The sequence below is a fragment of the Dryobates pubescens genome, chromosome 6 (genome assembly GCF_014839835.1).
Source record: "Dryobates pubescens isolate bDryPub1 chromosome 6, bDryPub1.pri, whole genome shotgun sequence".
Lineage (NCBI taxonomy): Eukaryota > Metazoa > Chordata > Aves > Piciformes > Picidae > Dryobates > Dryobates pubescens.
In genome coordinates, this window is record NC_071617.1 from 7,499,443 (window position 1) to 7,560,682 (window position 61,240).

General features: G+C 47.1%; 2 protein-coding genes across 2 annotated transcripts; both read left to right on the forward strand.

Moving 5' to 3' along the window:
- Positions 1-3,327: 3,327 nt before the first annotated feature.
- Positions 3,328-27,496, forward strand: CFAP206 (cilia and flagella associated protein 206). The gene is made up of 12 exons (XM_054162450.1): positions 3,328-3,435; positions 6,086-6,169; positions 7,202-7,292; positions 8,614-8,802; positions 9,073-9,231; positions 13,665-13,873; positions 15,905-16,024; positions 16,827-17,025; positions 18,834-18,971; positions 22,591-22,784; positions 24,461-24,604; positions 27,258-27,496. The coding sequence occupies exons 1-12, from the start codon at positions 3,328-3,330 to the stop codon at positions 27,486-27,488; spliced, it is 1,866 nt and encodes a 621-aa protein (XP_054018425.1). The 3' UTR covers positions 27,489-27,496.
- A 5,695-nt stretch (positions 27,497-33,191) lies between these two features.
- Positions 33,192-60,356, forward strand: SLC35A1 (solute carrier family 35 member A1). Its single transcript, XM_054162443.1, has 8 exons — positions 33,192-33,298; positions 40,483-40,660; positions 48,901-49,060; positions 50,193-50,345; positions 52,457-52,523; positions 58,082-58,258; positions 58,631-58,765; positions 59,922-60,356. The coding sequence occupies exons 1-8, from the start codon at positions 33,283-33,285 to the stop codon at positions 60,047-60,049; spliced, it is 1,014 nt and encodes a 337-aa protein (XP_054018418.1). The 5' UTR covers positions 33,192-33,282; the 3' UTR covers positions 60,050-60,356.
- The last annotated feature ends 884 nt before the right edge of the window (positions 60,357-61,240 follow it).

Consider the following 61,240-nt stretch of genomic DNA (forward strand, 5'->3'; position numbering starts at 1 on the left):
GAATGAACTTGGGGCTCATCAGACTGCTGCTTGCAGGCTGTAACCCCTCTGCACCTCAGGAACTGCCACTTCCAGCAGCAGCAGGAGACCTGAAAGTGAGCTTTGCTCTCCGCCTTGTGTTGCAGAGGGAAGTGTCACCTCGGCCTCCAGCACTCATTGTGTAGCACACACACATTTTGTGCATGCATGTATAGGTGCAGATAGAGAATCATAGAATCATTTTGGTTGGAAAAGACCTTGAAGGTCATCAAGTCCAACCATTAAATATACCCAACCATATCTGAATATTGTATGTATTTATAGGTGTGTATGTATTTATTGGTACCGGCTCCAGCTGGGATGGAGTTATCTTTCTTCACAGCAAGCCCTGTGATGCTGTGCTTTGGATTTGGGACTAAAAGAGTGTTTGTAGCTCAAGGGTGCTTTGCCTAGCTGTCTGCACAGTCTCAAGGTCTTCTTTTTCCCACTCTGTGCCCCCAACAGCTAGGCAGGAGGCAGGCAAGAAGCTGGGAGGGGACAGAGATGGGACAACCATGCCCATTGTTGGGCTAGAGGAAGAGGTTGAGAAACTGGTAGTTTGATTTTGCACGTTACACTCTGTTTATAGCTGGGTGGTGGTTACTTGGCAGAGATTGCTAACAGCTGCTTTCAGCCTTTGCTCTTTGCTGTGTTGCTCTGTTTAGCTCAGGGGGACCTATGATAAAAGAGGCTTTGAGCCTGGCATTTGGTCCCTGCAGCACTGCCATCTCACTGCTCCAGACACCATCTCATCAGGCCAATTGCTGATCATACCTTCCTGCTCTTCTCTCCAGGGAAGAGGTCTTCCTGGCTGTGCTGCGAGGCTCCAGGCTTCTCAAACATCTCTGTGCCATGGGAACAGTCATACTGCTGTGTGCCCTCAGCCTGGCTTTGAAGTTGCCCATGGATGGTGAGTGTAATGACAGTGTCCCTGTGGCCTGCTACTGCCCACCACCCCCTGCCACCCTTTGGACCCCCAACCCAGTGATCCTGGTTCTGGTTTTGGCCGTCTGCTTCTCTGTCTTCTCCTACCTTCATAAGGAAGGACCTACCTTCTTCTTTGGAAGATACCTCTGTAAAAATTGCATATATAAGTGTGTGTGTGTGTACATTTTGCATATAAATCTCTGTACATTTTGCATATATATCATAGAACTGTTTAGTTTGGAAAAGACCCTTAAGACTGGGGATATTCCTGCTCATTGCAGGGGTGTTGGACTAGATGACATTTAAAGGCCCCTTCTAACCCAAGGTATCTATGATGCAATTCTGTTATTCTATACATCAATATATATGCATATATACTTTTGCTTATGTTTATATATAAACATTTAATATGTGCATTTACCATTCTATGGTTTGTATATACACATATATGCCTATAAACACATATCCCCATATATGCTTTTCATATTCATAGACATCTAGATACATATTTTGCCTATTCATGAACATACATATTTTATATATGGATGATTATTTAGTTATGTATCACAGTACATTAGAGGTTAGAAGGGACCTCAAGAGAGTCCAATCCCACTGCCAAAGCAGGATCACCTAGGGTAGTCTGCACGGGAATGCATCCAGGTGGGTTTGGAAAGTCTCCAGGGAAGGAGACTCCACAACACCCCTGGGCAGCCTGTTCCAGTGCTGTCACCCTCACTGTAAAGAAGCTGCTCCTCATGTTGAGGTGAAATTGTCTATGTTCAAGCTTGAACCTGTTGTTTCTTGTCTTAGTGCGCACCACTGAAAAGATCTTGGCCCCCTCCACTTGACACCCACCCCTCATATTTATAGGCATTGATCAGATCCCCTCTCAGTCTTCTCAAGACTAAACAGCCCAAGGGCTCTCAGTCTCTCTTCACAGGGGAGATGCTCAAGTCCCCTAATCATCCTTGTGGCTCTCCATTGGATTCTCTCCAGCAGGTCTCTGTCTCTTTTGAACTGGGGAGCCCAAAACTGGACGCAGTATTCCAAGTGTGGTCTCACCAGGGCAGAATAGAAGGGTAGAAGAACCTCCATAGACTGTATTCACGTTTAGACAGACATAGGCCTATTCTTGCACACCTACATATAGCCATAGACACCCACACACATGGTTTGTATGCACATATAGATGTTTATTCACACATATACATATATTCCAATGCCTCTATATAATTTGTATATATGCAGGCATATATGTCTCTGTTTTGCATATACACACACATCTACTCTGTGTAAATATGTATTTCTCTATGTGCACCTCAGTGTCTCCTCTAAACAGGTATCTTGCTTGAGCAGACATAGCCCCACAGATTCACAGAGTAATTTGGGTTGGAAATGACCCTCAAAGGTCATCCTGTCCAGCCCCTGTGCAGTCAGCAAGGACACCTCCAACTACATCACAGAATCACAGAAACATTCAGGTGGGAAAAGACCCTCAGGATCACCAAGTCCAACCCCGAGCCCTGTTCTACAAGGGTCACCCCTAAACCATATCCCCAAGAACCACATCCAAACCACCTTTAAACACATTCAGGGTTGGGGACTCAACCACCTCCCTGGGCAGCACATTCCAAGGCCTGACCACTCTTAATCGTGAAGAGATGTTTCCTAATGTCCAGTCTAAACCTACCCAGTCTCAGCTTGAGGCTGTGCTCTCAGGCTGCCCAGGGACACATCGAGTCTGATTTTGACCGTCTCCAGAAAATCGGGCCTCAACCACATGCCTGGGCAACCCGTTCCTGTATTTCACCACTCTCATTGTAAAGCACTTCCTCCTCATGTCCAAATTAAATCCACCCTGCTCCAGTTTCGAACCGTTGTCCTTTGTCCCGTCACCACAAGCCCTTCTGAGCAGTCCTTCCCCAGCCGTCCTGTAGGTCCCCTTCAGATACTGAAATGTACCTGTGAGGCCTCTGGGGAGCCTTCGCCTCTCCGTGGTGACCAGCCTGGAGACTCGCAGCCATAGGCGCACACAGAGAGCCATAGGCGCAGCGCTTCCGCCGCCGGCGGCAGCGCCCGAGCCCCGGCCGCGCCGGGTCCCCGTGGCAACGGTGAGCGGCTGCTGCCCACTGCGGCCCTTTCTCGCCGCCGGCCGCCACCCGGGGCCGGTCAGGAGAAGAGGTGAGAGCAGGACATTTTGGGGGCGGCCGGGACGGTGGGAGCGCTGCCGAGCTGGGAGGGGGGGTCCCGACAGGAGGCGGCCGCGGGGCTGAGAGGTCTGGGCGGGGGGGGCACCCGCAGCCCCCTCGTGGAGAAGAGTTAACAGACTCAGCCGAAAACTTAAATACATGTTATTCCCGTTACCGGCTGTGCCCGTCCAGAATGGCTAGTGACCAGACTGAAAGTGTCCTCAAGAAAATAATTCGTGAAGTCGGCCAAGAATGCGCTGCCCAGGGACAAGCTGTTTCGGAGAGCTTGGTGGCGTTCCTGGTAAGCCCAAGTTAAATTCCTAGCGTGGGGGGCTTGAAGGGAGCTTGTCGTGAGGCGGGTGTTGGTCTCTTCTTCCAAGTAACGAGTGCTAGAAGAAGAGAGAATGGCCTCAATCACAGCATCACAGAATTTCAGGGGCCAGAAGGGACCTCGAAAGATCATCCAGTCCAACCCCACTGCCAGGCTTGGACTGGATCACACAGGAATGCATCCAGGTGATGCGAGGTGGTGGTGTCTCCAGAGAGGGAGACTCCACAACCCCCCTGGGCAGCCTGTAAGCTGCACCAGCAGAGGTTTAGGCTGGACATCAGGAAAAAAGTTTTAACTGCAAGGGCTGTCAGGCATTGGAACAGAATGCCCAGGGAGGAGATGGGAGTCACCGTCCCGCAAAGTGTTTAAAAGCTCTGTAGATGTGCTGCTTGGGCATATGGCTTAATGGTGGACTTGGTAGAATAGGGTTAATGGTTGGACTCCAACCTAAATGATTCTATGAATTGATTATTATTTCATCCAAGTATTTTTCTAATCATGTTTGAATTCTGTTGTTGCTCACCAACATGGTCTCATGATAGAAGTTTCTCATCTGGGCACAAGTAGCTTGGCAGTTCAAATTGTGTTTTAAGGCTTATGTGAGATAGGAACTTCATTTTACACATGGCCAATAGTTCCCCCTAGGTCACTGACTGACCCTACCCAGACCAAATGATGTGGAGTGAGGGCATAAATTACTCCTTTGGTCATAAAAGTCAACAAGATTCAAAATGCAGCTCCACAGCAGCCTGACTGGGCTGGGATGGTGGCATCTGAGGATTTGGGGTGACTTGACTTTGAAACACTGTGGTTTCTGTTTGCCTACACTGGGAAGTTTCAAAGGGGCATTCAATATAGGGTCCTAAAAACCTGGGAAAAAATGTACTTCATTCCTCTGAAATGCTGTTTGTGGCAGTGTAAGACCCTGAAAAAGCTGGAAGTTCTGATTGCTGGGAACTGTTTGACTCAGAGGTCTCGCTCAGTTTGTTCCTACAGATGCAGAAACCTTTCTTTCTGTTTCTAAAGTGAAGTGTTCCCAAGTTTTAATAACTTTTCTTCCCACTCTCATAAATGAGCAGAAGGGGATGACGCATAAGTGCATGTTTATTGCAGCAGCTATGCTAATTCTTTGATGTTTACCTCTTCCCTCTGCTGTGATGAATTCTTTTGTTTCTCTGTTAAGGCAGGGCTAGGTAGTATAAATGTGATGAATATTTCACAGTATCACAGTATAACTAAGGTTGGAAGAGACCCCAAGGATCATCAAGTCCAACCTGTCTCGACAGACCTCACGACTAGAGCATGGCACCGAGTGCCACGTCCAATCTCCTCTTGAATACCTCCAGGGATGGTGACTCCACCACCTCCCTGGGCAGCACATTCCAATGGCTAACAACTCTCTCTGGGAAGAACTTTCTCCTCACCTTGAGTCTAAACCTCCCCTGGTACAGCTTGAGACTGTGTCCTCTTGTTCTGGTGCTGGTTGACTGGGAGAAGTGACCAACTCCCTCCTGTCTACAATTACCTTTCAGGTAGTTGTAGAGGGCAATGAGGTCACCCCTGATCCTTCTCTTCTCCAGGCTAAATAATCCCAGCTCCCTCAGCCTCTCCTCACAGGGCTTGTGCTGAAGGCCTCTCCCCAGCCTCGTTGCCCTTCTCTGGACACGTTCAAGAGTCTCGATGTCATTCTTAAACTGAGGGGCCCAGAACTGGACACAGTACTCAAGGTGTGGCCTAACCAATGCAGAGTACAGGGGCACAATGACCTCCCTGCTCCTGCTGGCCACACTATTCCTAATGCAGGTTCCATGGTCTAGTCATGAGGTCTGTGGAGACAGGTTGGACTCGATGATCCTCGAGGTCTCTTCCAACCTTGGTGATACTGTAAATGGCTCACAGCAGCACTGTTAGTCTGATTATTTCTGTTTTTCTTCCCAAATGTGACAGCATGGCTTGGAAAAATAGATTTGGCTCAAAAGCAGCATTAATCAATGAAGCACAACAAATTTTTGTGAGTCAATAACTTGTACCAGTGGCTGGCAAGATCCCCAGCCTGCATACCCGTTGCAGAAATGCACACATTTCCCTGTATGCAGAGCATCATGAGTTTGGTATCTGCCTGGTAAACAGTCAAACTGAGGCATACAGCACCAACTGAGAAGTCTACAAACAACCATGATGAATCTGAATATATATATATAATTTATATATATATAATTTTTTATATATAGTTATATAATATATTATATATTATATAATATATTATATAATGTATAATTATATTTAATTTTATATATATATTATTTTTTATATATATATTTTATTATATATATTATTATTTTTTACACAGGTTTTTTTTTTCCTAGAAATTTTTTTTAGATGAGCTGTATTTAAACATTTCTTTGCAAAGCTTGTGTCCCAAAGAGGGTGTTCTTTTTCCTTCTGTGTCTGAGAAGTGAAACCAGCAAGTTTCATTTCATTATCAAAGGTCGAAATGGAAAAAGAGGAAAACCAAAGAAAAACATTGGCTGCATCTGAGATATTTCAAAGAATAAAAGGTGAGCTGCAAAGGGTGTATGTTGAGATGTGGATTAATAGTTTTCTTTTTGGCACTCTCTAGGTGAAAGCTGTTTGTTTAGGTCCGAGAAGTAACTTTCACCTGGATCAAAACCTTACAGAAAAAGATGTGCAAAGCCTTTCCCAGGTAACTCTGACACGATGATGGCAGTCATTACTGAGCTAAGATTCTAGCATTATTTGCTGTCTGTTCCTGTAACTAAAAAGCTGTTTTATTTTGATATTAACACTTCCACATTTTCAGTGCTGTTTTTTTGTCCTCATGGGTCTATAGCTAAAGACTGGATTCTTGGGGCCTATAAGGGCCTTTTGCAATTAGAAAAGGGATAATGGTTTTAAACTACAAGAAGATCATAGTATCATAGTATCAGTCAGGGTTGGAAGGGACCACAAGCATCCTCTAGTTCCAACCCCCCTGCCATAGGCAGGGACACCCCACACTCGATCAGGCTGGCCAGAGCCTCATCCGGCCTGGTCTTAAACACCTCCAGGGATGGGGCCTCAACCACCTCCCTGGACACAATTAGGTCACCTCGGAGCCTTCTCTTCTCCAGACTGAACAGCCCCAACTCCTTCAGTCTGTCCTCATAGGAGAGGTGCTCCAGCCCTCTGCTCATCCTCGTAGCCCTTCTCTGGACACATTCCAGCATGTCCATATCCCTCTTGTAATTAGGGGCTCCAGAACTGGATGCAGTACTCCAGGTGGGATCTCTCCAGAGCTGAGTAGAGGGGGAGAATCACCTCCCTTGACCTGCTGGCCACAGCAGATTAGGTTAGATACAAGGAAGACATTTTCTAGAATGAGGGTGGTAAAACACAAACACAGGTTGCCCAGAGAGATAATGGATACCCCATCCCTTGAGACATTCAAAGTGAGGTTGGATGGGTCTCTGAGCAAGCTGATCGAGTTGAAGATATCCCTGCTTACTGCAGAGGGATTGGACTGGGTGACTTTAAAAGCTCCCTTCCAACATAAAACATTCTGTAATTGTATGACTCTTGTGTTCCTGAATGCTAGTAAATGCCTTATGCTTTGCAGTGTTCATAGTATTTTGAGAGAATGGTTAGGGAGGGGGCTCTAGTAGTACTGTAAAACCTGTAGCATAGTCCCGTTCAGATGTTTCCCTGTGATAAGAAAGAACTCACCTTTCTCTCTTAGCTCTGTGTTTCCAGGCTGCTTGACACATCAAACCCATCCCTGAGCACAATTAAGATGCAAGTTTACTTTGATTTGAACTATACAAACCAAGGTAATTTGAATATAATTAACATGTTTTCATAGAAGTTGATTCTGAGTTTAGGATCTGATACCTCTCTCTGTAGGGCTAAAAATTATTCCTTTCAAATGACTGCTAACAGTAAAACAAAATAAAGATCCATGGAGAAATGTACTATATAGAAGTATGGTGTTTCAGTATGGATATAGCAGGGGGGGAAATGTATATTAGATTTGAGACTACACTCATCCTCCCTGAGAGAATGTAATATATTAGATTACTTAACAACCATTATGCATTCAAGTGCAGTGGCTGCACCTGTGTATCTGAAACAGAACTAGTAGCCAGAACTGCACCCATGTATCTGAAAGAGAACTTGGTGGTTTATCAATATTACTACTTGACATGAGCAGTCTTGAACAATCAGTTGCAGTTTTAACCATGCATGTTTTGGTCTTATCATTGGTTAAGTTCATATGGTCTGAGAATGTGGAAGAAAAGTGAGGTGGGGAGATTGTCTCTGATGTAACTGGCTTCAAATTTCAATGAGGCGGGCTGGAGCACAGGAAAGGTCTCTTCCAGCCTGGTCAATTCATTTCTATTCTATTCTATTCTATTCTATTCTATTCTATTCTATTCTATTCTATTCTATTCTATTCTAAATGCAGAACAAAAGCAGACAAAAACTGAAATGTTTCTGCATGGGAAGATCATGGGGAATGTCTTTTTGTTAGCAAAATTAGCCAAACTAGAGAGTGGCTCCAAAGTCATCTGGGCTCAGTAAGTTCAGTAAGTCCAGTAAGATTCTGAGATCCTGATTAGTGTTCAGATTTGGACCTGTAACTTCATTTGCCTATGAAGTAGGTGTGTGTGCACAATCTGAGGAGTTCAGAGAGTCAGAGACTTGCTGCTTAATTTGACCAGAATAGTTCTCTGGATTCTATTGCCTGATGTTAATCATGCTAGTTATGTTAATGTTTACTTCCACTGCTCTTCATTAAACAATATTAGAATAGAATAGAATAGAATAGAATAGAATAGAATAGAATAGAATAGAATAGAATAGAATAGAATAGAATAGAATAGAATAAACCAGGTTGGAAGAGACCTTCAAGATCATCGTGTCCAACCTATCATCCAACACCACCTAATCAACTGAACCATGCAACCAAGCATCCTGTCAAGCCTTGCCCTGAACACCCCCAGCGACGGCAACCCCTTGAAGATCTCTTCCATGTATCTGTGCTTCAGAAACCTTAAATTGGTCCTTTGACTGTGGAAATGAGTTGCACCCTCTGTATAAACCAAATCCCAAAGAATGTAGACAGCAGTTTCTATTTGTCTTCTTTCCTAGCTGGATTACTCAGTGAGCAGCGACGTGTTCTGGAGGGAAGGCTGGCTCCTGTGGTCAGAGAGATCACAGGCAGTCATCCTTGTGTGCAAGAAGAAATGGAGAATCTGTATCAAAAGATCATTAGCTACATGCTGCTGAGCTCTGGCCTGGGATCCCCAACAGATCTTGAGGCTGTCAGAGAGGTAACAGGTCAGTAAACTTCCAGCTGTGAAACTGGGCTTTTCTTACTGAGAAATGGAATTTCACTTTCTCTTTACTGATCTTTAGATGGTAAATTTTAGTGGTAAACTGTGACAAATGCTTGCTACCCAAAATGTCACTGCTCAGCCTGGAAGTCTGCATTTGCCATGGATTTGCTACTTTTGCAGCTGTTCAGGAGAGGGGATTTTTGCTTGTTTAATGATTTTCCTTTCTGTTCCCTTGCATTGGGCGTTTTCTCACCTGTTGTAACACTTACAGCTGCCCTGCAGAGTGTATTCCCCCAGACAGAGCTGATCACTTTCATCTCACTTGGTAAGAAGAACAAAGAGCAACAGCTGAAAAATCTTGCCATGCTAGTCACAGGAATTCGGTTGTACAACAAGGAACTGAGGCAAGGAGGAAGCAGCATTGATGACTGTAAGTAAACAACTGCATTGGGGCTGTGTATTCCCAATTCATTCTTCCCATCCCTCTTCACTGCTGTGGCTCCAATTATGTCTCATCTCTCTAGATAAACAGCTTTGACTCAGTGTCTGTAAACCTGAAGGAAAAGTACACATTTGGTATTTAATTATAGGCTTCTATGTAGACTGCTACTTTTTAGCTAATAAGCAGCCCTCTGTAGTTGATGTGGAAGGATTATATTTATTAACTTCATGCACTAATTTTCCTTATGATAACTTGTTCCCTGATCCCTTGCCATTAAGTGAATTAAATAGGTAATGTTTGCCTCCAAAAGCAGTTAATTAAAATCTTGAAAGGATACTGTCAATCCAATCACAATTTTCTGTGGAGTATGTGTGATAAGAAGCAATAAAAGTTGCTGAGGCATTATCTTCATTCTGGTGATTCAGAGTAACCTCTTCAGATCTTTCAATATGCTGTCAAAAACCTTCTGCATTTTGAATCTTTCTGCTTCTTTAATAAGCAGAAAATGTCAATAGCTCTGCTGGAGTTCTTCAAAAGCTGTATTCAGAGTAGGACAAGACCTTGCTCTTCCTATTTTCTCTTCTCCTACATTACTTCTTCTTACCACATTGTTTCCAGTAAGTTCATAATTAATAATCAAAGAAAGGAGTGATCAGAGGAAATGTTTTTGTGAATATGCATAGTATCATAGTATCAGTCAGGGTTGGAAGGGACCACAAGGATCATCTAGTTCCAACCCCCCTGCCATGGGCAGGGACACCCCACACTAGATCAGGCTGGCCAGAGCCTCATCCAGCCTGGGCTTAAACACCTCCAGGGACAGGGCCTCAACCACCTCCCTGGACAACCCATTCCAGGGCTTCACCACTCTCAGGGTGAAGAACTTCCTCCTCACGTCCGGCCTGAATCTCCCCACCTCCAGCTTCATTCCATTCCCCCTAGTCCTATCACTACCTGACATCCTGAGAAGTCCCTCCCCAGCCTTCTTGTAGGCCCCCTTCAGATACTGGAATGCATTTAATATTGTAGTTCAATGAGAAGACTTCTTGGTAGGAAAGGTCTGCAGCCCAATTTAAGGGTGAAACCTTTTATTTTAAAAGACTAAAGTTTGTGGAATGAGGGCTACAGCACAGAGCTCTCCTGCTAAGAAAATTGTGCTTTATTGGAAAGCAAAGCATTTGGTTAGCTACATGGGATTTTAAGTAAAGCAGTGTAAGTAGGAAAAAGAATCCACAAATGACATCAGGGAAAGAAGTAAGTAAACCTTATGCATTTTGGTGATGATGGTTTTTTTCTCAGATGCTAAGCAAGTCATTGTTGGATTTCTATGCTTTCCCACAAATGGAACATGGAGACCTGTTAGAATCATACAATCAATAAGGTTGGAAAAGACCTCAGAGATCATCAAGTCCAACCTGGCACCCAGCACCTCATGACTAACTAAGCCATGGCTCCAAGTGCCGTATTCAATCCCCTCTTGAACACCTCCAGGGATGGTGACTCCACCACCTCCCTGGGCAGCACATTCCAATGGCTAACAACTCTCTCTGTGAAGAACTTTCTCCTCACTTTGAGCCTAAATTTGTCCTGGCACAGTTTGAGGCTGTGTCCTCTTGTTCTGGTGCTGGTTGCCTGGGAGAAGAGACCAACCCCCACCTGGCTACAACCTCCCTTCAGGTAGTTGTAGAGAGCAATAATATCTGCCCTGAGCCTCCTCTTCTCCAGGCTAATCAACCCCAGCTCCCTCAGCCTCTCCTCATAGGGCTTGTGCTCAAGGCCTCTCCCCAGCCTCATTGCCCTTCTCTGGACATGTTCAAGTGTCTTGATGTCCTTCCTAAACTGAGGGGCCCAGAACTGGACACAGTAGTCAAGGTGTGCCCTAACCAGTGTTTATGCATCCAGTGTGACCTTCTTTAGGTGAACCTACCATGGGGGGTTGGACTCAATAATCTACAGAGGTCCCTTCCAATCCCTACCATTCTGTGTATCTGGGCCCCTCAGTTCAAGAAGGACCTCAGGGAACTGCTTGAGAGAGTCCAGCACAGAGCTACCAAAGTGATTAACGGAGCGCAACCTCTTCCTTATGAGGAGAGACTGAGGGAGCTGGGGCTCTTTAGCTTGGAGAAGAGGAGACTAAAGGGTAACCTCATTCATGTTTATAAAGATGTAAAGGGTGAGTGTCAAGAGGATAGAACCAGGCTCTGCTGGGTGATGCCCAATGACAGGACAAGGGGCAATGGGTGGAAGCTGAGGTATAGAAGTTCCATGGAAACACGAGGAAAATTTTTTTTCCCTGTGAGGATGACAGAACACTGGAACAGGCTGCCCAGGGGGGTTGTGGAGTCTCCCTCTCTGGAGATATTCAAGACCCACCTGGATGCATTCCTGTGTGATCTGGTCTAGGTGATCTTGCTCTGGCAGGTGGGGTGGACTGGATGATCCTTCAAGGTCCCTTCCAACCCCTGCCATTCTGTGATTCTGTGTGTGAAATGTCACCTTTTTATGTTGTGGCTGCCTCTATTATAGGTTCACTGGGCCTGCCTTACAGTCTGAGGGAGCATTTAAGTATCATGGTTATACAAAAGGCATGATTTACAACATGTTGTGGTCTTTGTCATATAATATTTGGGGAGCTTGGAATCTATTAAAATAGGTAATATCATTGTTAATCCTGATACATGTCTTACTTTACTATAACCTATTTGTTTTCACTGACCTGTTTACATGTCATGTTTGAACAGATGGAAAAAACATGGCATGAATTCTCTTAGGTCAGGAGATAAAATAGATATCTTTATACTTAAGGCCAGTGGTTAGACTGCTAAAGCCTTAATTTAAGTGTTATCAGCAGTCTCCTGGGGTAGGGCTCCACCTTGGCTTTTTACCCTGCTTCCAAAAAAGGTAAATTAGCTTTCTCCACCTGTGGTTAGGCTGCTGTTGATACCTGTGCAAATTTACTTCCCCTTTTGGCTTTGTTAAATCTAGTCTTTCTGTGCTCACAGGGTTTTGAGTAGAGACGCCTCAAAGCCTAATTACTGCACTGCTGCTTGCTGATAGTGCTGGCATTAAAAGTTCAGCACACACACAGAGCAAAAGGGCTGTATTTTGCACTTAAAGGAAGTGCCTAGGTCTTGTCATCCTCTTTCTTTGCATAGAGCTCTGCTGAAAGAACAATCATGAAATAATAACTAAACCCCCAGTAATTTATAGTATATGTTCTGTAAACTAAACCATGTCTTAGTAACTGTCAGATAAAATATGATTTATTGACCTGTGCCATTTGGGAGAGTTTGTGAGGTTTGCAAGCACTAATGCTGAACTTGAATGACTGCATAGGCATGTTTGTTTTCATGTAATAGCTATCTTCTGGTTTTAATCATAAACTTTAACTCATTCTCAGAGCACTGTTAGATATCAAAGTGCCCAGGAAATGGGGGACCTGTTATTAGTATTTTACAGATGAGAAAACTGAGAATTGAAAATAGTGCAGGTTGTCTAAAGGCTCTTAAGAAACCATGTCAGTAGTCACAACTGAACTACCTCACTAAAAAGTGAGTGTTCTCACAGCCTTGGATTTGAATCAGGTTGGACTCGATGATCTTAGAGGTCTCTTCCAACCTTGGTGATACTGTGGTACTGTGTCAATCTATCATTCTGTGATTATAAGCTTTCCCTCTACTCCACTCTGGTGAGACCCCACCTAGAGTACTGCATCCAGTTCTGGAGCTCCTGTTACAAGAAAGATCTGGATGTGCTGGAATGTGTCCAAAGAAGGGACATGAGGTTGATCAGAGGGCTGGAGCTCCTCTCCTATGGAGACAGACTGAGAAAGTTGGGGCTATTCAGTCTGGAGAGGAGAAGGCTCTGAGGAGACCTTGTTGTGGACTTCCAGGATCTTAAGGGGGCCTACAAGAAAGCTGTTGAGGGACTTTTTAGGATGTTGGGTAGTGATAGGACTAAGGGGAATGGAGCAAAACTGGAACTGGATGTCAGGAAGAAGTTCTTCACCATGAGGGTGGTGAGACACTGGCACAGGTTGCCCAGGGAGGTGGTAGAAGCCCCAACTCTGGATGTTTTTAAGGCCAGGCTGGATGTGACTCTGAGCAACCTGATCTGGTGTCAGGTGTCCCTGCCCATGGCAGGGGAGTTGGAACTGGATGATCCTTGAGGTCCCTTCCAACCCTGACAGTTCTATGATTCCCTGATTCTATGACTATGGTATTTCCATTGTTACTGTTTGGAACCACTTGACTGGTAAGATAGAGTAAGCAAGTATTTGGAAATGCATGATTATAAGGACAAAGTTTAGGAATCACAATTCTGTTGGGGGAGTGCTTTGCTCAAGTACTGCACTTCAATCATTTGCTACTGATTTAAATAATTCCTTTTATATGTATCTTTTATTTATTCTACACAAACAGTGCCAGCCATTCTGAATGAAGCCATCCCAGCAGCTACACAGACTGTCAAGGAAGGTCTTAATACTTGCCATATGCTAGCCTACCAGTACACAGCCCTGTTGGAATCCATGGAGGAGGACCAGCACAGATACACACAGCTTAGTTCTCTGAAACTAAAAGAAGCGCTGTTCAATGTGAGACAGCACGAGGCCTTCCTCCGCATCCTTCTGGTGAGATACCAGGAAGTTGTATCCTGTGGGGGTTTGGTACAGATGCAAGTTACCTACTTGTGTAGAACAGGAATATAAGAAAAAATATTCAGAAAGAAATTGAATGAAATTTATCTCTCTCTGTAACAACCTGCATCCCAGAATCATGGAATGGTTTGGATTGGAAAGGACCTTAAAGATCATACAGTTCCAACAGCATGGGCAGGGACACCTTCCACTTGACCAGGTTGTTCAAGGGCTCATCTGTCTTACTGAACTTTGAGTAGAATAGAATAGAATAGAATAGAATAGAATAGAATAGAATAGAATAGAATAGAATAGAATAGAATTGAATTGAATTGAATTGAATTGAATTGAATTAACCAGATTGGAAAAGACTTTCGAGATCATCGAGTCCAACCTAACATCCAACACCATCTAATCAACTAAACCATGGCACCAAGCACCCCATCCAGTCTCTTCCTATATGCCTCCAGTGATGGTGACTCCACCACCTCCCTGGGCAGCACATTTCAATGGCAAGTCAATCTTTCTGGGAAGAATTTCTTCCTATCATCCAGCCTCAACCTCCCCTGGTGCAGCTTGAGACTGTGTCCTCTTGTTCTGGTGCTGGTTGCCCGGGAGAAGAGACCAACCCCCACCTGGCTACAACCTCCCTTCAGGTAGTTGTGGAGAGCAAGAAGGTCCCCTCTGAGCCTCCTCTTCTCCAGAGTAAGCAACCCCAGCTCCCTCAACCTCACAGAAAGAGTGATTGCCCATTGGAATGGGCTGCCTGGGGAGGTGGTGGAGTCGCCATCACTGGAGGTTTTTAGGAGAAGACTTGACAGGGTGCTTGGTGCTGTGGGTTAGTTGCTTGGGCGGTGTTGGATTGGTGATGGGTTGGACGCGATGATCTTGAAGGTCTCTTCCAACCTGGTTTATTCTATGTATTCTATTCTATGTATGTATTCTCTCCTCATAGGGCTTGTGCTCCAAACCCCTCCCCAACGTTGTTGCCCTTCTCTGGACACGCTCCAGCAACTTTGTACCTAAATTGCTGGGTTTGGCTACTGTCAGATGAAAGACAAAAAGGATTAATTGTTTGCTGCCCTGTGACTTACATTAAATTTCTGGAGGTTTCCTTTTTAGGGTCCATTTCATTAACATTCAGTCTTAGAAAGTAGGACTTTTTTCTTCTTTGCATACTGGTACTGCCCCAAAAGTCAGGAGGGAAACAGTCTCCTTGGTCATTTGTCTCAGTTTGAGTCTGCAGACATCCCACACACATACAGAGTCATCATAAGAATCATAGAATCAGTCAGGGTTGGAAGGAACTACAAAGGTCATCTAGTTCCAATCCCCCTGCCATGGGCAGGGACACCCCACACTAGATCAGGCTGGCCACAGCCTCATCCAGCCTGGGCTTAAACACCTCCAGGGATGGGGCCTCAACCACCTCCCCGGACAACCCATTCCAGGGCTCCACCACTCTCATGGGGAAGAACTTCTTCCTCACATCCTGTCTGAATCTCCCCACCTCCAGCTTCATTCCATTCCCCCTACTCCTATCACTCCCTGAGATCCTGAGAAGTCCCTCCCCAGCCTTCTTTTAGGCCCACTTCATAAGACTTTGAGGAACACAATTCAAATTCTTGGAAACTGTTTTGTTTCTGGAGACCTTTCCATTTGTCATTAGTGAGACTATAGGGATTTATTAATCTTGCCTTGATATCATAATGCTTGAAAACATTTAAGTAAAAATATAGAGTTTTCCTATAAAAATTACTAGTATTTGTTTCATAGAAGTGCCTGGTGGCTGGATGTGGCTCTGAGCAACCTGATCTAGTGGGAAGTGTCCCTGCCCATGCCCTACACAGTTCTATGCCTACACACTTCTGGAAAAACATGTTTTGTGGAAAGCTAGGGTGCATTTTGTTCCTTCAAGCAGTTGCCTGAAGATAGCTGAATGAAGAGATCCAAGGAAATACTTACTGCTAAATACTCAGTTATTGTATTGTCATACTTCTTCCCTGAAGTAAGTTCTCTTTCCAGTCTGATGCAACTACAAGTGCTGAAGAAACTGAAAAGATGAATGTGCAGTTTGCAGCAACAATGGAGCAGCTGAAAAGCACAGTGCAGAATAAGGTTTCCATAGACACCAAAGAAGTTTTTGTAAGTAATCTAAATAGAAAACCTACTTCAATTATAAAAAAATTACTGAATTATTACAAAATACTTTGCTGATGAATTTGTACATAGTTTGTGTTAAGAAAAAAGTCTATATTGGTCTTATTATTACAGCACCTGTGATTTTTGAGGGGGCAACTAAACACTGCACTGGTTAGGCCACACCTTGAGTCCTGGGTCCAGTTCTGGGCCCCTCAGTTTAGGAAGGATGTTGACTCTGGAACATGTCCAGAGAAGGGCAACAAAGCTGGGGAGGGGTTTGGAGCACAGCCCTATGAGGAGAGGCTGAGGGAGCTGGGGTTGCTTAGCCTGGAGAAGAGGAGGTTCAGGGGAGACCTTATTGCTGTCTACAACTACCTGAAGGTAGGTTGTAGGCAGGTGGGGGTTGATCTCTTCTCCCAGGCAACCAGCACCAGAACAAAAGGACACCGTCTCAACCTGTGCCAGGGGAAGTTTAGGTTTGAGGTGAGGAGAAAGTTCTTCCCAGAGAGAGTTGTTAGCCATTGGAATGTGCTGCCCAGGGAGGTGGTGGAGTCACCGTCCCTGGAAGTGCTCAAAAAGGGATTGGACGTGGCACTTGGTGCCATGGTGTAGTAGTCATGAGGTCTGTGGTGACAGGTTGGACTTGATGGTCTTTGAGGTCTTTTCCAACCTTGTTGATTCTATGATTCTGTGAAGACCCTGGAGATCAGCCCTGCTATGTTCCCAGCAGAGATTGTTGTTCACAGCACGTGGGTTGCAGTACAGACCTAAACATAATCTGGATTTCTGATATTTTATTTTCTAGCCACTCTTTGCTGAGCTCTCTAACCTCTGGGCCAGCTTCCAGGATGAGATACTTCTGCTAAGATTCCTCACAAATATGACCAACAGTCTGCAACAGTTCTCAGAAATCCATTCCAAGCTTTTTCCTGAGGAAGTGCTAACATCTCTTCTGGAAGGAGTGACTGTGAAAACTGATGAGGAGAGGATAAGAGAAACCATGGGTACTGCAAATTACTCCTTTATATTTTCCTTTTTACACAAGATTTTGTGGTGTGAATACTCTTTACAGAGGGTTCTACGCATTGATTATTATGTTTTCTTACTAATCAGTATTTGCAGAGGGACCTTGACAGGCTGAACAGATGGGCACAGTCCAAGGGCATGAGATTGAACACATCTAAGTGCCAGGTACTACACATTGGCCACAGCAACCTCATGCAGTGCTACAAGCTGGGGTCAGAGTGGCTGGAGAGCAGCCAGGCAGAAAGGGACCTGGGGGTACTGGTTGATAGGAGGCTGAACATGAGCCAGCAGTGTGCCCAGGTGGCCAAGAAGGCCAATGGCATCCTGGCCTGCATCAGGAACAGTGTGGCCAGCAGGAGCAGGGAGCATTGTGCCCTGTACTCAGCACTGGTTAGGCCACATCTTGAGTCCTGTGTCCAGTTCTGGGTCACTCAGTTTAGGAGAGACTTACTGGAATGTGTCCAGAGAAGGGCAACAAAGCTGAGGAGGGGTTTGGAGCACAAGCCCTGTGAGGAGAGGCTGAGGGAGTTGCTTAGCCTGGAGAAGAGGAGGCTCAGAGGAGACCTTATTCCTCACTACAACTACCTGAAGGGAGGTTGTAGCCAGGTTGGGGCTGGTCTCTTCTCCCAGGCAACCATCACCAGAACAAGAGGACACAGTCTCAAGCTGCACCAGGAGAGGTTAAAGCTGGATGTTAGGAAGAAGTTCTTCATAGGCAGAGAGATTGGCCATTGGGATGTGCTGCCTGGGGAGGTGATGGAGTCACCATCACTGGAGGTGTTTAGGAAGAGACAGGATGGGGTGCTTGGTGCCATGGTTTAGTTGATTAGATGGTGTTGGGTGATAGGTTGGACTCTATGATCTCAAAGGTCTTTTCCAACCTGGTCTATTCTATTCTATTCTATTCTATTCTATTCTATTCTATTCTATTCCTGCCATGGTTTAGTTGTTTAGGTGGGTTGGATTGGTTGATGGGTTGGATGCGATGATCTTGAAGGTCTCTTCCAACCTGGTCTATTCTATTCTATTCTATTCTATTCTATTCTATTCTATTCTATTCTATTCTATTCTATTCTATTCTATTCTATTCTATCATATTCTATTCTATCATATTCTATCATATTCTACTATATTCTATCCCATTCTATTCCATTCTATTGTATTTGTACAGTAAAAGAAAATGAATCTTGGAGTGTGTGCATTTATTTTTCATGTAGTGTAGTTTAGGCTCTTAGTTTTATACATAAACTTACAACATAGCTGCTAGATACAAACATACCTTAGAAACCTGGCAGAATGGTCAGAGAAGACTACTTCTCCTTTTTTAAACATTGTATTTATTTCCTTAAATATATCCATGCCTTTTTATACCTATCAGAACTTCTGACATTGAGGGGGGGAACATAAAAGCTAGTCTAAAGGGAGTTTGGTTACCACTCATATTTGTTTGCAAGATGGTATCCCTAGCAACCAAATTACACTCCAGGGGATTTGTAATGCATGAGTGGGTGAAAACAATAGAAGAATAGGATACTACCTTCCTGGTGTTGTCCCCTGTTTCCACTAAACTAATGCTACTAAAATAGACTCCTGCAGAACTGATTTTCAGCAGGATCTGTCTTATGGCAGGGCTAAAGTTTGGCCTGTGGGATCTTGGCACTGCAGGTCATCCTGTGGAAGAAGAGAGTCATCCTGTGCATTCATGTTACAGTCATCCTGTAATAGGATTGGATTTTAAACATCTGTTTTGTTAATGATACCATTCCTTTGTTAAACCTTCTCTTAGGTACCAGAGTCAATGCTTCTGATTTCAAGAACCAAGAATGGCTTTTTCCAGAGTCTACTGATAATTTGGACCAGTTGCTAATCCAGTATTGTGGTTTCTGTGCACATGCAATTGGTGTGAAAGGCCTCACCCTCCCAGGTATGCTTTGTAGTTACATCTTTTTCTATGCTTTACATGTGCACAACTACTAGGGAAGATAAAGTGTCATTCTGAATGCTTCCTCTTATGTCAGAGCTGGAGTGATGTATTTTCTTGGTTGGGATTTTTACCTCAAATGACTTATTTCCCCTGGTAAAGTATGTTTCTTTTTAAAATACACAAATAAACTGCCCTAGATAGAAGGCAGGAGGGCTTCAAGGGAAAACAGACACAAGCAAGCAGAGATGGAAACAAGATGGGATAGATAAGCCTGCTTCGTGAAGTTCAACAAGGCCATGTGCAAGGTCCTACACCTGGGTCAGGGCAATCCCAAGTATGTAGGCTGGGCAAGGAGTGGCTCAAGAGCAGCCTTGAGGAGCAGGACTTGGGAGTGTCAGCTGATGATAAACTCAACATGAGCTGGCAATGTGTCCTGGGCTGCACCTCTACATCTCTACAACTCTACTCCTGGCCTTGCTCTCTACAACTACCTGAAAGGACGTTGTAGCCAGGTGGGCTTGGTCTCTTCTCCCAGGCAACCAGCACCAGAACAAGAGGACACAGTCTCAAACTATGCCAGGGGAAGTTTAGGCTTGAGGTGAGGAGAAAGTTCTTCACAGAAAGAAGTTGGCCATTGGAATGTGCTGCCAAGGGAGGTGGTGGAGTCACCATCCCTGGAGGTGTTCAAGAGGGGATTGTCCATGGCACTGCCATGGTTTAGTGGTCATGAGGTGTTGGGTGACAGGTTGGACTTGATGATCTTTGAGGTCTTTTGCAACCTTATTGATTCTATGATTCTGTGAAAAGAAGTGTGACTGGCAGGACAAGGGAGGTGGTTCTGCCCCTCTACTCTGCTCTTGTGAGACCCCACCTGGAGTACTGCATCCAGTTCTGGTGTCCCCAGCATAAGAGGGACACTGAACTGCTGGAGGAATTCCAGAGGAGAGCCACAAAGATGATCAGAGAGCTGGAGCACCTTCTCTGCAGGGACAGGCTGCAAGAGTTGGGGCTCTTCAGCCTGGAAAAAAGAAGGCTCCCTGGAGACCTTACAGCAACCTTCCGGTACCTGAAGGGGGTCTACAAGAAATCCAGGAAGAAACTTTGCAAGGGCTTATAGTGATAGAACAAGAGTTAATGACTTTAGGCTTGAGGAGGGTAGATTTAGACTGGATATTAGGAATAAATTCTTTCCAGTGAGGGTGGTGAGACACTGAACAGGTTACACAGGGAGGTCATGGATGCCTCCTCCCTGTAAGTGTTCAAGGCCAGGTTGGATGAGGTCTTGAGCAATCTGGTCTAGTGAGAGGTGTCCCTGCCCATGGCAGGGTGGTTGGATGTAGATGATCTTTAAGGTCCCTTCCAACCTAAATTATTCTGTGAATCTATGCACCTATAAATGTTTCCTCACACCTGTGTAACCCACACTAGGCCTGAATGCAGGTTTTGTTTACTGTCTTAATGTGTTTTAACACAAGTATGGGAAAATGGTCAGTCCTTCTGTTTTGTGTATCTGAGTGCTGCAAACAGCCAGCCATCTCTGCATCCTATGTGTTTTGAAATAGATGTTATAAAGTGCTATAAATCTGCTCTGAAAACAATGCAAAAGTGCACCTGATTAAGTCAACTCATTACAGGAATTTTTGTGGTCTCTTCTAAGGTCATTTGTCTTGAAAGTAAGCCTTGTTTCAGCTCCCTCACCAGATCATGTTTTCTATCTCCCTGTCCTTCATAGAACCTATCCATAGAGAATCTTTTTAAGCTACAGGAGGTAGGGAGTGAAATATTGCCACTACTTAGCAGTATTAAAACCCAGACATTTTAATGGCAGTGCAAATTTTTTGTTTGCTAATGCTCAATTACTTATTTAGCATTGTTTGCATAGGAGAACAACTGTCCTGGGTTAGACTGAAGGTCTTTTCAGCCCATTTCTGGGCTGTGAACAGTTGTGAAATCTTGAAGCCTATGAGAAATCAAATAGGAATGATTCTTCCTTAATTATATCTTTCCCTGCTAGCACTTCTGAGTCTTCTTCAGGCAAATGGTGAGTGTGTAACCTTCTGCTGAATAATCCTTGATAGAGTTTTAATTTGCCTAATTGCTTTTGGAATCCATTTAGACTTTGCTATGGGATATTCTTATTGTCAAGAGTCCTACAGTTATAATTATACATACTATGAACAGGGGGTTGTTTTAAGATCTGGCTTGATAATTTCTGCAGGCCTGAGTCTTTCTATTAGGAAAACCAGCAAACACTAATTGTATACTGGATGCAACATGTGGTTTTATAATCCTGTATCATATTTGTTTTCAGTTGCTTCTTTGCAGTGTTGAAAAGGCTTCTGCCTTTAACCCCTTCTTCTGTGGAAGGTAGTCCAAGCCTCTGATCACTTCCAACTCCCTTCACTTTATCTGTTCTGTTGGAAAAAAATGTATTTACAAGTGTATCACAGGATGTTAGGGGTTGGAAGGGACCTCTGGAGATCATCAAGTCCAACCCCCCTGCCAGAGCAGGACCATAGAATCTAGCACAGGTCACACAGGAACACATCCAGGTGGGTCTTGAAAGTCTCCAGAGAAGGAGACTCCGCAACCTGCCTGGGCAACCTGTTCCAGTGTTCTGTGACCCTCACAGTGAAGTTCCTCCTCATGTTGAGGTGGAACCTCCTGTGCTGTAGTTTATATCCATTGCCACCATCACAGGGTGCAAGTGAGCAGAGCCTGTCCCCTCCCTCTTGACACTCAGCCCTCAGATATTTATAAAGATTTATTAAATCCCCTCTCAGTCTTCTCCTCTCCAGACTAAGCAGCCCCAGGGCTCTCAGCCTCTCTTCATAGGGCACATCTCCAGTCCCTTCATCATCCTGGTAGCTCTTGGACTCTCTTGAGTAGATCCCTGTCCCTCTTGAACTGGGGAGCCCAAAACTGGATGCAATATTCCAGATAAGGTCTCACCAGGGCAGAGTAGAGGGGGAGGAGAATGCTGCTTTTCTTCCCTCCTCTGTTTGCATCCTCATAATTCCTGACATTCTTTTAGCTTTTTTGAATGCCATTTAGTATTTTCAAGGCAGTGTCTGCAATGATTCCAGGTCTTTCTTGGTCAATGACAGCTGAAGCAGAGATTGCCACTGTCCTTGAGCTCACTTTGTGTTTTCCTCTGTAAGTTATTTGACCTTTACTGACATTTCATTTTCTCTGCTAATTTATTGTCTGGCTTCTCAGCTGCTTCATCTGCTTCTTCAGTTAATTTCAGTGTTATGCCCTTTGGTATAAATGGACTGGTGACCTGCAGTCAAGTACTTGCTGGAAAATAGAAGGGAAACACTTGTGGCTATGGGCTCTTTTCCTGTGCCTTTGATGGAGATGTTTTGTCTGCTGTTTTCTAGCAGATGCACTGAGGCCTGCCTGATGTGAACTATTCAAAAGCAGCTGCACAGGCTTTTCTGTATTTACAAAAAGCTCACTTCCAGGGATTTCTTGTGATTTCAGGAAAAAAAAAGGAAGTGAAACTAACTTGAAGGAAACACAGAATGTTGATTGTAGGTGTCTTTTGTATTGGATATCATACTGTTCACTGTTTTATTTTGTGGGGCTCATTTTGGGTTGGGGTTTTTTTTTGTAGGAAATCCTGCTATTGGAATTTTGAAGCACAGAGAGAAATGTTATGTTTTCAGTTCCAAAGAAGCTGCCTACACCTTTGCTCAAGATCCAGATAAGTTCATCCAATTGAATGTAGAAAAGGCACAAGAATATGCAGAGCTAATTCAACTGCTCGAGTATCATCATCAGTTTGAGTACCTTGCTCCATATGCTCAGGTACACATTCCCCATGGCTCTGGCTAAACAACTGTTGGGTTTGTCTCTTCTTTACTTCACCAACTTCTTTACTGTGAGGGTGACAGAGCACTGGAAAGGCTGCCCAGAGAGGTTATGAGGTACCTGGTTTATTCTATTCTATTCTATTCTATTCTATTCTATTCTATTCTATTCTATTCTATTCTATTCTATTCTATTCTATTCTATTCTTCAGGATCCTCAGACTTGGTGGAGGTGGTGGAGTCACCATCTCTGGAGGTGTTCAGGAGGAGACTTGATAGGTTGCTTGGTTGCATGGTTTAGTAGATTAGGTAGTGTTGGATAATAGGTTGGATGTGATGATCTTGAGGGTCTCTTCCAACCTGGTCTATTCTATTCTATTCTATTCTATTCTATTCTATTCTATTCTGTTCTGTTCTGTTCTGTTCTGTTCTGTTCTATTCTATTTTTCTCTGGAGAAGACCTTTCAAAATCCACCTGGATAAATTCCTGTGTGGCTTGTCCTAGACAATCCAAATGTGGCTGGGGGTTGGAATAAATGATCTCCAGATGTCCCTTCCAACCCTTACCATTATATGCTTATAGCACATAAAGAGATGATACCCATCTTTAGGAAAGAATTATCTGCCTGTCATAGAGAATGCATGAAGGCCCATATTCTATTCTATTCTATTCTATTCTATTCTATTCTATTCTAGGTAGAAATCTGTTTGACATTGAACTACTGGAGGTGTTTAGGAAGAGACTTGATGGGGTGCTTGGTGCCATGGTTTAGTTGATTAGGTGGTGTTGGATGATAGGTTGCACTCAGTGATCTCAAAGGTCTTTTCCAATCTGGTTAAGTTAATTCAATTCAAGAGTCTCAATGTCCTTCTTAAACTGAGAGGCCCAGAACTGGACACAGGACTCAAGGTGTGCCCTAACCAATGCAGAGTACAGGGGCACAATGACTTCCCTGTTCCTGCTGGCCACACTATTCCTAATACAGGCCAGGATGCCATTGGCCCTCTTGGCCACCTGGGCACACTGCTGACTCATATTTAGGCAGCTGTCAATCAGCACCCCCAGGTCCCTCTCTGTTTGGGAGCTCTCCAGCCACTCTGACCCCAGCCTGTAGCTCTGCATGGGGTTGCCTTGGCCAAAGTGCAGCACCTGGCACTTGGACTTGTTAAATGCCATCCCATTAGACTCTGCCCATCTGTCCAGTCAGTCGAGGTCCCTCTGCAGAGCCCTTCCACCCTCTGACTAACATCTGTTCCTAATTTGGTGTCATCTGCAAATTTGCTGATGACTGACTCAATCCTCTCATCCAGATCATCAATGAAGATGTTTAAGAGGATGGGGCCCAGCACTGATCCCTGTGAGACCCTTTTTAACCAAAATCCTCTAAGCAAGCATTCACTTGGGATGTGTGAACTTGAGATTTAGTTGTGGTCTCTGTCTAAAGAGTCTTCTGCAAGAAATTCAATCCATGATATACTTAATGGTTTCTTCTTTTGAGCAGGGACAGAGGGAACACAAATATTCCTGAATGCAAAGGTTGTTATCCACTTGTGGTTTGCAGGTTTCTATTTGTTTTTGAAAAGCAGTGTATCCATAACACTCTCTTTTTCACATGTCTGTGTTCTTCAGATTTATGTTTTGCTTGGGTTTGTTCTATGTTTGTTTTCATCTAGGCCACAAAAGCAGACAAGTGTTTGATGAAACCAACCATAAAATGTGACAGTAGTACTCAAACTGATACTCATATCTTGCCTCCAACTATTGTGGCATCCTATGAATGGAATGAATGGGAACTGAGAAGAAAAGCTATAAAATTGGTTTGTAGAGTTACTACAACATTTTTATTGCTGGTTGACAAAGTTCAGAATAAATTGCTGTAAACTTTTGTTCCTTGCAACATAAATCTGTCTTTATTCAGAGATGCATGCTTTGTTCCAACTGCCTCAATTTTGGTTTTTCCCCAGCTAGTTTCTCTCCTTATTTCTAGACTTTCTTATTGATCCATTTCCCCCATATCTTTCTCCAGTTCCTCCCCTTCCCTCCTCTCCCCTCCCCTCCCCTTTGTTGCAGATTAAGACATCAAATTTTAGAGAGTGGCCAGGCAGAGAGGGACCTGGGGGTGCTGGTTGATAGGAGGCTGAACATGAGCCTGCAGTGTGCCCAGGCAGCCAAGAAGGCCAATGGCATCCTGGCCTGCATCAGGAACAGTGTGGCCAGCAGGAGCAGGGAGGTCATTGTGCCCCTGTACTCGGCGCTAGTTACGCCACACCTTGAGTCCTGTGTCCAGTTCTGGGGCCCTCAGTTTAGGAAGGAGGTTGACTTGCTGGAGCGAGTCCAGAGAAGGGCAACAAATCTGGGGAGGGGTTTGGAGCACAGCCCTGTGAGGAGAGGCTGAGGGAGCTGGGGTTGCTTAGCCTGGAGAAGAGGAGGCTCAGAGGTGACCTTATTGCTGTCTACAACTACCTGAAGGGAAGTTGTAGCCAGGTGGGGGTTGGTCTCTTCTCCCAGGTAACCAGCACCAGAACAAGAAGACACAGTCTCAGGCTGCACCAGGGGAGGTTTAGGCTGGATGTTAGGAAGAAGTTCTACACAGAGAGAGTGATTGGCCATTGGAATGTGCTGCCCGGGGAGGTGGTGGAGTCACCATCATTGAAGGTGTTCAGGAGGAGACTTGATGGGGTGCTTGGTTGCATGGTTTAGTTGATTAGGTGGTATTGGATAATAGGTTGGACATGATGATCTTGAGGGTCTCTTCCAACCAGGTCTATTCTATTCTATTCTATTCTATTCTATTCTATTCTATTCTATTCTATTCTATTCTATTCTATTCTATTCTATTCTATTCTATTCTATGTCCATACATAAATCAATCAACTTCCATCCCAGTTGAGAGAGATCTAGCTAGTGGAGTCTGGAAAATAGTTTGGCTCAACCTGATGCAAACACTGAATTTGACCAATTTAATCACTCTCCAGCTTCCACTGACTCAAATCTGTAGTCTTCCATCACTGGGCTGGATTCCAAGGACTTTCTCATTTACATGCAGGTGTCTGGATCCCACCACATGAGACTGTATTTTGTTACAGCATTATGTCATAGGATGAATGTGGTTTACACCTTTGCTGACATGGAAGGATAGGTGAAATAAGGAACATTTTTGTTGTTTCAAATGCTGACTTTGTAATATTAACCCTTGGTGAGAAGTGGGTTTGTCATTGTATCTATAGCAGTTTCTGTGATTAAACAGAGCTTTAATCATAAATTACCTTAACTTTTGCCCCTTGCCAAGGGATTAAGAAGCAATGTCTTCAAAGAAGACATTTTTCTTTTTATGTGATACTTTATGACACCAACCCCTAAAATCTCATCACTCTTGGTAGAAACCAAAGACTTGGTCCTGTATTTGTGTGGAGTCACCATCACTGGAGGTGTTTAGGAAGAGACTGGATGGGTGCTTGGTGCCATGGTTTAGCTGATCAGATGGTGTTGGGTGATAGGTTGGACTTGATGATCTCAAAGGTCTCTTCCAACCTGGTTAATTCTTTTCTATTCTATTCTATTCTATTCTATTCTATTCTATTCTATTCCATTCCATTCCATTCCATTCCATTCCATTCCATTCCATTCCATTCCATTCCATTCTATTCTATTCTATTCTATTCTATTCTATTCTATTCTATTCTATTCTATTCCAATATCCAGGATCCTCAGACTTGGTTTAGCTTGCAAATGCTGAGATTTATCCATGCCTGCCACCACTTTCAGTGTGTTTTCAGACTGACTGAAATTAATTTGAAGCTTTGAAAGAGTCTGCCCTGACAACAACATTTTATTCTAGCAAAACAAAGGCTTCAGCATTGAACAGGATTTGAAGATAATGACCCAAGGAAACTACAAAAGCAATGAAAGGCTCACTTAAAATTGTGTGGGACATCTTGTTCACACACAGAATCATAGAATTGTCAGGGTTGGAAGGGACCTCAAGGATCATCAAGCTCCAAGCCTCCTGCCATGGGCAGGGACACCTCACACTAGGTCAGGTTGCTCAGAGCCACATCCAGCCTGGTCTTAAAAGCCTCCAGGGATGGGGCTTGTACCACCTCCCTGGGCAACCTGTTCCAGTGTCTCACCACCCTCACATCCAATCTGAATCTATCCATTTCTACTTTTTGTTCCATTCCTCCTAGTCCTATCACTCCCTGACACCCTAAAAAGTCCCTCCCCAGCTTTCTTATAGGCCTCCTTAAGATACTGGAAGGCCACAGTAAGGTCTCCTCGGAGCCATACGTCCTGCTAGTTCAGGAGTCATCAAGTCACAGCTACAACCATGTAGTTAGTGGTGGTAGGGTGAAGTGGGCCATGTTCCAGGTTTGTGAAGCACGTGGATGTAAAAGATGGGAACACACCTGATGAGGGACTCGTGCTAAAATGTTCAAAGTTTTGCTTCATTGGTTCTTCCTGTGTCTTTAGGCCAATTTGCGCCACAAGTTGACTCATGCCGTGCAGACTGACCTCAGCCATATGAGGAGAAACAACTGCACCCAAGTGTACCTGCCAAAAGATGTTAGCACCCAGGCTAAGCGTGACAACTCAAGCAATGTACCCAAACCACAGATTTTCTTGGAAGGTCTTCGAGGAGGATCATCCCCTACTACTCATATGGTCAAAGTAGACTTAACAAGACCAATAGATGAAACCTAAGTGAAGGTGGAAAACCTGGAAGGTACATATTGAATATATATATATATGAAAATCCCTGCATAGATCTGAATTAAGATTAAATCTATATATATATTTCACTGTGTCTGTTGATTCCAGGAGCAGTTGATCTATTTCATCTGCCTTATCTCCTGAGGCTGCTGACTGGCATTACATGATAAACCTGAAGCACACAGGTTTAAAACAGTAATTTGGAAGCAAGATGTTCCCAAAGACTTCACCTTAAACTAGCATTTAAATGTGTGGGGTGTGTGTTCTGGGGCTTTCCTGAGGTTTTAATACAATGATTGCTTGCTGAAAACACTGCTGTTAATAGCCACGGGTTTTGGTACATGAAAAGAATAATGTAAGGCAAATAGCATCCCTGGAGGTGTTCAAGAGGGGATTGGATGTGGCACTTGGTGCCATGGTTTAGTCATGAGGTCTGTGGTGACAGGTTGGACTTGATGATCTTTGAGGTCTCTTCCAACCTTGGTGATTCTGTGATTCTATGTGATATGATGCCAGTGCTGCAGCTTCTACTGAGGTCTTATTCCCAGTGGTGTGAAATAAAACTGATCCCAAGAGAGTTTTCCAAATGTCACAGAGCAGAATCAAGGTAAACCCAGCAAAATGCTTGGTCCTTGGGCCTGGCCATTTTTGCTGTTATTAATCCAAGTGTCTTTGTATGGTAATAGGCATTACAAGGATAGGATAGGATAGGATAGGATAGGATAGGATAGGATAGGATAGGATAGGATAGGATAGGATAGGATAGGATAGGATAGGATAGAATTAACCAGGTTGAAAAAGACCTTTGACATCATTGAGTCCAACCTATCATCCAACACCATCTAATCAACTAAACCATGGCACCAAGTGCCTCCTCCAGTCTCTTCTAAAACACCTCCAGAGACGGTGACTCCACCACCTCCCTGGGCAGCCCACTCCAATGGCCAATTACTCTTTCTGTGCAGACCCACTTCCTAACCTCCCCTGCCAAGTGTAGGCCAAGGCAGGGAGGTCAAGAGGAGGGAGTGTATCTTGTGTGGCTTTGGCAGCTTTTTAGGTCTCTAGCAATTTTGCATTCATTGGCTCAACAGTGTGTTGGTGAGCATGCTTGAAACCATAGGAACTTGATTTTGTGGATCCTTTTAAAAAGCTCTGTTTCACCTGTGTTTGAAAAACTAAAGCACAGCAAAGGAGAAGGTTTTTAGCTTGCTTTCACTGTGGCAGGGAAATACATGGCAGGTCCGATCCGTGCAACTGCAGCTGGATTTCTGTTGGTGACAACATGGATCATATGAGCTTTAAGATGGAACATCTTCTCAAACAGAAGTAGGGGTTACTTTAAAACAGGCTTTTCACAACAGATTGCTCCACGAGTTGTTATCTGCAACACGTCCAGGTGTGGTCAGGTGCAGCGTGGTTTCCCAGGTCATTGTTACATAAGATCATGACGAAGCTCGGAGGTTCAGGCTGCTGGGTGGCTTTCCTATGGTGTTGAGCAGGATAGCATTGTTGAACTGTCTGCAAAGTATCTGGCTTCACTTTTGAAAGTGATACAGCTGGGACAAATCCACAAGGCATTATTAAAAACAAAGGGGTGGGAGGGGAGCACAGAGGGAACTCAGCTAAATGGTTTTCCAGTAGGTGATTTTCTCCGGTGAAAATAAACTAATCAGTAGCAAACAGATGTGCTGCTCCTTTGTGCTTTCACATTATGAGCTGGCACTGATTTTTAGATTTATTACTAAAAAATATGAAGGAAATATGAATGCTATTACCAGCTGCAGCTTTTATCTTTTCTCTCAGAGAAAAATGCCATTGCTGCTTTAGGAAGTACTCCTTTGTTGGTGTGAGCTCTGCATAGTTTTATCACCATGTGCTTTTAACCTCGTGTGTTTAAGTCCTTCCTTTGAACCAATAAACTGGTTCAATAATCCATAAATACATTTATTTAAAAGAAAAACTGGTGAGTGAAAATCCCTTTTATCCTCTTTACTCCCTTCTTTTCCACTGGAGAAGGTACTTGCAGTAGTGTGGAGCACTGGGGAATACAAGTGCCCATCTACATCGCCCTTCTGGCACGGCAGAAACATGGCAGTGCCAATGAGGTTACTGCTGGCAAGGAGAAGCATGTGGGACAGTGTGTGTGTTTAATAGCAACAAAATAATAACAAAATAATAAAAAATAAAGTAATAATAGCTCAGAAAACAGGGAGACCTGACTTTTCAAAATGGCTTTATTTGTGTGAAAGGGGAGACAACGCTCAGTTAATGCTCAGTCGGACTGGAGTTTATTTTCTTTTGGATCTGGTTCTTCTGGTGTACTCACAATGGCAAGAGTACACAGCTGAGAGCTGGGTTCTGCACATTGGCCACAACAACCCCATGCAGTGCTACAGGCTGGGGTCAGAGTGGCTGGAGATCGGCCAGGTAGAAAGGGACCTGGGGGTACTGGTTGATAGTAGGCTGAACATGAGCCAGTAGTGTGCCCAGGTAGCCTGGAGAAGAGAAGGATCAGGGGTGACCTCATTGCCCTCTACAACTACCTGACAGGTAATTGTAGACAGGAGGAGGTTGGTCTCTTCTCCCAGGCAACCAGCACCAGAACAAGGGGACACAGTCTCAAGCTGTGCCAGGGGAGGTTTAGACTCGAGGTGAGGAGAAAGTTCTTCACTGAGCGAGTCATTCGTCATTGGAATGTGCTGCCCAGGGAGGTGGTGGAGTCACCGTCCCTGGAGGTGTTCAAGAGGAGATTGGACGTGGCACTTGGTGCCATGGTCTAGTCGTGAGGTCTGTGGAGACAGGTTGGACTTGATGATCCTTGGGGTCTCTTCCAACCTTAGTTATACTGTGATACTGTGATACAGGTAGCCAAGAGAGCCAATGGCATCCTGGCCTGGATCAGGAACAGTGTGGCCAGCAGGAGCAGGGAGGTCATTCTGCCCCTGTATTCAGCACTGGTCAGGCCACACCTTGGGGGTTGGTCTCTTCTCCCAGGCAACCAGAAGCCAACATCAGAAGCCAAGTTTTTGAGCTGAATAGAACAGAATTAGAATAGAGTAGAGTAGAGTAGAATAGAATAGAATAGAATAGAATTAACCGGGTTAGAAAAGACCTTTGAGATCATTGAGTCCAACCTGTCATCCAGCACCATCTAATCAACTAAACCATGGCATCAAGTGCCCCATCCAGTCTCTCCCTAAACACCTCCAGTGATGGTGACTCCACCACCTCCCTGGGCAGCACATTCCAATGGGAAATCTCTCTCTCTGTAGAATTTCTTCCCCTGTGTAGTCTGAACCTCCCCTGCTGCAGCTTGAGACTGTGTCGTCTTGTTCTGGTGCTGGTTACCTGGGAGAAAAGACCAACCCCCACCTGGCTACAACCTCCCTTCAGGTAGCTGTAGACAGCAATAAGGTCACCCCTGAGCCTCCTCTTCTCCAGGCTAAGCAACCCCAGCTCCCTCAGCCTCTCCTCATAGGGCTTGTGCTCCAAACCCCTCCCCAACTTTGTTGCCCTTGTCTGGACATGTTCCAGTAAGTCAACATCTTGCCTAAACTGAGGGGCCCAGAACTGGACACAGGACTCAAGGTGTGGCCTAACCAGTGCAGTGTACAGGGGCACAATGACCTCCCTGCTCCTGCTGGCCACACTGTTCCTGATCCAGGCCAGGATGCCACTGGCCTTCATGGCCACCTGGGCACAATGCTGGCTCATGTTCAGTCTACTATCAACCAGTACCCCAGGTCCCTTTACTTGCTGTAGTACATTGTATGTGTACAAATCTAAACTGAGAATTTATGTACTGAAGTAGAAGAAAATTCTGTCAGAAAAAGTAACAATCTGGGTTTCCTTTGTCTGTCTTTTCCTCTGACAGATTTAGTCTAGCAAATTTTATAAGCCAGCGAATTTGTACACTGGAGACTTTAGATTTTAATGCTGAAACACTTTGCTCTGGGGATGAGCTTTATACAAAATTATTTGGCAAAGTGTAAGGGAATGAAAAGCTGGGATTTGATTTCTTGGGGTTTTTTGTTTGGTTTGTTTGGTTGTTTTTTTTTTGTCACATTAACCTGCATCTTTAGATAAAGCTATGTAATTTTCTTTTATCTAGCACCCAAGTTTATCCAAGGAGACTACTGCAAGGAGATTTGGCAAAAACATTTATTTCTATGGATAGCAGGGCCTGCTTCAGTGACTTCATGGAAGCACTCCTCTTCAGTTATTTAATCAGCAAATATCCAACTTAACTTACAGCTGATTTGGTTATGGGAGAAGCTGTAGGAAACTTCAGAGGGGTTTCACTTACATAATGTCAAAATATTTTCCAAAAGGCTCTCTCCTGCAAGGACAGAAAAGCTTTAAATTACCAGTGTCCATGGCAGTGACTGAGGAGTATGCACACAGACCATAGAATCATACAATTGTCAGGGCTGGAAGGGACACCAAGGATCATCCAGTTCCAAGCCCCCTGCCATGGGCAGGGACACCTCACACTAGATCAGGTTGATCAGAGCCACATCCAGCCTAGCCTTAAAGCATCCATGGATGGGACTTGTACCACCTACCTGAGCAACCTGTTCCAGTGTCTCACCACCCTCATGGGGAAGAATTTCTTCCTAACATCCAATCTCATTCTACCCTATTTTTGTTCATTCCCCCTAGTCCTGTCACTACCTGACAACCTAAAGTCCCTCACCAGCTTTCTTGTAAGCCCCCTTCAGATACTGGAAGGCCACAATAAGGTCTCCTTGGAGCCTTTTCTTTTCCAGACTGAACTCTCTCAGTCTGTCCTTACAGAAGGAGCTCCAGCCCTCTGATCATCCTCGTGGCCCTTCTCTTGACACGCTCCAGCACTTCGGTGATTCTCAAGCCCACGCTATTTCTGCATCAGGCCACACGCTGCTTGTGCTCACCTCTTGCTCGGTGTATCAGGGATGCTGCTTTCTCAATTGGATTACTATTACCAGCTAAACGCCCAGGGGGAATGGAATGAAGCTGGAGGTGGGAGATTCAGGCTGGATATGAGGAGGAAGTTCTTCACCATGAGAGTGGTGAAGCCCTGGAATGGGTTGTCCAGGGAGGTGGTTGAGGCCCCGTCCCTGGAGGTGTTTAAGACCAGGCTGGACGAGGCTGTGACCAGCCTGATCTAGTGTGGGGTGTCCCTGCCCATGGCAGGGGGGTTGGAACTAGATGATCCTTGTGGTCCCTTCCAACCCTGACTGATGCTATGATTCTATGGAATGACCCCTTGACACCCTCATGCCTTGTCCTTTGCATGCTCTTTATTTTTCCGGGCGTCTTTGCAAACTCGTACACATTTTCTCGGCTGTAACTCAGGGTTCCTCGCACACGTTCCCTGACAGTCGCACAGGGCTCTGGCACAGCCGGCTGCCCCGCAGAGCGCCCTGCGTGGCGCCTCGGTCCGGACACGGCGGCTGCCGGTCGGTTTGGGCTGGAGCTTCCCCCGCAGCGGGGGCTGACAGCCTGCCCGCCCGTGGCCCAGCCACGCACCGCGCCGTGCCCGCCCGTGTCACCTCCAGCCTCTGCACCGCACACCTCCCGATGAACGCTGCGAGTGCCCAGCTCTGACCGCGGCACCCCCAGCCGCACCTCTCGCCGGCGGCCAGAGAGGCTCTCTAGGCCACGCGGGCCTCCGACTCGATGGTGGAAAGCGGGAGGAGGGGCGCTCTAGGCGGCATCGGCGCACTCTATGGTGTAATGGGAGGAGCGGCGGGGCACGGCGGACGGCTCCGGCCCGGCGCTCTCGGCCACTACTGCGGGCACGATGTCGCCTCCCAAAGGTGAGGGTGGCGGCGCGACCGAGGGGAGAGGGGTGCTGTGGCTTTCGGAGGGAGGCCGACCCCGTTGCCCCCCAACACGAAGCGCGACCCGGCGGCTCCCCGCTGCCTCCCCCACCCGGAGGGAGTAGAACTCAGCGTGGGCTGCGGCGCCGGGCGGCAGCGCCGCGGACACGGCGAGAAGGGGCTGTGAGGGGGCGCGGGGCCGCGCTGGGGAGACGCTGTCCGCCTGCGCCGCCTCCCTGCTCTCCCCCGGCTCTTCTCCTGCCGCGGGAGGCGGGCCTGCCCCGGGACCGGCGGTGGCGGGACTTGCGCGGGGAGCCGCCGCCTCTGGCGTGTGGGCGACGCTGCCCGGCGGGTGCTGCCGGGCCGGGGCTTGCCGGGGGCATCGGTGCCGCCTCCGCCGTTAGGATCAGCCGCAGCTGTCTCCGGAGCTGTGGCACATCTGTCGCCTGTGCCTGCTGCGGGGGCGTTTGCATGGGGCGCAGCGCTGCTGGGGCTCAGCCCGGGGCTGTGAGGCCCCGGTCGTTAACGCAACACGGGCACCCCCAGCTCCTCCCCACCCGCCCTGCCGGTGGCCCTGAAAACACCGCCGGTCCCTGGGGTTCTGTGCACTCCGTGTACCGAGGCCAGAGCCCCGGCAGAGCTCTCGAGCAGGGCAGGTGGGCTTAAACCTTTCAGATGGGATGCTCGTCCCATTGCCGGCGCCCCCAGAAACGGCATGCACAGGGCTCCTCAGCGCTTGCCAGCAGGCTTTGTGGAGGTGGGGAGAAACCCAGGAGGAGAAGGGGCAGGAGCAGGAGTTTCCTGCAGCATGTGTAAGGCAGGGGCTGAGGTGCCCACCAGCCGAGCTGTGTTTGGCAGGCTGCAGGTGGTGCTTCGTGTGCCAGGCTTGGCCTTGGGCTGCCGTTCGAAAGAGCCTTGGCAGGGTGGTTAGATGAGCTGTGGAGAGGCGTGGGAGGCCCTCATTTATATCCTGAGGCTTTTGGCCTGTCGGGTCCCCTTTGCTGAGCATTGTTTCACTTGAGTGGGATTTGCTGAAGCTAGTGAGGCAAACTCGGGGGGAAAGAAACAGCAGCAGCTTGTTTTAGCTGTGTAGAATTGAGGAATGGAGGTCAGGTTTGCTTGACAGAACTAGGCTGCTCTTAGCGTAAGCATTGGTTTCTAGCTTGGCAGGGGCCTACCCCTCTGCAGGGGTATGATACGTACTGAAACAGCTGCCTTTAGGTGTGCTGGAGCTCCTCTCCTACAAGGACAGGCTGAGAGAGTTGGGGTGGTTCAGTTTGGAGGAGAGAAGGCTCTGAGGAGACCTTATTGTGGCCTTCCAGTATCTGAAGGGGGCTACAAGAAAGCTGGGGAGGGACTTTTTAGGGTGTCAGGGAGTGATAGAACTAGGGGGGATGGATCTGAGCTAGAGAAGGGGAGATTTAGATTAGACATTAGGAAGAAGTTCTTCCCCATGAGGGTGGTGAGACACTGGAACAGGGTGCCCAAAGAGGTGGTGGAAGCCTCATTTCTGGAGGTTTTTAGGGCCAAGCTGGATGTGGCTCTGGACAACCTGATCTAGTGTGAGGTGTCCCTGCCCATGTCAGGGGGGTTGGAACTAGATGATCCTTGAGGTCCCTTCCAACTCTGGCTATTCTGTGGTTCTGTGTATGCTTTGCTAATTAGAAAAACATAAAACTAGATAAAATAGACAGTAGAGTACTGGGGACTGCCTGTTTATCAGGATGAACCCCAGAATGTATGGAGTGCTTGATACAAATGCTGCATAAGCTGACTGAAAGTTTGTCTCCCTGGAAATGCAGTTTGGTAGGCTGCAGACCCTGTGGTCTCCCCACTAGCAAAAATAAAGGTGCTTTGGCATCTAATTTCAGACTTACCAGTAGAAGATATGGACAGGGCATCTGGAGAAGCTGGAGAAGTGGGCCCAGGTGAACCTTGTGAAGTTCAACAAGAGAAGTGCAAGGTTTTGCACGTGGGCTGGAACAGTCAGACTGGGGGATGAGGTGTTAGAAAGCAGCCCTGTGGAAAAGGATTTGGGGGTGCTGATGGACAAGAAGCTGGACATGAGCAGACAGTGTGAGCTTGCAGCCCAGAGGGCAAATCACATCCTGGGCTGCATCAAAAGATGTGTTGCCAGCAGATCCAGAGAGGAGATTCTGCCACTTTGCTCTGCTCTGCTGAGACCTCACCTGCAGTACTGTGTATAGGTCTGGAGCCCTCAATACAGGAAGGAGATGGACCTGATGGAGGGGGTCCAGAGGAGGGCCACAAAAGTGCTCAGGGGATTGGAGCAGCTTTGCTACAGGGACAGGCTGAGGGAGCTGGGGTTGTTCAGCCTGGAGAAGAGGAGGTTTTGGGGAGACCTAATAGCAGCCTTCCATTTCCTGAAGGGGACCTGCAGGTAGGATGGGGAGAGACTGTTTACAAAGGCCTGCAGTGACAGGACAAGGGGCAATGCCTCAAACTACAGAAGGGCAGATTTAGATTGGATATCAGGAAGAAGCTCTTCACTGTGACAGTCATGGAACACTGGAACAGGTTGCCCAGGGAGGTGGTTGAGGCCCCTTCCCTGGAGATATTCAAGGTGAGGCTCAACAAGGCCCTGATCTAGTTGGGGATGTCCCTGCTGCCTGTGGGGAGGTCAGACTGGATGACCTTTGGAGGTCTCTTCTGGCCTGGAGGAATTAGGTTTTCCTTTTGTCTTCAGGCTGCACTGGTACTGATGCAGACATGAGCCAGGCTGGAGAAATGTTCAGGCTCAAAAGCTAACTATGAGCAGTTATTTTACACAATGCTGGAACTCCTAAGCAGAGTTATTAGCTTCAGTGTCTCTTGCTGCATTTGGTTTACCCCAGTTTGCAAACTGTTGCAAGCTGGGGCGTTTGTTTATGTTTTAAAGAGTAGTTAATATAGGTGAGGATGAAGTTTAGTTGTAGTTTGGTAGTGCATACACTTCAGTTGTCAGTGTGTCAAAGCATGGTGTCACCACAATTTGGCAGCTCTAAAATATCATTAGAAAACAGCTTTGTGTAAAACTGGATTGAGTTTGTTTGTTGGGGTGGTTTTTTTCCTGCTTTTTATGCCCTTGGATTCTCCCTCCCCTCCCTCCCTCCCCTGTCCCACAAGCCAATTTAAAAATGGATTGCAGCTTGTTAAGTCTCTTCTAAGCATCGTTAGTCCAAAAACTAATTGGCTCTGCCTTTTAAAAGTGGTTACTGATGTGGGCAAGATTTTTATCTATAAGGAAATAGCTAATTTAAATTACTGCAGCAGCAGGAGGCATTAACTGTACCTTGCAGAAATGTTGTGCAATGGAAGACAGCGCTGGCTTGGAAGAAAAATGAACCAAAACATGGGCGGCACGAGGTTCAGCAGCTCATTCCCGTGTCAGATGAACAGAGTTACTACAGAGCTTCCTGGAGCTTGTATCATAGTATCAGCCAGGGTTGGAAGGGACCACGAGGATCATCTAGTTCCAACCCCCCTGCCATGGGCAGGGACACCCCACACTAGATCAGGCTGGCCAGAGCCTCATCCAGCCTGGGCTTAAACACTTCCAGGGACAGCGCCCCAACCACCTCCCTGGACAACCCATTCCAGGGCTTCACCACTCTCATGGGGAAGAACTTCCTCCTCACATCCAGCCTGAATCTCCCCACCTCCAGCTTCATTTCATTCTCCCTAGTCCTATCACTACCTGAGATCCTGACAAGTCCCTCCCCAGCCTTCTTGTAGGCCCCCTTCAGATACTGGAAGGCCACAATTAGGTCACCTTGGAACTTTCTCTTCTCCAGACTGAACAGCCCCAACTCCTTCAGTCTGTCCTCACAGGAGAGGTGCTCCAGCCCTCTGATCATCCTCGTGGCCCTTCTCTGGACACCTTCCAGCATGTCCACATCCTTCTTGTAATAGGGGCTCCAGAACTGGAGGCAGTACTCCAGGTGGGGTCTCAGCAGAGCTGAGTAGAGGGGGAGAACCACCTCGACCTGCTGGCCACACTTCTCTTGATGCAGCCCAGGATCTGATTGGCTTTCCGGGCTGCAAGTGCACACTGAGAGCTCCTGTTGAGCTTCTCCTCCACCAGCACCCCCAAGTCTCTCTCCTCAGGGCTGCTTTCCAGCCAGTCACTGCCCAGCCTATATTTGTGCCTGGGATTGCCTCAACCCAGATGCAGGACCCTGCACTTGGTCTTGTTGAACCTCATGAGGTTGGCTTGTGCCCACCTCTCCAGCCTGTCAAGGCCCCTCTGGATGGCATCCTTTCCCTCCAGCTGTCTGCTGCACCACACAGCTTGGTGTCATCAGCAAACTTGCTGGGGGTGCACTCAATGCCACTGTCCATGGCACCCACAAAGATGTTGAACAAGCCTGGTCCCAGGACTGATCCCTGAGGGACTCTGCTTGTCCCTGGCCTCCACTGGGACATGGACCCATGGACAGCCACTCTGGGTGCGGCCATCAAGCCAGTTCTTTATCCATCTAGTGGTCCCCCCATCAAACCCATGTGTCTCTAGCTTGGAGACCAGGATGTGGTGTGGGACAGTGTCGAAGGCTTTGCTCAGGTCCAGGTAAACAACATCAGTTGCTCACCCCTCATCTGTTAATGTTGTCACCTGTTCATAGAAGGCCACCAGCTTGGTCAGGCAGGATTTGCCCTTGGCAAAGCCATGCTGACTGTTCCCAATCACCTCTTCACTATTCTTATGAGCCAGTATTCTTTCCTAGCTCATTTTCTAAGCAGCAGAGGAGCATAAACTTGTGTCAGTTAAAGTCCATTTCTTCAGGATATTCAGAAGATGACAGATAATGGCCAGAAAGATGGTGCTGAAGGGCCAACACCTAGCCATCAGTTGCCATACATTACAAAGAATTATTTACCAGTACAAAAATGGTTTTATAGACACCACACATTTGCTGATATCTCATGTTGGAGGTGATGCTTCCATGCAGAGAAGTCCTTTTTGGAGCCATGCATGTGTCCAGAGAAGGGCAACAAAATTGGTGAGGGATTTGGAGCACAGCCCTATGAGGAGAGGCTGAGGGAGCTGGGGTTGTTTAGCCTGGAGAAGAGGAGGCTCAGGGGAGACGTCATTGCTCTCTACATCTACCTGAAGGGAGGTTGTAGCCAGGTGGGGGCTGGCCTCTTCTCCCAGGCAACCAGCGCCAGAACAAGAGGACACAGTCTCAAGCTGTGGCAGGGGAGGTTCAGACTGGATGTTAGGAGGAAATTCTACACAGAGAGAGTGGTTGGCAACTGGAATGTGCTGCCCAAGGAGGTGGTGGAGTCACCATCACTGGAGGTGTTCAGGAGGAAACTTGATGGGGTGCTTGGTTGCATGGTTTAGTTGATTAGGTGGTGTTGGATGATAGGTTGGACGTGATGATCTTGAAGGTCTCTTCCAACCTGGTGTGGTCTGGTCTATTCCATTCCATTCCATTCCATTCCATTCCATTCCATTCCATTCCATTCCATTCCATTCTCTTCTCTTTACTGTTATGGAGGCATTCTCAGCCATTCTCTGACAGGAAGATGAACTCTCCAAGGGAAGAGGCTGGATGAGAAACTGCCTTTCCCCAGGGCTAACTCCCAAATTGTGCAGGCACAACTTTTACAAGCATTGCTACTGTTGCAGAGGTACAGTGGTGGGGAAGACTGGGGAGAGCACAGTTAATCACTGTGCAATCACACAGTGCTTACAGGATGGCCAAGGGATCAGGCCCAGCCAGCATGGATTCAGGAAGGGCAGGTCCTGCCTGACCAACCTGATCTCCTTCTATGATCAGGTGACTGCCTGGTGGATGTGGGGAAGGCTGTGGATGTAGTCTACCTGGACCTCAGCAAGGCCTTTGACACCATCCCCTGTGCCAGGGGAGGTTTAGGCTGGATGTTAGGAAGAAATTCTTCATAGAGAGAGTGATTGGCCATTGGAATGGGCTGCCCAGGGAGGTGGTGGAATCACCATCCCTGGAGGTGTTTAGGAAGAGACTTGATGGGGTGCTTGGTGCCATGGTTTAGTTGATTAGATGGTGTTGGATGATAGGTTGGACTCAATGATCTCAAAGGTCATTTCCAACCTGTTCTATTCTATTCTATTCTGTTCTATTCTATTCTATTCTAATACATACATAGTCCTCCTATGATTTAATTTGCTTGCATGGCCATAACCTTCCTGTTTTCTACAGTGAACAGTTTTCCAAGAAGTGTGTGAAGTCCCATCACCAGTCTGAGCAGAACTTCTTTTTTAACTCCTTTAGGTGGAAAATAAGGCTGAAGGAAAGGCTGTCTTATTTATCAAGATGAGTCAGGTTGATTCTTTTCATTGCTCTACTGAACTTTTCATTCTTTGCTTTTACTCTTTTGTGTCAGGCAGCAGTGCACTGTGTGGAAAGCTGCTGTTTCAGAGCAAGCACTTACTGTCAGCTAAAGAACAGGGAAGCACAGAAAGCCTCTTGATTACTATTAGAGAAATGTTAGACTAGAATTCTTTTTTTTTTCTGCAATGAAGAATGATCATAGAATCACAGAATTGTCAGGGCTGGAAGGGACCTCAAGGATCATCCAGTTCCAACCCCCCTGCCATGGGCAGGGATACCTCACACTAGATCAGGTTGCTCAGAGCCACATCCAGCCTGGCCTTAAAAACCTCCAGGGATGAGGCTTCCACCACCTCCCTGGGCAGCCTGTTCCAGGGTGTCAGCACCCTCATGGTGAAGAACTTCTTCCTAACATCCAATCTGAATCTACCCATTTCTATTTTTGTTCCATTCCCCCTAGTCCTATCACTCCCTGACAGCCTAAAAAGTCCCTCCCCAGCTTTTTTGTAGGGCCCCTTCAGATACTGGAAGGCCACAGTAAGGTCTCCTCAGATTGCACAGCCCCAGCTCACTCAGTCTGTCCTCACAGGATCAGCTCCTGCCCTCTGATCATCCTTGTGGCCCTTTTCTTGACACACCCCAGCACATCCATATCCTTCCTGTAGTAGGGCAAGAAGATGTCCTCTTTTCAAACACCTGGAGCTCCTCTCCAAGCTTAGTTGAGGGAAGACGTTCAAATGTAGACTTTTACTGGGGGATGTGTAGCAGTACTGCCACAGCAGTCTCTGGTAGAGCCCTCAGGCTGGAGAACACCCCGTTTGGAGTCATTGAGGGTCATGCTGAGTCTTTATCTTGGTTTTCTTGCAGAAAATGTCAGCTTGCTGTTCAAGCTGTACTGCCTCACGGTGATGACCCTGATTGCTGCAGCCTACACGGTGGCGCTGCGCTACACGAGGACGGTGCAGACGGAGCTCTACTTCTCGACGACGGCTGTGTGCATCACTGAGGTCATCAAGTTGTTCTTGAGCGTGGGCATCTTGGCTAAGTAAGTCTGGGAATGCTGACCAGTGTTTGGAAAACAAATCCTTGCTTCTGACCTCAGATCCTGGCCTGCGTCAGGGACAGTGTGGCCAGCAGGAGCAGGGAAGTCGTTCTGCCCCTGTACTCAGCACTGGTTAGGCCACACCTGGAGTCCTGTGTCCAGTTCTGGGCCCCTCAGTTTAAGAAGGACATTGAGACTCTTGAATGTGTCCAGAGAAGAGCAACAAGGCTGGGAAGAGGTCCCGACACAAGCCCTATGAGGAGAGGCTGAGGGAGCTGGGGTTGTTTAGCCTGGAGAAGAGGAGGCTCAGGGGAGACCTTCTTGCTCTCTACAACTACCTGAAGGGAGGTTGTAGGCAGGTGGGGGTTGGTCTTTTCTCCCAGGCAACCAGCACCAGAACAAGAGGACACAGTCTCAAGCTGCACCAGGGGAAGTTTACTCTTGAGGTGAGGAGAAAGTTCTTCATAGAGAGAGTTGTTAGCCATTGGAATGTGCTGCCCAGGGAGGTGGTGGAGTCCCCATCCCTGGAGGTGTTCAAGAGGGGATTGGACGTGGCACTTGAAGCCATGGTTTAGTAGTAATGATGTGTTGGGTGACAGGTTGGACTTGATGATCTTTGAGGTCCTTTCCAACCTTATTGATTCTATGATTCTCAGCTGCCAAAGTGCAGGTACATTTGAGACCATGCCTGGATAGTCATGCTGTGGGAGAGTCACATTAGAGCAGGCTGGAGCTTGAGAGTCCTCCACTGAAACTGCTTTGTAAACAGCATGGTTTTCAGGTGTGTCCTTTCTGCATGTTTTCTATTTTTGTGTGCTTTGGAATAGGTTCAAAGTGTCAGCATGGATTATCTGTGATGCTTTGAGTCTTTAAAATACTGGTCTAGATTAAACCTGGACTATAAGCCACCATCTGCTGGTTCAGATGAAACTGTAATGTTCTTCCTTGTCATTCTTCCCATGCACTGTTACAGGCAGACGTTTGGCTGGCTGTTCACCTGGGGGATCAATGCTGAAAGAAAATAGGAAGAGTTTCTTTAATCTCAGGCTGCTGCTAAGCACTGGAACTTTAGTCCACACATGAGCATTTGCAGTAGGGAGGTCATCATCTTTCCTTGGAAGAATCTTTATATTCTGGACTTTTCCAAAGCCTAGTTCTTGCTGTTGTGGTAGAATTTGCTCTTTTAGAGTCTCTGCTTATCTCTTTGTGGCTTTTGGTACATCAGAGGGCTGACTGTTTTATGCTGGAGGATCATGAAGTCACATGGTGTACTTCAGATTTTTATCACATCTTCTCTACTTCTTCTCTGCAAAATAGAGTAGAATGGAGTAGAGAAGAATAGAGTAGAGTAGAATAGAGTAGAATTGAATCGAATCAACCAGGTTGGCAAAGACCTTCGACATCAAGTCCAACCTATCAGCCAACACCATCTAATCAACTAAACCATGGCACCAAGTAGCCTCATCCAGTCTCTTCCTAAACACCTCCAGTGATGGTGACTCCACCACCTCCCTGGGCAGCACATTCCAATGGCCAGTTACTTTTTCTGTGAAGAGCTTCTTCCTCACATCAAACCTCCCCTGTCACAGCTTGAGACTGTGTCCTCTTGTTCTGGTGCTGGTTGCCTGGGAGAAGAGTCCAACCCCCAACTGGCTACAACCTCACTTCAGGTAGTTGTAGAAGTCTGTCCTGAGCCTCCTCTTCTGCAGGCTAAACAACCCCAGCTCCCTCAGCCTCTCCTCACAGAGCTGTGCTCCAGACCCCTCCCCAGCTTTGTTGTCCTTCTCTGGACATGTTCAAGCAGCTCAACATCTTGAATGGAGGGGCTTAGAGCTGCACACTGTTACATCTAATATGATCTGCTCAGCTAGTGGGTTTGGGGTTTTTTTGCATAGTTGAGAGAGAGATTGGCACCAGCAGGCCATGCTGACCTTGTCTTGGTAGGGTGTCTCACTTGTGCTGGCTGGGATGCCTTCCCTTGCTGCCCAGGTAACTGAGCTGTTTCTCAGGTGGCAAACGGTCTGGGGAATTCTGCTTAGTGTAGTGAGAGAATCTTGGGCAGCTCTTGAATCCCTACATATACTTGAGTCTAACCACCAAAATTTGCCAATTTCCTAGTAACCTCCCAACTGAGATCATGAAATCATGGAATGGCTTAGGTTGGGAGGGACCTCAGGAATCATCTACTCCAACCCCCTTGCCATGGGCAGGAACGCCGCTCAGCTAGACTTGCTTGCCCAAAGCCTCATCCAGTCTGGCCTTAAACACCTCCACGAAGGGAGCATCTGCAACCACTCTCAGCAACTTGTTCCAGACTGTTCACACCCTCCTACTGAAGAACTTCTTCCTAAAGTCCAGTCTAAACCTACTTTCCCTCAGCTTAAAACCATTTCCCCTAGTCCTGTTGCTAGACACCCTTATGAAGAGTCCTCTCCAGCTTTCCTGTAGGCTCCCTTCAGGTATTGGAAGGCAACTCTTAAGCTCCTCCTGGAGTCTTGATCACTTCTGAATGTGCTGAACAACACGAACCCCAGCATAATTTCCTTCAGTGTCTCCTTTTAAAGCTTCCTCCAGTTGTAAAGTCCTGCCCAATTTGTCTCACCCAAGGCAAGGTGCCTTGTAGCTTCCTAACCACATAGTGAAAGGAGTACAACCAGTTAGTTCTGTTCAGTGGGATCCATTTGGGTGGGTGCCTGTTGCCTTTTCCACACAGCCAGCAGTGCACAGAATACAGGAGTGTGACTCTCACCTTGTTCCAGCTGCAGAATTTGGGGGTTTGCACGTTCTTACACCATGCCTTCCCTGTGTTTACTTCTAAGGTTTATCCTGGAAGGCAAGTTGGGTGGATGGATGCCAAAAGATTTGTCTTTTGGAAGACAATTTTATGGTAGTTTAAGCTGTGTAATTGTTTACTCAACTGCACTCTCAACTTCCCATATTTATTTAAAGTCCAATTCACTCTCTGGTAATTACATTGGCTTCATTCTTAGACAGTACATAATTAGTCAGCAGTGGATGAGGAAGCAATGGATTGTGCAATGGCTTGTGCAATGTCCTGCACCTGAGCTGAGGTAATCCTGGTGTCAATACATGCTGGGGAATGAAGGGATTGAGATCAGCCCTGTGGAGAAGGACTTGGGAGGTACTGGTGGGTGAGAAAATTGGACATGAGTCAGCAGTGTGTGCTTGCAGCCCAAAAGGCCAACCATATCCTGGGCTGCACCTACAGGAACATGGCCAGCAGGTCAATGGAAGTGATTCTTCCACTCCGGTGAGCGTTAACCTGCAGTATCGTCCAGCCCTTGAGTCCTCAGCGCAGGAAAGATGTGGACCTGTTGGAGCAGACCCAGAGGAAGACCACAGAAGTCATCAGAGGGCTGGAGCACATCCACTGTGAAGACTGAGAGAGTTGGGGTTGTTCAGCCTAGAGAAGGGAAGGCTCAGGAAGAGGCCTTATTGAAGCCTTTCAGTTCTTAAAGATGGGAACAGGCTTTTTGGCAAGGCCTGTTGTGACAGGAAAAGGGATAATGGTTTTAAACTAAAAGAGGCTAGATTTATGCTAGACACAAGGAAGTTTGTGGAATGAGGGTGGTAAATCACTGGCACAGGATGCCCAGAGAGGTGATAGATGCCCCCCATCCCTGGAAACATTCAAGGTCAGGTTGGCTGGGACTCTGAGTGACCTGATCCAGTTGAAGATGTCCCTGCTCACTGCACGGAGGTCAGGCTAGATGACCTTTTAAAGCCCTTTTCAACCCAAAGCATTCTATGATTTTATGAAGAGAAGTGCAGCTGACATGCAAGCTCTGGTTTTAACTTCAACTTCTCTGCCCAGGGAGGTGGTGGAGTCACATGAAAAGAATAATGTAAGGCAAGTAGCATCCCTGGAGGTGTTCAAGAGGGGATTGGACGTGGCACTTGGTGCCATGGTTTAGTCATGGGGTCTGTGGTGACAGGTTGGACTTGATGATCTTTGAGGCCTCTTCCAACCTTGGTGATTCTGTGACAAATGCACCTTTCTGTTGCAGAGCTGATTGTTGTTAGCATCTCTTAGCTATGAAGAAAACAGAATGTTCTGTGTGTTGAATCTAGATTAACATCAAGACCACTGAATCCAGGCCAGATAATGAGTATTTGTTTTCTTCCATGACTTCGCAGGGTACATCCTGGGCACCTTGTTTTGCATTATCAGCTCTACACAGAGGCTTGGTTTAAACTGTAGGGTTTTTGGGGCTGTAGATTTAAATCTGTTTGCACATGATCTTTGTACTGACTGCAGCTTACAATCAGAGATTGTTGCTAAGTGCCTGCCTCACAAGCACCCCCGTGGCAAGGATAAAGGATCTAATAGCTGTTCTTGAAAACTAAAGTGAAAATGGTGCTTGTAGGACAGCTGGTATTCTTCATGGCTGAAATTCCATGCTAGAAGTCAAAGCAGACAGACACTGCTGTTACTGCTGTCATCTGACTTCAAATGTGATCAGCTAATTCACTGAGCATGGTCTGGAGCAGAAGAAGATGGAGCTGAAGTAGTATTTTCTTGTTTGACAGCCCACCTTAGTATTGACAAGGAGAGCAATCTGTTGACTGTGTGGTGCTTTTTGACTTCTTATTCCTCCAGAGTAGAACTGTACCTCTGACAATTATATATATATATATATAATTTTTTAATGCAGTAAATCAGAAGGTTTTATTTCTGAAATACAACAACAAGAAATCCTTGCAAATAATATAGAATAGAATTAACCAGGTTGGAAAAGACCTTTGAGATCATTGAGTCCAACCTGTCATCCAACAACACTTAATCAACTAAACCATGGCACCAAGCACCCCATCCAGTCTCTTCCTAAACACCTCCAGTGATGGTGACTCCACCACCTCCCTGGGCAGCACATTCCAGTGGCAAATCACTTGTGCTGTGAAGAATTTCTTCCTAACATCCAGCCTAAACCTCCCCTGACACAGCCTGAGACTGTGTCCTCTTGTTCTGGTGCTGGTTGCCTGGGAGAAGAGACCAACCTCCACCTGGCTACAGCCTCCCTTCAGGTAGTTGTAGACAGCAATAAAGTCTCCCCTGAGCCTCCTCTTCTCCAGGCTAAGCAACCCCAGCTCCCTCAGCCTCTCCTCATAGGGCTGTGCTCCAAACCCCTCCCCAGATTTGCTGCCCTCCTCTGGACACCTTCCAGCAACTCAACATCTTTCCTAAACTGAGGGGCCCAGAACTGGACACAGGACTCAAGGTGTGGCCTAGCCAGTGCTGAGTACAGGGCAGAATGACCTCCCTGATCCTGCTGGCCACACTGTTCCTGATGCAGGCCAGGATGCCACTGGCCTTCTTGGCCACCTGGGCACCTGCTGGCTCATGTTCAGCCTCCTATCAACCAGTACCCCCAGGTCCCTTTCCACCTGAGTGCTCTCCAGCCACTCTGACCCCAGCCTGTAGCTCTGCATGGGTTTGTTGTGGCCAATGTGCAGAACCTGGCCCTTGGATGTGTTCAATCTCAGATGTGCTTAAGTTTGCAGCCAGGCATCAGAGATGGAAGCATGTTAGTGCAGCAGCATGTGTGCATCATGTACATCTTACCTCCCAATCCTCTGTGATATAATACAGGGATAAGTAAACCAAGAACTTTGCCCATAACTTGTAACATTTAATGCAGTTCTGTATGCAGTGCAGCCAGCCATGGTGAGCTGTAGCATGAACTCTTCCCCTTCCTTGTGTTTCAGAATTCCCTTTAAGTGCTGCTTGTCTGTAGATTTTCCTGTCAGTGGTTGTCCCTTGTGGTCAGATATGTCTTGCAAAAGACACCTATGTGACATGTTTGGTGTCACCTCATCTGTCCCAAGCAAAATATCCCCTAGTGTTAGGAAGGAGCTTCACATGTGACCTCCCTTGCACAACAAGAGTATGGGAAACCATGCTTGCCTCTGTTTGGTAGCTGACTCTGACTCTCTGGGGTTTTTCATGTGTGCTCACTGTTATGGGGAAATGACAAAAAGATTCTCCTGCAGCTGCCTGTGCAAAGATTGTTCTCACTGCAGAAAAAAGCAGTAGAGGGGGTATGTGCTTGCTGCTGGGCAGGGAGGAAGGCAAATTGGAATGGGCTGCCCAAGGAGGTGGTGGGGTCGCCGTTGCTGGGGGTGTTCAGGGTGAGGCTTGACAGGATGCTTGGTTGCATGCTTTAGTTGATTGGGTGGTGTTGGATGATAGGTTGGACACGATGATCTTGAAGGTCTCTTCCAACCTGGTTTATTCTATTCTATTCTAAATGGAAGCATGAAACTTGGCTGTAAGGATCATGAGAGGACAGGAGAAGTTGAAGAACCTGGAGCACAGAGTTAGGGATGATCAGGAATGCTGTCTACAGCTACCTGAAGGGAGGTTGTAGCCAGGTGGGGATTGGTCTCTTCTCCCAGGCAACCAGCACCAGAACAAGAGGACACAGTCTCAAGCTGCCCAAGGGGAAGTTTAGGCTCGAGGTGAGGAGAAAGTTCTTCACTGAGAGAGTTGTTAGCCATTGGAATGTGCTGCCCAGGGAGGTGGTGGAGTCACCATCCCTGGAGGTGTTCAAGAGGGGATTGGACGTGGCACTTGGTGCCATGGTTTAGTCATGAGGTCTGTGGTGACAGGTTGGACTTGATGATCTTTGAGGCCTCTTCCACCCTTGGTGATTCTGTGATGCTGTGAAAAGATGCAAGGAAAATGTGGTGAATGAAGGAGCCTGGAGCAGAGGCTAAGTTGGGTAGTTGCTGATAAGAGTTGGGAGCAGGTAGATGATGTACATTAATGAGAAAGAAAGAAGTTGGGACATGAGTGAAACGTGGGGAGTTAGGCTTGGGGAGAGCTGAGGAGGATGTGAGCCATTTGTTCCCCTGCATGTGTAATGGAAGCAAAAGGAGTCTTAAGAGCAATACAGGTTATGAGTTGAGAGACCTTTGGAAGGGGACAGGAGTGACTTTGGATGTTGGTGTTTGTCAGTGGCCAAGGAATAGAATTGAAAGGGGGGAACATGAGACTTGGTGGAAATTGAGAAGGGAAGTAGAGGACTTGGGTAGCAGTGACAAGTAAACAAGTATCAGCCTAATGTGCAAAAGATAAAGGAGAACTAGGAATGTAGAAGTCAGCTTTAATAAACTGCAGAGCAAGCCCCAGAAGGGGACAAGAGCAAGAAGCCACACACTCTTCCCCATTGCCTTCTCTCATGCATGCTATAATTACTTGAAGGAGATGTGTGAAGATGTGAAGTGCCAGGGAGCTCCCACACACCTTGCTGGAACTTCTTCATGTGTGTGCTGGTCTGAGCAACCTGATCTAGTGTGAGGTGTGCTGGAGCTCCTCTCCTGTGAGGACAGGCTGAGAGAGTTGGGGTGGTTCAGTTTGGAGGAGGGAAGGTTCTGAGGAAACCTTATTGTGGCCTTCCAGTGTCTGAAGTGGGCTACAAGAAAGCTGGGGAGGGACTTTTTAGGGTGTCAGGTAGTGAGAGAACTAGGGGGGATGGATCTGAGCTAGAGGAGGGGAGTTTAGATTAGACATTAGGAAGAAGTTCTTCCCCATGAGGGTGGTGAGACACTGGAACAGGGTGCCCGAAGAGGTGGTGGAAGCCTCATCCCTGGAGGTTTTTAAGGCCAGGCTGGATGTGTCTCTGAGCAACCTGATGTAGTGTGAGGTGTCCCTGCCCATGTCAGGGGGGTTGGAACTAGATGATCCTTGAGGTCCCTTCCAACCCTAACAACTCTATGACTCTAAAATCTCCTGTAGCACAAGAGAGAAGAGGAAGCCCAGGGCGAAGGCTGAAAGGTGTTTCCAGCTCCGTAGTGTGCGAGGCTATGATGGTTTTTTGGCTGTGCTCAGTTTGAAGGGGATCTAGACAATCACAGGCATCTGACATCACACAAATATTAGTACAAAAAATAAAGGAGGGACAGGACACAGCAGCTTTCTGCCCCACTGCCTGTATACATAGCAACTTATTCCACTGTTGGCAGTGTTCCTGGTTTGTTGTTTACTTTATTACACAGTAACGGACCTAATGTAATTCCAGAACATCTCCTTCAGCTTCAGGGCTTTCTGCTCGTGGTAACCTTGCTGTTATTCCCCAGTGAGTTGATCTTTAATGAGCAGAAGGTACAACTGGTTGCTGAGACCACATTTGCAGCCTTCCCAAAGGATTCATTGATTTGATTCCTGTTTTCAAATAGCAATTGAGGAGAGCCCCCAGTTATGTTAATCTTTTCTTTTGCAGAGAAACTGGAAGCCTGGCAAGGTTAATAACATCCCTAAGAGAAAATGTATTCGGAAGTCCTAAAGAATTGCTGAAACTAAGTGTTCCATCTTTGGTCTATGCTGTTCAAAACAATATGGCATTTTTGGCTCTCAGCAACTTGGATGCAGCAGTCTACCAGGTGAGACACACTTTTGTCACCTACTGACCTGCCAATAACATTTGGCCTTACTGTTTCATGAGCTGTGTGCTAGGTATCTCCCTGCCTAGCACACAGTACCCTCTTCAGCCTCAGATGTTGCTTTGTTACATTCAGAGCTTCCACTTTGTAGTGGAGCTCTGGTTTTCTGAGCTAACCCACTCACTGCTAAAAGCATTTCAGCTTTGCAATGGTGCAAACCCCCAGAGGATCCATAGGAAGTTGAGGACTACAGAATTTTGTCATTCTGTAGCTGAATTAACTATTTTGTGTTCTTGTTTGGGGTGAGTTGGCATTCAACAAGTCCAGGTGCCAGGTGCTGCACTTTGGCCATGGCAACCCCATGCAGAGCTACAGGCTGGGGTCAGAGTGGCTGGAGAGCTGCCAAACAGAGAGGGACCTGGGGGTGCTGATTGACAGCCACCTAAACATGAGCCAGCAGTGTGCCCAGGTGGCCAAGAAGGCCAATGGCATCCTGGCCTTCATTAGGAATAGTGTGGCCAGCAGGAGCAGAGAAGTCATTGTGCTCCTGTACTCTGCATTGGTTAGGCCACACCTTGAGTCCTGTGTCCAGTTCTGGGACCCTCAGTTTAGGAAGGATGTTGAGGTGCTGGAACGAGTCCAGAGAAGGGCAACGAGGCTGGGGAGAGGCCTTGAGCACAGCCCTGTGAGGAGAGGCTGAGGGAGCTGAGGTTGTTTAGCCTGGAGAAGAGAAGGCTCAGGGGAGACCTCATTGCTCTCTACAACTACTTGAAAGGTGGTTGTAGCCAGGAAGGGGTTGGTCTCTTCTCCCAGGCAACCAGCACCAGAACAAGAGGACACAGTCTCAAGCTGTGCCAGGGGAAGTTTAGGCTGGAGGTGAGGAGAAAGTTCTTCACGGAGACAGTCATTCGCCATTGGAATGTGCTGCCCAGGGAGGTGGTGGAGTCACCACCCCTGGAGGTGTTCAAGAGGGGATTGGACGTGGCACTTGGTGCCATGGTCTAGTCATGAGGTCTGTGGTGACAGGTTGGACTTGATGATCCTCAAGGTCTCTTCCAACCTTGGTGATACTGTGATACTGTGAGTTTATAAAGCCACCTCCTCTCTTATGTCATATTCTCATCTTGTCTAGGTGACATACCAGCTGAAGATCCCCTGTACAGCTTTATTCACAGTCCTGATGCTGAAGCGCAGCCTTACTAAGCTGCAGTGGTTCTCTGTCTTCATGCTGTGTGGTGGTGTTACCCTTGTTCAGTGGAAGCCAGCTCAGGCTACAAAAGTACAGGTAGGAGTTCTTACATTATGCCACTTCTAACCAACGAATTCATTGATGATCTGGATGAGGGGATCGGGTCAGTCATCAGCAGATTTGCAGATGACACCAAGTTGGGAGCAGATGTTGATCTGTTAGAGGGTAGCAGGGCTCTCCAGAGGGACCTCGGCCTACTGGACAGATGGGCAGAGTCCAATGGGATAGCATTTAACAAGTCCAAGTGCCAGGTGCTGCACTTTGGCCACGGCAACCCCATGCAGAGCTACAGGCTGGGGTCAGAGTGGCTGGAGAGCTGCCAAACAGAGAGGGACCTGGGGGTGCTGATTGACAGCTGCCTAAACATGAGCCAGCAGTGTGCCCAGGTGGCCAAGAAGGCTAATGGCATCCTGGCCTGCATCAAGAATAGTGTGGCCAGCAGGAGCAGGGAGGTCATTGTGCCCCTGTGCTCTGCATTGGTTAGGCCACACCTTGAGTCCTGTGTCCAGTTCTGGGCCCCTCAGTTTAGGAAGGACATTGAGACACTGAATGTGTCCAGAGAAGGGCAACAAGGCTGGGGAGAGGCCTTGAGCACAGCCCTGTGAGGAGAGGCTGAGGGAGCTGGGGTTGTTTAGCCTGGAGAAGAGGAGGCTCAGGGGAGACCTTACTGCTGTCTACAACTACCTGAAAGGTGGTTGTAGCCAGGAGGGAGTTGGTCTCTTCTCCCAGGCAACCAGCACCAGAACAAGAGGACACAGTCTCAAGCTGTGCCAGGGGAAGTTTAGGCTCGAGATGAGGAGAAAGTTCTTCACTGAGAGACTCATTCACCATTGGAATGTGCTGCCCAGGGAGGTGGTGGAGTCACCATCCCTGGAGGTGTTCAAGAGGGGATTGGACGTGGCACTTGGTGCCATGGTTTAGTCATGAGGTCTGTGGTGACAGGTTGGACTTGATGATCTTTGAGGTCTCTTCCACCCTTGGTGATTTTGTGTTTCACTTCACAGCACCTGTGATTAAGGTAAGGTCTCTCAAACATTCCACACAGCAGGATCTGTGTCTTGTTTCCAGCCCCTTCATCTACAGTGTAACCACCAGTCTGATGATTTGCTTTCACGTTTGCTGTACACCAGTTCAGGCAGGCTTGTGGTAGTGCTGCAGCCTCCCTTGTTGGAAAGGCAGCTGATTGCTACAATCAGTGTAAATGACCACAGCCACCCTAACCAGCCTAACGCACCCACATGGGAGCGCCTGAGTAATGCTGTGCTCCCAGCAGCTGGCTCTGGCATTGTTGTAGTTGCTGGAGCAGAGAACTTGGAATTGAAGCACTTGGTGGAATTAGGGGTGGGACTCTGCTGCCTTGTGAGTGTGGGTATGTCATTTAAACACACCCTTCAGAGACACTGACCTAATCCTGCCCTAAGAGGCAACAAGTGTCTTCTGTTTCTTAGGTCTGCTGGTCACTGGCATTACAGAATCACAGAATCAGCCAGGTTGGAAGAGACCTTTGAGATCATCAAGCCCAACTGATCACCCAACCCTATCTAATCAACTAGACCATGGCACTAAGTGCCTCATCCAGTCTTTTCTTAAACACCTCCAGGGATGTCAACCCCACCACCTCCCTGGGCAGCCCATTCCAATGGTTAACAACTCTCTCAGTGAAGAACTTTCTCCTCACCTCCAGCCTAAGCTTCCCCTGGTGCAGCTTGAGACTGTGTCCTCTTGTTCTAGTGCTGGTTACCTGGGAGAAGAGACCAACCTCCACCTGGCTGCAACCTCCCTTCAGGTAGTTATAGACAGCAATAAGGTCTCCCCTGAGCCTCCTCTTCTCTCAGCTAAACACTCCCAGCTCCCTCAGCCTGGGGAGGGCTTGTGCTCCAGACCCCTCACCAGCTTTGTTGCAGGTCATGCAGCTGGGAAGACTGGCCACAGCCATGTAGTTGGTGCCTGTGAGTGCTGCAGGAGTTGGTGAGAGCACACACAGGAAATGGAAGCACCGCACAGCTACCCCCAGCTGACGCAAGTACATTTTAAACACTGAAGGACAGCTAACAGTTTTGCTGTACTTAGTAGCTCTGGGATTGATTAATTTCAGTAAGTTACTGAACAGCTTTGCATGGTTTTTAAAATAATGGTTGCTGTTGCAGGTGGAGCAGAACCCCTGGCTAGGGTTTGGAGCGATTACTGTGGCTGTACTGTGTTCAGGATTTGCAGGTACGGTGTCGTTTCTGCACGCAGGTCACGTCAGAAGGACCAGAGAACTCACATTTGAAACAGAACATTCAACATGAGTTAACTGTCTTCACTAATTAGAAGATAAAAAGGGACTTTATCCCCTCTGCCATAATTACCTTCTCCTTGCAGTAATTCTGACAGATCCATGACATGATTACTTCAGTTGTCAAGCAAATGACTGGGAGCACAGGCTGTTGGTTTTACGTGACGCTTTCAGGTTCCAAGTGTCTTTCAAGTGCCTGGAATAATACTGTAGGGAGCATCCAGAACGACTCAGGGCAATTAGTTAATGCACATCAGTTTCATCAAGTTGCTTTACAGGGACTGGCTACCTTATGTACTTTATGGGGGGAACTCAGCTCCTCACTCGGTTAGAGTATAATAGAACAGGATAGAATAGAATAGAAATAGAGTAGAGTAGAGTAGAATAGAATAGAATAGAATAAACCAGATTGGAAGAGACCTTCAAGATCATTGCATCCAACCTATCATCCAACACCATCTAATCAACTAAACCATGGCACCAAGCACCCCAACAAGTCTCCTCCTGAACACCCCCAATGATGGCAACTCCACCACCTCCCTGAGCAGCCCATTCCAATGGGCAATCACTCTCTCTGTGAAGAACTTCCTAACATCCAGCTTAAACCTTCCCTGGTGCAGCTTGAGACTGTGTCCTCTTGTTCTGGTGCTGGTTGCCTGGGAGAAGAGACCAACCCCCGCCTGGCTACTACCTCCCTTCAGGTAGTTGTAGACAGCAATAAGGTCTGCCCTGAGCCTCCTCTTCTCCAGGCAAACCCCAGCTCCCTCAGCCTCTCCTCACAGGGCTGTGCTCCAAACCCCTCCCCAGCTTTGTTGCCCTTCTCTGGACACGCTCCAGCAACTCAACCTCTCAGCCCTAAACTGAAGGGCCCAGAACTGGTTCTTGCAGTAGCTCAGCCCCTAAATACATATTACCATAATCCTGTAGGTGGTAAATCTGACTGAGGGGCAGAGGGAGCGTGAGGTTGGATAATAGGTTGGATGCGATGATCTTGAAGGTCTCTTCCAACCTGGTCTGGTCTATTCTATTCTATTCTATTCTATTTTATGGCAGAGAGGAAGATGAGTAGCAGGAAGCCTAGATTAACTGCATGAAGGGGTTTTGGGTTGGGTTGGTTTTCTTCTCCAACCAGTGTTTCCCCTCAGCATAGTTTTTCTCTGGCTTGTGTAGAGAGAGACCAGAAATTGGAGACAAGTGAAACTGGTGATGAGAAATAAGGAAATGCAAATTACTACTCAATTGGAAATTTGACCCACAGGGGTTTATATCCCTGGCTGTAACCTGGATGCTTCCCCCTCCCTCTGTAAGGAAACAAGGTGCTATCATCCACTTCTAGTACCATATGATCCTGCATCACTAATCCTGTGCTGTACATACACACTTCTTACTCATGGGAAGCATTGTGATTGGCAGGGGAGGAGTGCAGTAGGGTGTTGATCTTGACTGATGCCTCTTCAGTGAAATGGGCACTTTGAAGCAGAGATGCTAAATAAGACTATGGAGAGTTCAATCAACTTTTCCTGGAAGCTTACACAATTTTACTCATTTCAGTAGATGCTCCCAAGCCACAAAACAGAATACAGCATCCACAGTGAAGCCTTCAGGGCTTCTCCAGCTTTCTCTGATCCTGTGGGTAGACAGCTGTGCTTCCAAAGGTCTGCAATGCATGCCATTGAAAGGGCTGCTGCAGGCAGCTCCTAGAGGATTTGGACACCTACAGCTTTGTTCTCCTGCAAAAGGATTGCAGCCTGGGTGTTTCCTCACTGGCAGGTGTAGCTTCGAGGCAGCTGGGAGGCCAGAGTGTGCCACCCGTGAAACTCCCCGTGCCCTTGGGCCATCAGATGTTGAGCACACAAATCCTGTTCAGACTCCTTTCCGCTCCTGCCTTCCCACACCCACAGCAAGAAGTCAGCTTGGCAATAAACCTTCAGCTTCTGCACTGCCCATGTTAAGTGTTTTTATGTCATTCCAGCAAGTGCTGGTTTTGTCCCTCAGAGATGGAACAGAAGTTTTTTCTACCAACTGATGCATCCAGGGCCCCAACAATGCTCATCAAAGCCTTGGACAAACATATAATGGAGATCCTTTGCCTCTTGAAGCAGCACTGAAGAGTAATTTCTCCTGAACAGCAGCCATTCTTTCCTTCATCTTGCCTAGTGGAGTTATTTTTATGCATTTTATATGCATTGGATTATTGTGCATGTTATGCATCTATGCACTGTATCTATCTGAAAGCATGGTTTCACTGGGGCTGCTTCCTGTTTTGTGAGTTTAGGAAAGTGGTTCATACTCAACCCAAATTGCTGGTATGTTGGTTGATTATATCTGGTTGTGCTCTGTGGGTCTTCTCTGCAGCTGGAAATCTCAAGGTAGATTACTGCTCTCAGTACAGGAAGGACATAGACCTGATGGAGCAGGTCCAGAGGAGGGCCATGAAAATGAGCAGGGGGTTGGAGCACCTCTGCTATGAGGACAGGCTGAGGGAGCTGGGGGTGTTCAGCCTGGAGAAGAGGAGGCTCCAGGGAGACCTTATAGCCTTCCTTATAGCTCCTTCAGCTTTCCAGTACCTGAAGGGGGCCTGAAGCTGGAGGTGGGGAGATTCAGGCTGGATGTGAGGAGGAAGTTCTTCACCATGAGAGTGGTGAAGCCCTGGAATGGGTTGTCCAGGGAGGTGATTGAGGCCCCATCCCTGGAGGTGTTTAAGCCCAGGCTAGATGAGGCTCTGGCCAGCCTGATCTAGTGTGGGGTGTCCCTGCCCAAGGCAGGGGGGTTGGAACTAGATGATCCTTGTGGTCCCTTCCAACCCTGACTGATACTATGATACTATGATACAAGAAGGATGGAGGGAGACTGTTTACAAAGGCCTGCAGGGACAGGGCAAGGGACGATGGTTTGAAACTAGAGAAGAGCAGATTTGGACTGGATTTTCGGAACAGGGTCTTTATCATGAGGGTGGTGGAACACTGCAACAGGTTGCCTAGGGAGATGGCTAGGGCCCCATGCCTGGAGATACTCAGTGTGAGGCTTGACAGGGCTCTGGGCAGCCTGCTCTAGTTGAGGATGCCCCTGCTGACTGCAGAGGGGTTGGACTAGATGACCTTCAGAGGTCCTTCCAACTCAAACCCTTCTATGATTGCTTTAAGTACCGCAGTCATTGGCAATACTTGCTGATGGTGTTTAGATTTCAAAAACATCAATTCCTGTGAGGTAATATCACATTTCCTTGGTGCTGGGGTTTTTTATTACTTGAACCCCTGATACATGAATCTACTCTCTACTTTGTTCCTCATCCATATTCACATGTACTGTGTTGAATTATAGATTACATTCCCCGTGAATAAAAAGAGCAGCAACACATGCCTTGGAGCCAACTCAGGGCCTTCGTGAGCAGTATGTGCCTGGGGCTTCCAACCCACAGGTCTCTCTGCATCTTTCTCAGTTCCACAATGTGTGAAGGGCCTTGGGAGATCTCAATCAGCAATAATACACTTGCAGTCAGTAGGGCTCACACCAGAAGGTCATGTAAGTGTCCGTGAAGATCTGAGCCCTGCAAACTACTGGATGGCAGTTTTGGGCCCCTCAGTTTAGGAAGGACATCGAGACACTTGAATGTGTCCAGAGAAGGGCAATGAGGCTGGGGAGAGGCCTTCAGCACAGCCCTGTGAGGAGAGGCTGAGGGAGCTGGGGTTGTTTAGCCTGGAGAAGAGGAGGCTCAGGGGTGACCTCATTGCCCTCTATAACTACCTGAAAGGTGGTTGTAGCCAGGAAGGGGTTGGTCTCTTCTCCCAGGCAACCAGCACCAGAACAAGGGGACACAGTCTCAAGCTGTGCCAGGGGAGGTTTAGACTCGAGGTGAGGAGAAAGTTCTTCACTGAGCGAGTCGTTCATCATTGGAATGTGCTGCCCAGGGAGGTGGTGGAGTCACTGTCCCTGGAGGTGTTCAAGAGGGGATTGGACGTGGCACTTGGTGCCATGGTTTAGTCATGAGGTGTTGGGGTGACAGGTTGGACTTGATGATCTTTGAGGTCTCCTCCACCCTTGGTGATTCTGTGAAATGTGGAGGAAATGCCAGAGATTAGCAGAATCCTGCTGTAGGAGTAATGGTTCAAAAGGAAGGTAGCAGTGGCCTGGGCAAATGTCAACCTTTCAGTCTGCCATATTCATAGAGTAACACCAAAAAGGTACTTGGGGAGTTTCTGTTAGCGCAGGGAAGGAAAGTGCAGCTGAGGAGCGTGGTGCTTGTGAACAAGAGCTTCAGATCACAGTGTGCTCCCTTTCCTCAAAACCAACCTGTAGTTTCACTCAGCAGAAGGCACCACTTTTGATTTGCTCTCATAATCCCCTGAAGCTGTGGGGTGCAGAAGGTCCCCGCTCTGCCAAGTGCTCCATAAGCATGAGGCTTCTGAGGCGTTTGCAGTCTCAGTACTGAGCTAATACAGCCCCACCCATGGCTTCAGATTTTGCTGCCAAGTATGCCAGTGGAGAGGGGGAAAAAAAGTTCCACACCATGCTGAAATACATAAATACTGTCCTGGGTTAAAAACACCAGGAACTAAGGTGAAGAAAACTTTCTGGTGTAGAATTGTACAGAAGAAACTCTGCTGGATAGATGCCTGGCAGATCAAGCAGAAGAAGTAAAGAGCAGTTTCAATTGTTGATGAGGCTCATTGCTACAGCATCTGTGAGGAGAAAAAGAATCTGGTTTGGGTGTTATATACCTGTTAAAATGATCCTGTTGTGGAAGACATGTTAGCAGGAGGGGGTATTGGGTCTTTAGCCTTGGGAACTTCTGTGAAACCTAACAGTCTGTAGGACAAGATGATTCCAGTAGTCTTAGAATCATAGAATCAGTAAGGTTGGAAAAGACCTCAAAGATCATCAAGTCCAACCTGTCACCCAACACCTCATGACTAGACGGTGGCACCACGTCCAGTCCCCTCTTGAACACCTCCAGGGACGGTGACTCCACCACCTCCCTGGGCAGCACATTCCAATGGCTAACAACTCTCTGTGAAGAACTTTCTCCTCACCTCCAGCCTAAACTTCCCCTGGTGCAGCTTGAGACTGTGTCCTCTTGTTCGAGTGCTGGTTGCCTGGGAGAAGAGACCAACCCCTTCCTGGCTACAGCCACCTTTCAGGTAGCTGTAGACAGCAATGAGGTCTCCCCTGAGCCTCCTCTTCTCCAGGCTAAGCAACCCCAGCTCCCTCAGCCTCTCCTCGTAGGGCTTGTGCTCAAGGCCTCTCCCCAGCCTTGTTGCTCTTCTGTGGACACGTTCAAGTGTCTCGATGTCCTTCTTAAACTGAGGGGCCCAGAACTGGACACAGGACTCCAGGTGTGGCCTAACCAGTGCTGAGTACAGGGGCACAATGACCTCCCTGCTCCTGCTGGCCACACTCTTCTTGCCTGGCTTTATAAATGCTAGGAACCATGACCCACTAAGGATGCCAACTCATCTCACTGAAAGCTTTCTTTCTTGTCTTCTTTCTTTTCCAGGCGTTTTCTTTGAGAAGATCTTAAAGAGTTCAGATACTTCCTTGTGGGTGAGGAATATTCAGATGTACTTACCTGGGATTGTGGTGACCTTAATTGGTGTGTACCTGTCAGAGGGAGCCCAGGTTCTGGAGAAAGGGTTTTTCTATGGCTACACCTACTACGTCTGGTTTGTCATCCGTAAGTATCTCATGGTTTAAGGGTCTTGCTACCTTGTGGTGCTTTGTAAACTATAACTGACTGCAGAGAGCTCCACATTCACTCCTGACACTGGTTTTCACTCTGTGAAAGTACCACTTTTTGGAAACCACTCACTTGCTTGATTTAGGATTGTGCTGCACAAACCCCAGCTGAGCAGTGAGCAGATCAGCTTTCAGTGAGTTGCATCTGACCTGGCTGCCACGTAGACAGCCCCTTTTACTGAGTGTTGCATGAAGTCACCTATTTGGACAACGTAGTTCAAACAGAGAGTGCACCACTGGAGTAAAGTGCATCATTTCAGGAGTAACCTACTGCACCTTTACTAACAGAAATGTGTTATCTGCTTTCCAGTCCTTGCCAGCGTAGGTGGGGTCTACACTTCGGTGGTGGTTAAGTACACAGATAACATCATGAAAGGCTTTTCTGCAGCAGCAGCCATTGTCCTTTCCACTGTGGCATCAGTTCTCCTCTTTGGCCTCCAGCTAAGTAAGTGCCTTTTTACCTTTGGTTGGACCATATGCACACATTGCCTTCCTGGCTTGCAGGTTCATTCCTAAGTGATCCTTTCTGCCTCCTTTGCTTTTTAGTTTTACCCTCAGGTCTTCTCCAGGGCACACTGATGTGTCATCTGTGTCGTGTTCCACAAGGGGCCTGATGACCCCATCCTTTCAGAGGCATTAAGAGTTTGCTCTTTCAGAGGCACCCTAAAACCTCAGGAAGGTTTATAGAGGTTTATTCATCAATCACTTTGAGGCAGCTCAGTGTGATACAGCTGTTTCCCTGAGACTGTTGTTGATAGCTTATCATTTCTTGTTGGTTTTAGTGCTGCCAGTGCCAAATTAATTCCTCAGCTCTTTCTGCAAGAGCCTTTACACAGTTATCCCCACTACTGCACTCACCTTTACCTTCCCTGTTTGCTCTGGGCACCACCACATGAAAGTGAGTCCAACAGCAGCTGTAGGGGATATTTTTGAGAGGAAATGGCAGAATCCTGCAATTATGGGGGATTTTCTTCCTGATCAAGTCTGTTCCCTATGCTGCAGGCAGTAGTTCCTGCCCCGTCCTTCATTGCTTAGATTTGGATGGTTTTCAGTTTACTGCCATACTCCAAAGCTGGTATGGTGTGAGAGTGGGAAAGCTAGCTGTCTGATGGGGAGTGTTGTGAGATGAAGCTTAAGGGAAGCTTCCATAAGGAGGAAAAAGAACATCTTAAAGCAAGTCATGGAAAACAAAACTAGTTGTAAAAACTCCCTTGGGGCAAACGCTTTTCTTGGTGGTTGTCACAAGTCAAAGCTGGACTGGTGCTCTTGCTGTAAAAGCCTCATCATGAGAGGTCCTCAGCCCTGTTCAGAAGGGGAAAGGCACACAAGATGTGTCATCACAGGCTCCTGCAGTCAGATGGCAGCTGGAACTGCAGGTATTTCATGCTTGCTTTTCACATTCTTGCTGACAGGAGGGGGGGATTGTAAACACTCAGGAGTTCTGGGGTCAGGATAAGCCTTGACTGTGTGAACTGGTAACAGCCTGAAGTGCTGTTTAGTTTTGAGTAACTTCTAATCCAGACATCATCATGATTTATATAGCTTAGAATTCTAAATGTTTATGCAGAGGTGTTTGTTGAGGCTATTTTGTCTCCTTTCAGCTGCTACCTTCTCCCTGGGGGCTTTCCTCGTGTGTGTTTCTATTTACCTCTACGTACCACGACAAGACGCCACCAAAACCCAGCCAGCAGAGACCAAGACCTCAAAAGAGAGACTTGCTACTGTGTGACAGTGTCCATAAAAATGGACAGACAAGAGCAAAAATGGACTTAAAAAGGAATCTTTTTTTTTCTTCATAGCCTTAAGCTAGTCACGAAATGGTTTAAGTGGGATAGACTAAAAGCAGAAGTTAGTTCTGCTTTACAAGTGCAGTTTCCCATGGCTGATGTGAGGCTACCTTAGTGCCCAGGAGATGGATGAGTGTTTTACTGAAAGCATTCTTCATTCCCATGGGACAGGGAAGAGTCCCATTTCCAGGGAAAGCAGAATGAAGGAACTGAACACTCAGTTGTATATTATGTATATAACAAGGGGAGGGGGGAGGGGGGAAATTTGTTCTTTGTGTATTTGATAAACTGTCTTGCCCTTGGAGGGCAAAAATGCTCAAAGGCTTCATAAAAATCTATTAAAAAAAAGAAAAAAGGAGCAGTTATTGCCAGCATTTCTTTTAAACTATTGCAAATGCAGTCTGAGTGCTGCACGTTGGCCACAACCACCCCATGCAGAGCTACAGGCTGGGGGCAGAGTGGCTGAAGAGCTCCCAAACAGAGAGGGACCTGGGGGTACTGACTGACAGCTGGCTGAACATGAGCCAGCAGTGTGCCCAGGTGGCCAAGAAGGCCAATGGCATCCTGGCCTGTATCAAGAATAGTGTGGCCAGCAGGAGCAGGGAAGTCATTGTGCCCCTGTACTCTGCACTGGTTAGGCCACACCTTGAGTCCTGTGTCCAGTTCTGGGCCCCTCAGTTTAAGAAGGACATTGAGACTCTTGAAGGATCTGGATGTGCTGGAGCGTGTCCAGAGAAGGGCCACAAGGATGATCAGAGGGCTGGAGCTCCTCTCCTGTGGAGGCAGACTCAGAGTTGGGGCTGTTCAGTCTGGTGACGAGAAGGCTCCAAGGAGACCTTATTGTGGCCTTCCAGTATTTGAAGGGGGCCTACAAGAAAGCTGGGGAGGGACTTTTTAGGGTGTCAGGTAGTGATGGGACCAGAGGGGATGAAACGAAAATAGAAATGGGTAGATTCAGAGTGGGTGTTTGGAAGAAATTCTTCACCCAGGGAGGTGGTAGAAGCCTCATCCCTGGAGGTTTTTAAGGCCAGGCTGGATGTGGCTCTGAGCAACCTGCTCTAGTGTGAGGTGTCCCTGCCCATAGGGGTTGGAACTAGATGATCCTTGAGGTCCCTTCCAACCCTAACAATTCT

What these genes read in the sequence shown, in the direction of transcription:
- CFAP206 (XM_054162450.1), top strand. Translation starts at nt 3,328, where the DNA reads ATGGCTAGTGACCAGACTGAAAGTGTCCTCAAGAAAATAATTCGTGAA. An exon ending in AGAGCTTGGTGGCGTTCCTG is followed by an intron (nt 3,436 to 6,085) that starts GTAAGCCCAAGT and finishes GGCACTCTCTAG; the next exon opens with GTGAAAGCTGTTTGTTTAGG. An exon ending in TAGACACCAAAGAAGTTTTT is followed by an intron (nt 16,025 to 16,826) that starts GTAAGTAATCTA and finishes TTTATTTTCTAG; the next exon opens with CCACTCTTTGCTGAGCTCTC.
- SLC35A1 (XM_054162443.1), top strand. An exon ending in TGGATGCAGCAGTCTACCAG is followed by an intron (nt 49,061 to 50,192) that starts GTGAGACACACT and finishes CATCTTGTCTAG; the next exon opens with GTGACATACCAGCTGAAGAT. An exon ending in CTCAGGCTACAAAAGTACAG is followed by an intron (nt 50,346 to 52,456) that starts GTAGGAGTTCTT and finishes TTGCTGTTGCAG; the next exon opens with GTGGAGCAGAACCCCTGGCT.